Genomic DNA, 72,089 nt, shown 5'->3' on the forward strand with positions numbered 1-72,089 from the left:
TTGCCTCTAACCTGGCAATTGGAGCATATGTTTCATCATAATCAATACCTTCTTCTTTACTATATCCTTGTGCCAAGCGACAAGCCTAGCTTTGTTCTTGGTAATGTTTCCATCGTCATCATATTTGTTTCTGAATACCCATTTTGTTCCTATTACTTGACGAATGTCTTTTCTAGGAATCAATTCCCATACTTGATTTCTTTCAAAATGGTTTAGTTCTTCTTGTATTGCTATACATCATTAATCCTCTTGAAGAGATTCTTTTACATTATAGGTTCTAGCTGTGAGACAAAAGCCACAATCATGCAATAATTTACTATATTTTTCCTAGTACTTAACTATTTTGAGACATCTCTGATAATATTGTCTAGTGATAATCCTCGAGGTTGTTTCCAGGTTTTGGTTAAATATTCCGGTTGAGGATGTTTACTACTTTGCTCTTCATTTGTTGTCTTTTGCAAGTCTTCTCTTCACCTGCATTTGATTTATCTGACTTGAGAGGTTTTTCCTCAAGGTCCACAATTTCATCAAAGATAACATGTATAAATTCTTCTATTTCAAATGTTTTCTGATTAAAAACTCTATATGTTTTACTTGTAAGAGAATATCCTAGAAAAATAGCTTAATCGAATTGGAATCAAATTTTTCCAAATTTTGTTTTCCATTATTTAATCCAAAACAACTATATCCAAATATTTTCAAATGTGAAACAATAAGCTTTCTTCCTTTAAACAATACATAAGGAGTTTCAAAATAGGTCTAGTAAGCTTTCTATTTAAAGCACAACCAACAATATTCATAACATCAGCCCAAAAATGTTTTGGAATTTTAGATTTGTTCAACAAAGTGCTAACAAATTCTTTTAAAGATCAATTCTTTCTTTCTACGACTACATTTTGTTGAGGAGTTCTAAGTGTAGAAAAGTTATGAGAAACGTCATGTTCGTCACAAAAAAATTCAAAAGATTCATTTTGAAATTCACCTCCATGACCACTTCTAATAGCTTTTATTTTTGAATCCTTTTCATTTTGAATTTGATTTACAAACTTTTTAAATACTTTAAAATTTTCAATTTTAAGAGTACTAAAAAATGTCAATGTATATATTGAATAATCATCTACTATAACTAAAATATAATAATTTCCTCCAAAACTTTTTATTCTAGAAAGACCAAATAAATCCATATGCAAAAATTCTAAGTGTTTTAAACTTAAAACAATGTTTTTCGAATGAAAAAATAAATTTTACCTATTTTCCCTTTTGACATGCAACACATAATTTATCATATACAAATTTTAGTTTTGGTAGACCAATTACTAAATCTTTATACATAAGGTTATTCAATTGTTGCGATTGAATATGAGCAACCCTTTTATGGGCACAACCATGAATTTTCTTCTTTCATTACTAAAGATGAAATATTTTTACTAGATGCATTTTCTACATATATCATGCTTAACACCTTTCAAATCAGTTTCAGATGAATCATTTCCATGAATAGTGCAAAAATTTTGTTCAAAGGTTACCTTGAGTCCTTTGTCATAAAGTTGACTTATACTGAGTAGATTGTGCTTCAATCCTTCTACAAGCATTACGTCTTTTATCATCAAGGTATCTACACTTCCAATGTTTCCTAATCCAAGAATTTTGCCCTTATTGTTACCACCATATGTAATAAAGCATTATTCCATTTTCCAGAAGTTTGTAAATTTCTTCTTATCCCTGGTCATGTGTCTTAAACATTTGTTAAGATACCACATGGACTTCCTAGATTTTGAATGTACCTGCAAAATAAAAAGAACAAGTTATTTAGGTACCCAACAACTTTGTATGGGTCCTTTAGGTTAGACCGAAATAATTTGAATTATTTTAAAACCTAAGTAAATCTCCCATATAGGTTGATACCGATAACCAGAAATGGGTCAAACTAAACTTGACAAGTGTATTTGAAGGATATTAGGAGTGGTAAATAATACTGCGAACCAGAAGTAGGTGATACTCGATACTAGTCACAATGACGGGGATGATTAAGCTTGACTAGTGTAATCAGGAGTGGTAAAAATACTCACATGTATTTCATTGAAAATCTAGTGAAACCCTCTAAGTTACCTTAGAGAAGAACTGGACGTAGCTTAATTCCCTTAGACGAAAACAAAATCCTCACATACTCACCTATTAATAGACACCCTCTTCTCTAAAGATTCACTTCCTCCTAAATGACAGGAAGATAAGCTAAAATAAAGACCATGAACTTTTCCACCAGAACAACGTTTTTAGGGCAACGATTAAGTAGCTTATGTGGATCATTCAACCTTCAACGACTACGATCAAAACATCAACTGCGAAAAGATATATGGAAACACTATTCAACCCCCCTTATAATGTTTCTCGTCACTTTAGTGGTGGCCTATACTGCTCTACAAAAACATTGCCAATGAGTTTCACCCTACTACATACAAGGTTAGTCCGTTAACACCTTAGACCAAGATAAAGCCCTAGACTAAGACATCATGCTCCTCTCACCACATACCCCACCCTTACATCAATACACACACAACTTGAAACCATACAAGAAACTTCTCCTTGAAATTTCTTTCACAACATACTTTATATATAGAAACAGTCATAATATACTTAATGAAACATCACAAATTCACACTAAACATACCTAGCATCCATATAAACCCACTTCACATAAGTAAGGATCTTAAAATCATAGTAAAACACACTAACACTCAAATTTGGTATTCTTTACTTAATGTTTGGTCCAAAAACATGCTTTAATGTCAAAGGGAATACAACTTTACTCAATTAGCTAGTTCCTCAATTCATCAACTCAACTTCAATTTCAAGCAACACATAAATACATTTCATACCAAATTTCAACATCAATTTCACTAACTAAAACATCAATTTCATCAATAATAAACAACTAAAAACAAGAACTCATTCAACAAGCAATCACAACAAAGTTTTCCCATACTAGACTACCAATCTTAGATTAAATTCAAAAATGCATCATATACTAGAAACATATCAATAACTTTAAAATTTAGTAGTTAGCTTTCCTTACTTGATTCTTGTTCGATGATCAATCTATTTTAAGGAACCTAGAATGACTAACAACTCAAGAAACTTTATCTGCTCCTACAAGCCACAAAACAATGATTAATGTATATCGTTAGTACCACTAATCAACATAGAGTCTTATAGAAGACTCAGATGACACATACAAAGAACAACAACTCACATGCACAGGAAAACACACAAAATAAAGAAAATAGCATAACTAACTTACTCTTATACGGAAACTGATTGAACAAACTTGAAAACCTCACTTTAGTGATCACTTAGGTACTCTCTGATATTCAAACAGTTGTACTATGGTTTAAAAGACTTAAAAAGAGGGAAAAAGGCTCTTAGAGAACAATTTCTAGAAAGATGGTATTTTTCTATATAATGAAACTTGTTAGTTGAAATTCTATTTATACTTTTGAACTTTTAATATTAAAATAAACGAGTCTCGTTATTTAGAATACACTATCATATCTAATACACGATTTTCTAGATTCTTACAAATAGATAGATGATAGTTATAAGGAATTTTCTTTTTGGGGATATGTTTCTTCCGAAAATAGTGTTGTTGGAAATTCCATTTTTATGCACCATCTTATATAAAATCAATATTTTTACCCATACACAAATAAACACACACACATAAACAGACACACATATACACATACAAACACACATGCACACACGAAGGTACACATACAAACACACATGCACACACAAAGGTACAAATACACAAACACAAACACGTACACACAAACACAAACATACAAACATAGACACAAACACGAACACACATACATATAAACATACAAAAAATACAAAAATGCATTCATACATAAGCACAGACACAAACAAAAACACATATGCACACACAGACACAAACACACCTACACACATAAACATGTGTACACACACAAACACAAACATAAACACAGACACAAATACAAACACACATAAACACAAACATATATACACAAAAAAATATATACATGTGTTTTACATATATGTAAGATATTATATTAAAAATATATACAAGATATATGACTAACTTTTGATATTAAAAGGTGATACAGATAATTTAATCCTTAAAGTAATAATAAATTTGATTTAATCTATTATAAATTTTAATAAAATATTCTTAATTTAATGTCAAACTAACCTTTAAAATGATATTTTGATGATACAATATTCTTACAAAACTTCTTATAATAATAGTAATAATAATTTTACGATTTAATCTCTCACATGTAAAAAAATATTAATATTATTTAATTCCTAAATGTGATCATTTAATAGTAAATTTAATTCTTACTTAACCTTTACATTTTTCTAGTAATAAATCGTACGAAACAAATCACAAAAATAACAAAAGAAATATTGTGGGACTTTTTACCATTCCTAATGCTTACATTAAAAAATAAAATGGTTTATTTGCCAATAGTATATATATTATCTGAAATATATACATGAATCAGAGTCCCTCGGTCTGATTTGGCACCATATCAAAACGCGATTCTCACCTCAGAACGCGAATCCAAACGCGCTTCCATTTGCGTTTCCAATTCCATTCATGAAGCGAAGAAAGTCGGTGACGTTCGCCAGAGCCTAAAACGTCTTCGTTTTTCGGACAGCGGAAGGTGTTTCTTCTCTGCCACATTTTCGTTCCATTGTATGTGACATTGTTCTGTCTCTTTCTCTCTGAGAGTAACTCAAACACCAATGAGGCAGTACAAGCAGGTTTCAGCCCTTAACCGGCGACCCACCGTCCTTTATCTGGTGTGCGCGGTTGCATTGTTCTCCCTCCTCCTCTTCTACATCCAATCCTCTCTCTTCGCAGGTATTATCACCGTAACCACACCACACTTGGAATATCAATCATTCTAATTCTGTTTTCTTAATTTCCGTTTAAATCCGCATGTTCAGGGTCCCTTTCTTCGGCTCGCAAATCCGAAATTATCCGCGTCTTGTCTAACTTTCAGTCCAGTGTTCAGCAATGTGTGGTAACTGTTCGATCTGAAACATTTCTATTTGATGAATAATACTGATGTGGTTATTTATTCATCGTATCATTTCTTAATATTATTGATGTGTAACTCTGGATACACTCACTTCCAATTCTGATAGAACAATCACATAAAAAACATATAAGCATCTGAATCCAAGTCTTGTGCTTTTATTTTTTTAAAAGGATAGAATATAGTTGTGTTAAGATATGTGCTGACGTTGGAAATTGAAACAGGATAAGAGGGGGCTAGGACTCACTGCTCATATAATTGACCATTGTAATTTGATCCTGAAATACCCTGAAGATACCAACAGCTCTTGGGTATGTCTTTCTGTCTTCTCAATTCTGAGTTCTGAGAACTCTTATTTTTTTAATGTTTCGTTAATGGTTAAACTGTTGAGTTTCTTTTTTTTTTCAATGTTTAAATTATTGTAGTACAACGCACAGTTTAAGCACTTTGAGCCGTTGGAGTACAAATATGATGTGTGTGAGGCAATCCTGTTGTGGGAACAGGTGCATTGTAATGACACTCCTTTTGTTCCTGTTTCATTTGAAGTTTCAGAATGAGTATTTACTTGGGCGGATGTGTTGAGATGTTGCAGTATCGGAACATAACAACTGTGTTGACCAGAGAGTATCTTGATTCTCGACCTGGTGGTTGGATGGATTACGCTCCACAAAGGATAGCACAGTTGTATGGATCTTGAAACTTGATTTCAATTTTGTTTATTGGGTTGCATGTGTTATCAGTTAGTGTATGTGTGCTAATGCCTTTTCTTCTTGTAGGGGGACAAAGAAATGCAGCAACAAGACTCTTTGTGAAGAGAACCTCAATGTGTTATTACCTGCAAAGCCCCCATTTCACCCACGACAGTTCCGAACTTGTGCTGTTGTTGGGAATTCTGGGGACCTTCTGAAGACTACATTCGGGAAAGAAATTGATAGCCATGATGCTGTTATTCGGGAGAATGAGGCCCCTGTTAATGAGGTAAACATGTCAACCCATCATAATGGGGTTTAACAATTTCTTCTTTCATTTCTGTTTTCTTGAAATCCTGTTAGTTTATCCAAAGCATAGATGAAACGACCACTTGCTTCTGCAATATCCAACCATTATATTATTACTACTGAACAAGATCCCAAAAAGTGATATAGTATTAGAGTTTGTAGTGCATTTATCTGATATGCTATTAAAAGAGTCGCGGATACTTATTTTGTCCCTTTATGGATTGTGTAGGAATATGCCAAATATGTTGGTCTTAAGAGGGATTTCCGTCTAGTTGTCAGAGGTGCTGCGCGTAACATGGTCCCTATTCTAAACGGATCTGGTAAGTTATTATTTTTTAAATATTTAAACAGAGATGCAAAACTTCTGTTGAAATTTTGGGACATGTTAATCTATCCAGTGTGAAATATAGCTTTAATTTTCTATTAAAGATTTGGCATGCAAAACATCACTATAGAACAAAGACATCCTTGTCAATTGAATCTCCATATATTTGTAATGTGTCAAAAAGTATATAAAACTAGAAAAATAAAAATTACCAACAAAAACATGAAGGGGCTAGGTCAAACCTCAAAATAACATAATCAAAAAAATCTAAACGCAAGTAACCCGTACTTGTTCCTAGGAAACTTTCCCTAATAAATTATGGCATAATATCAAACAAATAAAACTCAATTTTTTTGTTCAAAACCATAGTTGGCAAGTTTATCAAGACTATATTACCCTCTATAAGTATGATATAGAAAAAAAAATGCATAGAAGAACAAAGTTGAAGACATCTTATGATGTAGAAAAAAAATGCATACAAGAACAAAGTTGAAGACATCTTATCTATCTCCCTTGGATTTGCCATGGTACAGGATGAACATCCTTTGGAGCTTCAATCACAAGATTTGAATCTCATTCCTACCAAATTTGCTTCATTTCCTTCAATATGCTTGTTTGATAGGCTATGATAGCAGCCATGATCTCCTCTCAGAATGTAACAATTAGGCCTACTTATGCCACAAATCCTCCCATAAAAAACACCTCTAGTGCCTTAAGAAAATACATGCATTGGTAGCATGTCCAAAACTCCCATGTGCTACTCGAATTGTATTGCTCTTAACACTTCAGATATTGAGAAGAAAACTCACACTTTTTGCATTCAATTTTATATATATATATATATATATATATATATATATATATATATATATATATATATATGAGCAATGAGTACACTAGCATAAAAGAAAGCATTGGAGATTGTGCCTATAGATGGCAACAGGCTTCAGAATTGGGGAGGAGATAACAAGTATTTACAATTACAAGGACATATATTTTCTGAAGTTTAAATCTAAGGATACTAGGAGGCTACCAATTGACTTGAACAATATTTGCTTCTGCTTGAGCAGGAGAGGGAAATACTCAATAGACTATCATAATGCGATTTTGACTACTATGGTGTCGGGAGCTACAATCCTACAATTATAACAATATTGTCTGTTGAGCATTTCTCTACCAAAGAATTACCATGCAACCATTCTAGACGTAGTTATCAAATTAAAAAAGTTTATGCTAACCCTTGATTAGGATGGTCGGTAGCACATTACAAGTGATCTTATTATCAATCTAAAACCCAAGACAGTAGCCCAGTACAAGATGCTCCTACCTAATGGAGTCTTGAGGAGGTGGACGTGCACAGCATAGTGGCCCTTATCCCAACAAACAGAGAGGTTATCTCCTAGGTTTGAACTACTTTAGTGCCTATAGTCGCTCTCGTTTACAGAAAAATTACTAAAGTTTAATTCTAACCAATAAATCAATGTAGCTGGAAACAATTAGTTCCCTCTACTTAAATTCATATTTTAGAATTTATATTTTCAGACATTTATATTATTTCTTGCTCTTGATGATTGTCTTAACAGATATAAAATTTTAAAATTAATTTATTAAGTAAAAAGTACATATTAGCAAATAAAATAATTTTAAAGAAGACTTAAATATGTTACTTGAGATTAAAAACTGATAAAAATATATTCTTGAGGGCTTCACAGATCCCTCTCATTATCTTCTATATATATTGAAAAAGCAAGAGTACATGGAACACCAAAAGTCTGCACTAGACCTCTAGGTACAGAACTAGGTACTACTCATTACTGTCTAGCAGACTAGCCTTAATGATGATATGTAACAGTAATTATTCTAACACTCTCCCTCAAGTTGGAGCATACAGATTGTATGTACCAAGCTTGGAACAAATAAACTCAATCCGAGGTCCCCTTAATGACTTGGTCAACACATCTGCAAGTTGGTCATTTGATCCAACAAACTCGGTACATATTTCTTTTGACAATAACTTTTCCCGAACAAAATGACAATTAATTTCTATATGTTTAGTTCTCTCGTGAAACACTGGATTTGATGCAATGTGAAGAGCAGCTTGGTTATCACAATACATCTTCATACTCTGGATGTCACAGAAGCTAAGCTCTTGAAGGAACTGCTTCACCCATATAAGTTCACATGTTAGTGACGCCATTGCCCTATATTCAACTTCAGCTGTTGATCGAGCCACTACATTTTGCTTCTTACTTTTCCATGAGATAATGTTTCCTCCAAGGAAAACACAATATCCAGTAGTAGATCGTCTATCAATAGGAGAACCTGCCCAATCGGCATCACAATATCCTGATACCTGAAGGCTTCCTTTTTCTTCATATAACAGCCCTTGCCAGGGAGCCTTTTTCACATACCTTAGAATGCGAATGATAGCATTCCAATGGCCAACACATGGAGCTTGCATGAACTGACTAACCAGTTCAACTGCAAAAGATAGATCCGGCCTTGTAATAGTGAGATAGATTAGTTTTCCAACTAGCCTCCTATATCTCTCCGGGTCGGAAAATAACTCACCTTCTTCTGCTGTTAATTTTTTATTTGGGTCCATAGAACTGTCAACCGGTCTACAATCAGTCATGCTTGTTTCTTGCAAAATATCCAGAGCATACTTCCTTTCGGAGATTACAACTCCATCTTTTGACTGAGCTACTTCAATGCCTAAGAAGTATTTGAGGCTTCCAAGATCCTCGGTTCAGAAATGTCTACACAAGTACTTCTTCAATTGAGATATTCCAGCAGTATCATTTCCTGTAATGACTATATCATCAACATATACTATTAAATAAACACATTTCCTGAGAGATGAATGATAATAAAAGCCTGCATTTCTGCAATCATGATGAAGCACGTGACACAAGCTCCCAAGTATTACTGTGGTGAAGAGCCTGCATTTCTGCAATCATGGCTTGTCGCCATCTAGGATGATCACGTGCTTCTTTCACATTTTTGGGTATAACCACAGAAGACACTGAGGATAAAAGGGAATAAAAGGAGGACGACAGTCTGTGATAGCTAAGAAAATTATAAATGGGATGAGGGTTTCGAGTAGAACGAGTACCTTTTTTGAAAGCAATGGGCCAACCAGAATCATTTTCACCAGGAGACATGGCAGGAGGCGGTGAGGGAGAAGAATCTGAAGGAGGAGATCCACCATTTTCTGGAAGAGGACTACCCATCGGGGTATTGTGGCGGAAGATATCAATATGTGGAGAGGAAGGTTCTGGAGGACCTTGAGCATGACTTGGATTGACTGAGACATTGGAGATATTGGACTCAACCACTGGAAGAGGAAGGACCTGTTGGAGGATATGAACATCTTGAATAGATGGAGAGAAGAAAGGTGTTTGTTCAAAAAATGTAACATCGGCAGACATGTAGTACTTCTTGGTTTTAGGGGAGTAACACCGGTACCCTTTTTGAAGCCGAGAATAGCCTAAAAAGACATATTTGATTGCACGAGTGGAGAGCTTGTCTAGCCCCAGAGACATGTCGTGAACAAAACAGACACAACCAAAAACTCAAGGAGAGGTGTGAAAGAGATGATCATTGGGAAAGAGAATGGAGAAAGGGACTTTATTATTGAGAGAGGAGGAGGGCACCCTATTAATAAGAAAACATGCAGTTAAGATGGCATCCCCGAGTGATGAACATGAATATGGGCACCAAGCAAAAGGGTACGAGCAGTTTCAACCAAGTGTCTATTTTTTCTTTCAGCTATACCATTTTGCTGGGGTGTATGAGGACAAGTGGACTGATGCAAAATACCATGGGAGCTAAGGATTGCAGAAAAAGTGGAGGAGAAATACTCTTTAGCATTATCACTTCTTAAGATTTTAATTACTTGACCAAATTGGTTCTTGATTTCATTTAAAAAGGATGTGAAGATGGGTAACAATTCAGAGCGATCTTTCATTAGATGAACCCAAGTACATCTAGAATACTCATTAATAAATGTAACAAAATACCTAAAACCAAAAGAAGAGATGCGACTAGGTCCCCAGACATCAGAATGAATAATAGAAAAACTAGAATTACACATTGATTGAGACCTTTTAGGAAAGATAGATCTACCATGTTTTCCTAGTTGACAAGACTCACATTCTAAAGTCTGAAGACCACTAAGTTCAGGACACATCTTTTTTAACTTTGACAAGTGAGGATGGCCAAATCGGTCATGTAACACTTTAGGGGGAAGAGCTGCAACACAGGATACACGTGGACGAGATCCAAAATGGTATAAACCTCCAGCTTCATATCCTTCTCCAATCTGTCTCCCCGAGCCACGCTCCTGTATAACAAAAGATTTTGAATCAAAAGTTATTGAACAATGTAACATTTTGGTTAACTGACTTAAGGAAAGTAAATTGAATGGACAGTTAGGGACAAAAAGAACAGATTTCAGAGTGAGAGAGGGAGACAGGGAGACTTGACCGACTCCCTTTGAACAAGTTTTAGAGCCATTTGCAAGGGTAATGAAATGGGGTTTTTCTTTGAGGGAAAGGGTTGAGAACAATGAGGTATTACCAGAGATATGATCAGAAGCACCCGAGTCAATTACCCATGAATTTTGACCTTCCATGGATTGAGAAATGCAAGCTGTGGATGTACTTGGGGATTGAGATGATTGGGCCAAGCTGTTAGACTTTAATCGCAGATATTCTTGATACTCTTCCTCAGTGAACTTGGAGTCGGAAATTGGAGTTTCAGCCTTAGAGATATTGACGGTTTTTGAAGGAAAACCATGCAAGGAGTAGCAATTTTCTTGAGTGTGACCCACCCTCTTACCGTAAGTGCACTGTGGACGTCCTCGACCTCCACCTCCTCCTCCTCTAGTGCACATCCTCCTATTCCTCGCGTGGCAACCATGACAGATGGTTCCATTGTTTCATGAGCTTCCTGAGATTGAGGCACTGGAACACAAAGAAGACGTGTGGTCAAGGCTTCCAAGGAAGGGACTTCATGACCTTTCAGAAGTTGATCTCTGATATGATTCAAATCTGGATGTAAAGCTTGGAGGATCATCACCATATAATACTTGTCAAGCTTCTTCTTGATGTCTTCCGAAGATTCCACTTCCAAGAACATTCTCAACTCTTCCACAGCAGCTTGGGCTTCAGTCATGAAGGAGACCATATCATGGTCTGTCATTTTGAGACATGCAAGTTTGTTTGTTGGATCATAAAGACGTTGAATATCATTAGTATAAATGCTTTGAGCTTTCTTCCAAAAAGAGTGACATGTTTTGAAGGCTCTAAGAGATATCAAAAGTCGGGGTTCCACAGATTGCCACAATAGGGCACACAATTGGAAATCTGCTTGTTTCCATTGTTCAGCCTTTTCAGAAGGTACTTGGCTTCCATCCTGCTCAAGGTGGTCATAATGTCCTTGACCGAGGAACCACATTTCCACGGCAGCAGACCAAGACAAATAATTCTTTTTGTTTAGCTTTTCGAAAGTAATGGAGGGACTTCCAGAGAAAGAAAGAACACTTCCAGACGCCATTGTTGATAAAAATAGGAGAAAGAAAAACGCGGCAGTGAGGAACCAAAAAACCGAGAGGGTTTCTTAGGGTTTTCTTCAAGGGAAGCTTCTGAACATAACTGAAGTAGGGTTTTGAGGGTGTGAACAGAGAGAGGAGGCTTAGGCGACAGCTATGGAGGTGTCGCGGTGACCTTTCGACGGGCAGAGGGCGGCGCGTGAACAGTACGCGCCTGTTCGCAGCGCACAAAGAAGCGGCGCGTGACGGAGCGTGGAGGAGAATCGGACTCCGGCACTGGTGGGGTTGGTCGTCATGTGAAGAGACGAACCAGATCCAGTGGTCGTCGGACGAAACAGTGACGGCGGATGGTGGCAGACGGCGGCGGACAGATGTGAGATGGCAGAGAACCAAGTTGAAGAGCTTTAAACTGCAGTTGACAGCTGCAGGTAGTGACAAGACAACCGCGGACAACAACAAAGGACACCGGACAGATGCGAACGACAATGACAATGCTGGTAGACAACCCAGGACAGAAACCAGAGCAGGTTCATCTACAAAAACCAACTTGAGATTACAAACTGATAAAAATATATTCTTGAGGGCTTCCCTGATCTCTCTCATTATCTTCTATATATATTGAAAAAGCAAGAGTATATGGAACACCAAGAGTCTGCACTAGACTTCTAGGTACAGAACTAGGTACTACTCATTACTGGTCTAGCATATTAGCCTTAATGATAATATGTAATAGTAATTATTCTAACAATGTTTTTAGTCTGATAGATCTGATAGTTGTCTTTTTAGTCCTTACAAATTTGCAGAAATTAGTCGTTAAAGACAAAATTGTTTTTTAGTCCTTTTTAGAAAATAATCTACAAAAGTTAGTCCTAAAAAAGTAGTTTTAGTCATTTTTTGTCCACTTTGTTAGTATTGTTGCTTACATGACAAACAGAGGACATGTCACCAACTGTCATTTGTAACTAATGAATTCACTCTAAAAATAAGACATGTATCATTATTAGACATGCCAGTTTATTCTTTTTTGATTTTTTATAAATTTTTATTAAAAGGGGCTACAAGTTAGTTCCTTTAAGTGATGAAATTAGTTGGGTGAGTGATGGAATATGGAAATCATGTTTTCCATTGGCTAGATTGTGTTCGTTCAAGGGCCATGGGTTTCATTTCCTCTAAAATATGTTTTTAATTATTTACTGCCGATGTTTTGGGGAACTAATTTCTGCAGATATTTTCTTTAACGACTTGGAAAAACAATTGTATTATAAATTGAAAGACTAAAACCATATTTAAGCCTTTTAAAAAAGTTGCTATTTTGATAAACATGTAATAAAATGTTAGATTCCTGTAACTATGTGTAGACAAATATATTAATATATCTCGACATCTGGTGTCTAAAGCTCAAATTTACCGGGATCAATTGGTTGGTTCCTGCACAAGTTGTGGGAAGTAGAAATCTAGAAGTTTACTACATATTATGAGATTTTAATCCTAATTTTTTCCTTGTTTTCGTTTGTATGTTAGTTCATGGTATCTATATAATGAAAGGATTAAAACTTGTTCTTTTGCAGACACTGAGGTTCTCATAATCAAAAGTCTGACACACAGAGAAATCAATGCAGTTATAAAGGTGAGAATCTGTTCTTTATAACCGTTTTATTGAATGCTTTTAGGTATATATCAGTACGGATGGGAGCAACTGGATACCTAGCTACTTACTAGAATAGTTTTATCTACATTTTTTCAAACTACTTTTTATGGCAGACCATACCCAATCCAGTCTATCTCTTCCAAGGAATTGTACTACGTCGAGGTGCCAAAGGAACTGGAATGAAATCTATTGAGTTAGCGCTCTCCATGTGTGATATCATTGATATATATGGATTCACTGTTGATCCAGGATACACTGAATGGTTAGTTTCTCTATTTTGATATTGATTATTTCTCAAATTCTTGGTGTTTCCTCCATCGATACACAAAATCTTAATTTTTAAATTATTTGTTTATTTATTTTTGTAAATGTTAGGTTGTGATACTAAAAGACTTTCGAACATTTCATGTTGAAATTTGAGATAATATCTTTAGAATCTTCCTAATTAGAGGAAATAGATATATAATCTTTTATTTTATTTTTAGTTTCCCTATTTTCCTTTTTAAAAGAATTAGATTATTACAAACAGAGGGTATCAGAATGTATTTTTTATGATTGAGAATAATAAATCAGTCTTATTTTTTAACTTGGTATCAGAGCCTACCTGATCCGCTTCCGCGGTCTTTGTTGTCTACCAGCGGCCCCCTAAAAGTCTTTTCTTTAACATGTGTTTTTATTGAGCTCCAATTGCCCTAGTCAAGTTCTGCCTTAGAATTCTGGCCTTTTATCCATTATTACCAAATACAAAGCTTGTTTGAGTATGATCACAATGGGATTCAAACCCATTCCCTTTCGGACCAATAGCTGAAATTGGCACTTTAGATCTGTTGATGCCCAATCAATTTTGGCTCCTTTTGGGATTCTTATTGACTGCTAGTTGAATCAAAGAGACCGAAAGTCTCTTCGAAGAACCCAAGAAAGGCCACTGCCTTTGCTGCTTACTCCGCTGTGCAATGCCTCTCTCCACCGCTAGTCATCGTCCGCCGCCAGCCTCCATACGTTGCCAGCTACTGTCCGTCGTTGGTCACCGTCGTAGTTCTGACCGATGACTAGCGGATCTGGATCGTCTCTTTGTGTGCGACCTAACCCTGGTGGTCAACACCTTAGACTCCTCCGCACGTGTCGTCACGCACCTCTTTCTCGTCTCAGGTTTTTCACTCTGTTGGAACCCAGAGAAAAATCTCTCTCTGTCTCTCCCCATCTTGTGGAGTTGTTCAATTTGGGAACATGTCCCAGGAATCTCAGCGCGCCTCCTCTCTCCATCAGATCTCGTGTATATGTTTGTCACGCGCCGCTGTCCCGGTGTCGGAATCACACCGCGCCGCTTCCGGTTGACTCGCCGGACCTCCTCCTCTCTGTTATGACCTTCCATAGCAAGATCTGCGTCTTCTTTGCTTCTCACTATTCGTCGCAAGCTTCATTCTTTTTTTGTTTCTCGAGCAACAGTGCTTCGTCTCCGCTACTGATGCCGCTGATGCGCCAGCTCCTAGTACTACTTCTCCTGCTTCCGTCATCTTCTCCATTGAGAAGGGTTCTCTGCCTTCACGGGCTTTCTGCCACCACCAATGGGTTTCTTCTTCCTCTTTCTTGTGCGGCATTGATTGGTGCTTCTTGCCGACGTCTCTGCCGCTTATGCTGCCGAATGCACCGACATCTATGGCCAAGCTGTCTCCACTATCTGGTTACAATTCCGTGATTCTCTCTTGCAAGTGTGATGTCCCCGTTGGCCTGTGGCATGAAGGGGAGTCTGTTTATGTTCCAGTCAACAATTCATTAGCCTTGTTGGCGGGTGCTTTAATGTCGCTGGTGCTGCAGTCAGTTGTATGTTGCTGCCTCAAGTTTGTCGATGTTGCCTCAATAAGCTACCACATTTTCTTTAGTCAAGATTAAGAGTGTCTCGTGAAGTGCATTAGCCGTCGTTTTCGCTGTTTGTCGTGAGGGAAAATATTTTTCAGCCCTTGGAGAGAACTTTCTTCTTGGGCTAGAGTTTAGCCCGTACTTTTGTGATACAGTGTAAGTATCACCATTTGGGAGTAGTCCAGTAGAGAACTTAGGACCTCCAAAGTGTCTTCGATATTTGGTGTTTTTTGGTTTCTACCATCACTAATGTGAAAGGCTCTCTTCACCTTCAATGCTTTGTTATAATAGCTCACTGAGAGTTGTTCTTTGAGACCGCCCGCTGAATTGACTCTTTCGAAGTTATGGGATTTAGATTTGTCCCTCGTACGGATCAGTTCTCACCAGTTCTTCCACCTACACGTTCTGTTGTTCAGTCGTGAGGAGGAGAAAGTTCCAGCCGCTGCAGGGTAGTGTAGTGCCTGCAGGTTTGTTGCTGTTAGCCTCTGCAGGACAGATGTTGCCTGAAGGCTTGTTGTTGTTTAGGGCAGTTAAGTCCCTGAAGGTTTGTTGTTGTTTAGGGTAGTTAAGTCCCTACAGGTTTGTGGGTTAGCCTTTTAGTTCCAGCCACTGCAGGGTAGTGTAGTCCCTGGAAGTCTGTTGTTGTTAGCCTCTGCAGGACAGTTGTTTCCTGAAGGCTTGTTGTTGTTCAGGGCAGTTAAATCCCTGAAGGTTTGTTGTTGTTTAGGGTAGTTAAATCCCTACAGGTTTGTGGCTGTTAGCCTTTGAAGGCCTCCCATATGTTACTAATAGAAATCATGTTCTTAAAGTTTTGTTATTGTTCGCCACTATTGATAGTAATCCAGTCCCCGCAGTTTGTTGTTGTTCGCCACTGGAGGCCCTTCATCTGTTATTGTAGTTTGTTAATGTTTGCTGCTGCAAGTCATCATCCATTTTTAATGGAAATCTTTCTCGTCCATTGTTTTCCAAGTTGAAGTTTCATGGTGCTCGTTCGCCCTCGTCCATTGTTGTCCAAGTTGAAGTTTCATGGTGCTAGTTCGCCTTCGTCCATTGTTGTCCAAGTTGAAGTTTCATTGTGCTAGTTCGCTTTTGTCCATTGCTGTCCAATTTGGTTTATTGATGTTCTCTACAATTGAGTTTGACTACTATTCCAAGCTTGGTTCATACAATCTTGTATGATCCAGCTTGAGGGAGAGTGCTGTAATTTGAGATAATATCTTTAGAATCTTCTTAATTAGAGGAAATAGATATATAATCTTTTATTTTATTTTATTTTCCTAGTTTTCCTATTTTCCTTTTTAGGAGAATTAAATTATTACAAATAGAGGGTATCAGAATGTATTTTTTATGATTGAGAATAATAAATCAGTCTTATTTTTTAACTTTTCATCTTCCCTTTTTATCTTTTTTTTTTTCTTATAGGACAAGATACTTCTCTAAGCCTAGGAAGGGACACAATCCACTTCAAGGAAGAGCGTATTACCAACTTCTAGAATGTCTTGGGGTATACCTTAATTATAAATTTCTATACACAATATATTTAGTGTGTATATTTTATAATAATTTCGAGTTGTTTTATTGTCAGGTAATCAGGATTCACTCGCCCATGAGATCTAAGAGGAGGGAAGACTGGTCAGATATACCTGGTAGAGAAATGATAAGGCAAGCACATGCAGCAGCTTTGCGTTTGAAAAGGAATGAAGACGATCATGGAGGTGATTTAGGGCAGTTTGGCAATTGTAAGGTGTGGGGCAATGTGGATCCAGAGAACAGTGGACCTGTTTCAGGATCACCAGACATGAGTGATGTCAGGAAATATTCAAATTATAGTAAATGGGAAGTGATACCTTTTGAGAGTTTGAGGAGGGAAGCACAGGATCATTATAACCAGATGCAAGGGGTCTCTCTATATAAAATGGACGGCAATAGGTTGGATGATCTAGTTTGTGTGAGACATTCCTCAAAATCTGATGCGTAAGTGGTGCCTTTGCTTTCTATTGTTATTATTTGATCGTGCCCAACCTTCTATAGAATCTTGGATGAAGTTACTTTCTCTGAGGGCTGCTGACATTACTTCCCAACAGCGTTCTGTTTCTTCACTTATTGCAGCCAGAGCGTAGCACCAATCTCAACTCCAAGTGAAAAAATGGAGTGAATATGCATAATTCCACCAATCCTGGTGATTCATGTTAGAAATCACACTACAGGAATTCTGACCCCAGAAGTTTGTTGTACCATTTTTTTTTTCAGTTCTGGAATGGACAGTCCTTAGTCCGTGGCATGATAGGTATCTAACTTCTATAATGTACTAATTGTCTAAAGAAGTATCTGCAAAAAAAGAAACATTTTTTTTATGATGATGGATAAAGAAAATGATAGTGAGCTGTTTTGTTTTACGAGATTTTCAATGTATTTATTTTGTTGCTAATTTTGTTTCCCCTTTATTCATGTCTTTTCTCTTTTCTCCTCTTGTCACTACTTATCTTGAGTTTGTTACCACAAATTGTTGCGTGACTTATTTTGCTGAATTTACCTTTTCATTTTGTTTACTAATTGGTCAGCCTCAAGATCAATAGCTCTTCAAATATGTGACTCATGCAACATGTTATCTATTGTTGGATGGGTAACTCAAAGTTGATCCTATTCCTCTAACATTTAACTACTTCTATTAGGCAATTCTCAATTATAAAGTTATGCAAATAAAAAGTTTTGCCTTGTCAAGTTATCCATCAACAAACTCATTTTTTTACATTTTATTTCGTTTTCTTCTCCCTTATCAGCTTGTCAATTTTACTGTAAAGTTGATAACAATTTAAAACTTAAATTACTTTGTTTACTTAAAAAAACTTAAATTAACAATTAAGTTACATTTTACGGATAGAGCTTCTCTAACAATTACTTTATTTATTTACAAAACTTAAATTTAAAACCTTAGGTGAAGAAGAAAAATCAGGGTGGTTCTTACTATTACAATGATCAAAAAATTCCAAGAGCTTCATAATAAATATCTTGAGTTGATGGAACCCGCTATAGCAGGATGATTCCCAACACAAAAAGACAACCTTATCCCACACCTTAAATATCTCACTTCATTACACTCTTGCACTGTCATATCCTAAACCTTATCTCACTCCATTTTCTTGTATAAATAGGAACCACTGCTCCTCATAATCTTAATCCAAGCTCAAAGTTCAGGAAACCAACACCTTCAAGATGCAAACAGCTTTAACCTTTGCTGTCCCCAACGTTGTGCCTTTGGCACCCACAAAGACTGTCACCCATCTCACCAACTTCCCTACCAAATTGAAAACCCCACGCCCCTCCCCTCGTTACTCTCCAATAAGGGTTGCAACTGTGGATCCCGACACTTCAACAGTGGACTACAACTCGGCCTTCTCGTAAGCCATTCCTTCTATCTTCCTTGCATGAACATGTCTGTTTGTGTTTTTTGATGGCTGCTCTGTTTTCAGAGTGTTTCCAGCAGAAGCATGCGAAACTGTAGGAGGGGAAGCCTGCATGGCAGAGATGTACCCTGAAGCCAAGCTGCAGCCACAAGCTAAGAACGACACACCACGAACAGCTACAGAGAACGTTGAGAGAGAGTATCTTGAATACAATGATCCTCAAACGTAAGATCTCTCATCAACCAAAAAGACACCCTTTTACAAATACCAAATCAATTGAGATCAATTTTCACACACTTTTGTTATAAAGATTTATACACGCAGGATGATGGATCTATGCAATTCAGAATATACTCATTTTATGGACTTCATTGATTTGAATTCAGAACAGTGGAAAAGCATTATGATTTTGTGGATGTGTTTTGCAGGGTATTTCGGGGAGAGGCTTGTGATGATCTTGGAGGAACTTTCTGTGAGCCCGAGTTTCAGAAGAATGTGTATTAGACCAAACACAAAATCTTAATGTTTTCATGTCTACTTAACTTTTCATATCAACTTATGTGTTTAGTTGTACATAGTTATAGACTCTTTTGACTTTCGTATAAATTTTACAATAATTATACACTAAATTTGATAGCTTTGACTCTCCTTTTTCGTTGGTTTAAAATTAAATTAAATAAAATGAGTTTTCTATTTACTGGGCATTCTTTTAGTTCTTCACATAATTTGTTAACATTTCTTTAATATTAATTTGATTTTCTAAAAGCAAACATCAACTTTTTCTGATGCGATCTGATAAATCTTTAGATTTTGTAAAATTAAACAATTTTAATGGAAGGTTAATTTTTCATTTAGTTGATTGTATAAAAATATTATATATATCTAAGATATTTATTATAATTAGTTTTACAATATGTTAATCAGAGTAATATATATATATATATATATATATATATTAACAATTAAATTATTGGCTAATTAAAATCACATAACTTTAAAAGATTAAATTTTTTAAATTTGTAATTAAAATTTGAGGGAAACAAAATTGTTCATCCATTAACTTATATACATTAGGCTTATTATCTATTATTTTATTAGTTAATTTTATTCAAAATAATCGCATCTCAGCCAATATTAAATGATTGTCATATAATTATAAATTACCATAAGTTTATTTATTTATTAAAAGCCACAATTAAAAGATACGCAACAGAAACTAAAATATGTGCAGAGACAATAAAAGTGTAGTTGGAAATATCTAGCATGGTGGATAGGCATAGCACTTTCACAGAAGCTAAGGCAATCCAACTTTCTAATGCTTATCCCATTCACAGTAACATGAATGGCAACCACAAATTTCAGATATTCCATTGTGACACATGTACAAGGATTTATTAGATAACAAGTATTTTTTTCTTAAATAAATTAAATAGTTTTTTCTTTAAGCTAAAAATAACTACAGAAGATAAATAAAAATTTTAAAATAGTTACATAAGAGTGTTTTATCAATTTCTTTTTAGTTTAAAGAGAAATTTTCTTTTTATAATTTTAGATTTGTATATTTTAAATAAAATATTTTGAACTTTATTATGTATGTTTCAGCAAAGAAGTAGACTTGAAAAGCGTGAGAAATGATGGAAAAAAAAGTGAAAATACTTCGTTTGGATAAAGAAAAATAAATTGAAAAGTGAAATGGTATAAAAACATATTAAATACATTTTTTATCATCTAAATAATATAAAAAATTGTGTTCACTTTCTAAACTATATTATAAAATATTTATATTTTACTTTTAAAAATAATGCAGGAAATTATATTATAATTTGATGTAAAACTCTGCATGTTATATGAGTAATCCTTCACGTCTTATTTATTGAGAAAGCTTATTTATATAACTTTCATATTATACACTAATTAAATATTTTTATAATATAATTTAAGAACAAAATATAATTTTTTATAATAAATTGAAAATGGAAAAACATATTTAACAAAAAAATATTGTGAACGATTGATTGATATAATAAATTAAATTTTTTTATTTATAAAATGATAAAATTATTCACATTATTACAAATTAATTTTAGTCAAATATTAAATTAAAATATTCATTTTAATTTTATTAATATTATCACTTTGTAATTTTATTTTTGTAACGTCCCATTTTTTTCTTGTTTTCTATATCACGAGTAATTATAACCATTTTTTTTCTTGTTTTGTCACAAGTAATTAACATTATTACTAAAATGATAATAAAAGAAAAGTTATTCTAATTTTTATAACTTTCAAATAAAATTCTAAAATTAACTACTACAGATAAAACGGAAATGTTTAAAAGTAACACTAATAACTTTCAAACTCTCCTAGCACCTCATTGCTTTATTATCTGACTGGAGCATTTGTAATAGCATTTGTTTCTCTATAACAACATGAGTTATATGATTATTGCAACACATAACAAAAAGTAAGGGTGAGCCACCAAATAAAAACATTCATGTAGAGAGTATAACAATATTCAGTATACATCAAATCAATATAATCAACAGATCACAACAACCCAATTACCTCAACCACATGTCACGCCAAAAAAGTATCAATACTAACTAGTTACAGCCCATGTGTCATCTTACCGTACCTTACCATACAAAACATGTTCACATAAACAGGAAGGTTCTTTCGAGTCATCCTCCACCGCAGCTTCAGACCTATCTTCTCTGCTCCTCCAAGACTTATGAGTAAAAATGATGGCATACCCTCTAGTCATGGTTAAACACTTTCAAGAAGAGTTGAAGTCATATGTGAAAGATGGGTCTAGACTCAATCTCTTGGACCATCTTGGGCTATCATAAAGCTTTTGGAGTAAGAATAATTTTGGGCCAAATGATATAGGATTTATTTGGGCTTTGTGTAATGGGCCTAGTAGTATAAGATATAATTTGGGCCTTGTATTTTGGACCAAGTAGAATAGAATTTTGACTACCCAAGTCAACAAAGGGCTAAGGTCCAATTTTGACCAAGGTGGACTTCGACGCCATGATTTGACCAAGAGGTCAACATTTTTAGCTAGCTTGGTGGACAAGAGAGAGTGGATGGCCTTGACAATTGTCACCCTCATATTGGAGAGTTTTTCTTCCTAATTAATGGCTACATGTCACTCTAGGAATGAAGAGTATTTTTCATAGGTAGTGGTCACATGTCATCCTCTCATTTGAGAGGATTTTCACCACTTGTCTTCTTCCGAGGATTTCTCCTTGCTCTCCAAGCTAGCCAAGGTCGCTCTTTTTAGGTTAAAGTTTCTGCACATTTTGAGACACCTCAACCTATAAATAAAGGTGTATCTCCTTCATGTAACTACCTTTGAAATAGAGTAAAGTTATGCTACCATTTTTGTGCCATAATACTCTTGTAAGGTCACCCTAGACTAGAGCAACCAAAGTGGCATCCTCTAGCCACCTTCCTCTAAGAGTTGGCCCAACCTCTCTTAGATAATCATCAAACATCACCTCCATCACCATAAAACATCACAAAATCGTGAGCTTAGCTCTCATTTCTACCAACTTCCGCAAACACTCATTATTCACCCACCTTCACAACTTTTCTTCTAGCTTTAACCCAACTTAGCTAGGAGATTGCCATAAAAAAAACTTCACTACTTTCATAACGGGCACTATACTCAACTCGATTGGAAACTTGGGTGAGACATCATTCCATTTCTACTCCCTCGAAAGATGAAAGGGACAATACTCGAACATTGGTCCCTTCCACTGTCCTTTATAGATGAAGAGACTTATCTCTTCTACTGCCTCTCAAAGGCGAAGAGATACCACTGATGAATCATTATTTTGTACTATTCACTTAGTTTTGCGCACCGAATTGTATTAGTGAGTTATGTTTAATTCTCCATTATAGTCTCATTTTCACTATTTGGGCTTGAAGATTAATTCTTATTTGAATTATTTGGGACTAATTATTCCAATAATTATATGTAGGACAATTTTGAAATCATATTTAGGGACAAAAAAAAGTGTGTCCACATCATTTTCCATTATTCAAATCAACATTATATTTGAATTTCGTTTTTAATGGCTTTGGGCCAATTTTTGGGCAAATTTTGTAATTTGGGGTTTACAAACCCCAAAATCAGATTTCACTTCTATTCTCTTCTCCACCTTTCGTTTTTTTTAGGTTTTCTAGCATTGGACGTTTTTTAGCTTCCCCTTTGGGGCTTAGGTTTGACTTTTATTTCTTCTTCTCCATTGTGTATTGAATCTCGTTTTTAATTGCAATTTCAATTTCGTTTACTATTCTTCTTTTGAATTTACGTTTTCTGTTTTTCAATTTTCGTTTCTGCACCTACACTTTCATTCTCGTTTTCCCATCTCGTTTTCTGATTTGAATGGTGTTTTTATTTCTGTTTTGATTCCATAATTGTGTTTTGTATGTTGCTGTTAATTTACAGAATGAATTCATCTTCGTTTTGCCTATTTTGATTTTGCTTTAATGTTAGCTTAAGTATGCTTGGTTGGTCATTAGTGAAATTGCATCGTTTCTATAAGATTTCTGGACTGTGAATTGTCATTCTGCTACTCTGACTTGGCATAATATTGAATCTGTTTTGCGCTTGCGATTGGGTACACTTAGTTGCCTAATTGGTGTTTAATCTTCGCTTAGTCGATTGGACTGTATGGTGCAGAATTGATTGAATGTGTGCATCGCGTTTGCTAAATTCGCTTTTATGAAAACATGGTTAGTCTTCACTTAGTTGGTTAACTTGTGTTAGATTAGGTGTTAGAGGAGTGGGTATTTGTTGCTAATCCGTGATTGGAACAATTCAATTGAGCTAGTGGCCAATCCTTCCCAATTAGTGTTTGATTTCGTGTTTTAGTTGTTTGATTTCACTATACAAAACTGTCCAAAAACCACCTCCCACCACATGTTCGACCTATTGTTTGAACCAAAGTTTGGTCCTTTTCAGAAACGACCTATCAATCACTTCCTAGTTATACTACATTTCTAATCGTTTATTAATTTAATTCGGATATTACCTCGATCATCACCTTTAGTTTTAAAAAGTATACAAGAAGACACAATATACACGTTATCACAAACATAAAAAAAAAAATAACTACACTAAACTACAATAATAATTAGCCTTCCTAGACACACTAAACTACACTAAAAGGTTAATTACTAATACATGGAATATCCTAAAATGTTAGCTAATATTTACCATCCCAAAGATACACTACATTAATACAATTTTAGGCAAAAGGTGCAGTCATTCAATCAATCAAAAGTTCTTGCTTTTAGGAATAACCAACCAGCAGAATACCCTCTCCTATATGGCAAATGCAGCAACCTAAACCTGCACTACAAAGATTAAAAACACTCCCAAACCTTGAAGTAAATATAATGTGCCAACAACTGCTGTTAAAATATCTGACTACACACTTATTAAAAGCTTGAACACATACAATTTCACAATATAATGTCACCACAAGACTGGCCAAAACAGCATGAAGGAAAATGGATAATTTATACGGAGTTATTTTCTAAATATTTATAAAATCTCATTATTTTTATAATAAAATAAAATTATCTTTAACTTAATTAATTTTGATAAGTTTCTAAATAATATACTCTATCTTAATATTTTTATTTTAATTTTTATTTTAATTGATTATGATAAAAATCTTTAAATAATAAAATCTATTTTAATAATAAAAGAAATAAACATATATTATATACCAACAAAAATTAAATATATAAACATCAATCTATAATAAATCTATAATAATGAGAAGTGTTTATAAAATTCTATTTATATTATAAGATTATTTTAAAGTAAAATAATTTGTTTCATTATTTTAATACATCTATATGCTCTACAATACTCTATTTTATAAACTCATAAACTTTTTATAAACATCAATCTATAATAAATCTATAATAAACCTATTTTAATAACACTTTATAATAATCTATTTTATAAGAACACTTCATCTCTCTAGAACTATATTCCCCAGAGTTCTCTGACTTCTTTCTACAATATCTCACTGTTGAGTTATTTGTTCGACGATCAGGAGGTGCCTAGATGATCCTGGCGTTGAAGGCTTCGTTTTGGACCGATCAATATCTTGTTCTTTAGCTGGTAAGTTGTTTCCATTGTTATCCATACCTTTTTGGACTGAGAACATGCATCATTAAAGCTTTGCATGTGGTTAGCAGTTTTCTCCTTCATTTTCTAGTTAAATTCAAGCTCTAAGAGCTGTTTTCTATCACCAATTGGTGAATTATAGGTTTCTGTTGAGTTTCCTTGCATTGTAAGGCATTGTCAGAGTATCTCTGTGAGTTGGGTTGTTAATCTCTGAGGTAAGGGGAGCTAGAAACTTTATCTCAATTGGTTGTATGATATGTATGTATGATAAATTATGAATTAGTATGTTGTTTTGGGACACTGTTTGTATGCTAAGTAGATTGAATAGTATGTACTGGAATGTTTAATGTATGAAACTGTATTGTGATGTTTATGAATTGAGATGGATGAATTTATCAGTGGTGATTTAACTGGTTGGAGGTATTTTATGTGAGAAACCTGTTATGGTAGGGTTTAGATAAAAAGTGAAGTGAATTGAGCTTGTTTAGTGTAATTTAGAGGAAGTGAGGTAGTGAATTTGAGCATTAGAGGTCAAGTGATGTTATGGCTTGTTGGGGCAGTTTAGATAAGTCATATGTGACTTGTTTGAGTCATCAAATTGGTCAAAATCAGGTTCAAAGTGGTAAATTGGAATTTGGATCTCTAAGTTGAGGAAATTGAGGTTTTAGAGTAGGATTTGATGCATAAACACTTTAGATTGATGTTAGGAAGGTTTAGAATCACTTAGTCAAGTTTAATTAAGTTTGTACAACAATCTATGAGTGTTAGAAGTTGAGAAAATTGAGTAGAATTGGTAAGTTGTGGTTGAGTTGCATAATTCTGCAGAATTTCATTCTGCAAATTATGCAGACTTGCTGTGTGAATGGATTCGCATAGCGAGTCACCTTGGCAAGGTGCTCTCTGCCAAGGCATTCGCACAGTGAATGGGTGCGCTGTGCGAATGAATTGAGAGGGTTGCTCTCTGTTTGTTGATCCGCATAGCGAATCAAGTCGCTATGCTACTGGTTGGGGTCTTGAACTATTATTCTTTTTATTCGAACAACGAATGAGTTTCGCTCTACGAGTGCTTAAGGAGCATGAGCCACTATCTGAGGTTTTTGCATAGCGAGCTGGGACGTTATGCGAGGGGTCTGGGGTCTGATTCAAGTCAGGGTTTATTCGCATAGTGAATATAACCGCTATGCGAATGGTTTAGAGGGTGTGGTCTCTGTTTGAGGATTCGCACAACGAGCTAGGTCGTTGTGCGAGACGCCTCTAGTTTCGCTATGCGAATATGTGCGTTGTGCGAGGGTTTCAGTTCTAGTTCACTCTTCTTTTGATCTTAGATTGTTTTAAATGAAACATTGAGTGTTGTATGAAGAAAGTTGAAGTTGTATCATGTAATATCATTGGTTATTGATGTATGTTGTATTTCAAAGTGTAAGTTGGTGGTTTCAAAGTGTAAAGTTCAAAGTATGGTTAATGGACGTAATTACATGATCCTCAAGGAGAGGAAACATGGTGGTGCCCTATGTTGTGATTCAAAGTGAAATCTCTAGTTGAGATTCAAGTAAGTTTAGAATGAATGCAGGAGCTTAGTCTTGGGGGTTATCCTGAAACTCCAATGCTCTTTCATTCTCAAGTAGAGAGGATTGATCCATGTCGTGAGAAGTAGTAGGAGGTCCTAGTCTTGGGTGCTTCCAGTATGGCCCAAGGTGAGTGATAACGGAGTGTGGTAGGGTGAAACCCATTGGCAATGGTTTTGCAAAGCAGTAGAAGCCACCACGAGTGCACGACCCGCCATAGCTCGACAATCATTCTAAGTCCAGACAGTCAAAGTCAATGTGGTGTTATGTGTGAAGAGTTTATGTGATGTGAACGAATAATATGATTGTATGAAGTTAAATAAATTGATGTATGATTAATCTTTGTTTAAACTAGTTTACCCTGTTGTGTGCTTGTATTTTGTATGTTCTGATGTTCTTCTTCTGCAATGATCATCCTTTGGATGTGAGCAGCGGAAGAAGAGGTTTTTCTGGAGCAAGCTTTGGATGAGGTGATGATGCTGAGTAGATGGCTTAGTTTAGTAGACGTTTGTGTATACTTTTGAAGTATCCTTTAGTATGTATATATAAAGTTTAAAATTTATAGTTGTTTTTTGATGACTGTAAAGGTAACCCTTTATATCTTAGATGGATAACTGTATACTTTATCATGCTTGTAACTTCTCTTTAATATAGTTTATAGTATATATTTTGGGATGTTACATTTATAACTTATTCCTTCGTCTCCCAAGACAATTATTATTATTATTATTATTATTATTATTGTTATTATATATATATATATATATATATATATATATATATATATATATATATATATATATATATTGTATCTTTAGGTTTGTTTGTATAACCTTAAAATAAATGTTTTTTAAATTAACAGTCTTTTAAAAATTACTTATTTAATAAACTTATAATTTTTCTTATTTTTAAATAAGTAAATTAAACAAACATAAAAAAGTATCTGCTTATTTTATTAAATAATTTAGGGTTAAATATGTTTTTAGTCTCTAAACTATTGGCCGTTTCTGGTTTTCGTCCCTCTTCCAAAGTAAGGTACAATTTGGTCCTCATTCTTTAGAAAAACGTTCGTTTTAGTCCTCAAAATTTTGTTTTTAGTCCTCGTTTTAGTCCTCAAAACGTTCGTTTTTTCGACTAAAACGAACGTTTTTTAAAGATTGAGGACTAAATTGTACCTTACTTTGGAAGAGGGACGAAAACCAGAAACGGTCAATAGTTTAGGGACTAAAAACATATTTAACCCAATAATTTAAAATAAGTTCTAACAAGCCATTTTGTTAGACCAGGTTCAAGCTATTTAATTATGAAAATTTCTTTTGAAAATCCTTTTGAATGATTCATATGGAAATCTTATTTTATATCGCCAAAAACAGAATATTGTAAATTCAAAGCAAACGAGTTTTTCGAGAGAATTGATTTAAATCTTTAGAATTTTTCTATTCATAAATTTTTTGATATGATAGTCTTTATTTTATTTTATTTTTTCAGTGAATGGATATCAACATCTTGAAAGATAAAAAGTCCATTCCCTTTGGAGTTTAGTAAATTTAATTTGAAACAGTTGATGCAATTAATACATTTGAGTTTGAAAGATGTTCTTTGATTAATATAATATTTTATTTTTTAAAATTTAAAGTTTAGACAGTCAATTGATTTTTCACCGGAAAGTTCATTACACATCTTTACAAACTGTGCTGAATTTGGCGCAAAGAACGAGCTTTCAATTTTCCGTTTTTCTTCCATGAATTACATCAAAGCATGTTCGAGGAAAAACGGAATTTTGACATTTCAAAAACGACACTTTCAGGTCGATGCTTCCATCATCAAGACAGGCTTCGATCCCAACACGTATCGTTTTAACTTTCAAGTTAAGAATCATCTCCTACATGGGGATTTGGATGCAGCACGCAAACTCTTCGACGAAATGCCTCAAAAGAACATCATCTCCACCAACACTATGATCACGGGTTACTTAAACTCTGGCAATCTTTCCACTGCTAGGAGCTTGTTTGATGGCATGGTTGAACGCTCGGTTGTTACCTGGACAATGCTCATTGGTGGCTACGCTCAGAACAATAAGTTCCGCGACGCTTTCAGTCTCTTCGCTGATATGTGTAGGCACGGCTTGGTTCCGGATCATGTCACCTTGACGACTCTCTTATCTGGGTTCACTGAGTTTGACAGTGTCAATGAAGTCGCACAAGTGCATGCCCATGTTGTCAAATTGGGGTATGATTCCACCCTGACGGTTTGCAACTCGTTGCTTGATTCTTACTGTAAGACGCTTAGCCTTGGTTTGGCTTGTCACCTCTTCAAGCATATGCCGGAGCGAGATAATGTAACTTTCAATGTGTTGTTGACGGGGTACTCCAAAGAGGGCTTCAATCATGATGCTATCAACCTGTTTTTCAAGATGCAGAATTTGGGGTTCAAGCCCACTGACTTTACTTTTGCTGCGGTTTTAACTGCAGCCATACAGTTGGATGATATAGAATTTGGGCAACAAGTTCACAGTTTTATGGTGAAGTGTAATTTTGTGTGGAATGTGTTTGTGGCTAATGCTTTGCTTGATTTCTACTCCAAGCATGATCGTGTTGCTGAAGTGAGGAAGCTTTTTTATGAAATGCCAGAGGTGGATGGTATCTCTTACAATGTGGTCATCACTTGTTGTGCATGGAATGAAAGAGTGGAGGAATCGCTTGAACTTTTCAGGGAATTACAGTTTACAAGATTTAACCGGCGACAATTCCCATTTGCAACCTTTTTGAGCATTGCCGCAAATGCTTTGAACCTGGAAATGGGTAGGCAAATTCATTCCCAGACTATTGTAACAGATGCCATTTCAGAAATTCTGGTTGGGAATTCTTTGGTTGACATGTATGCTAAATGTGACAAATTTGGGCAAGCAAATAGGATTTTTGTTGATCTGGCTCATCAAAGTTCAGTTCCATGGACAGCCCTGATCTCAGGTTATGTTCAGAAGGGGCTTCATGAAGACGGCCTAAAGCTATTTGTTGAGATGCAAAGAGCCAAAATACGTGCTGACTCAGCCACTTACGCCAGTATCTTAAGAGCTTGCGCAAATCTAGCTTCACTAACACTGGGAAAACAGTTACACTCACATATAATCAGGTCTGGATGCATTTCAAATGTATTTTCTGGGAGTGCACTGGTGGACATGTATGCAAAATGTGGATCCATAAAAGAAGCACTTCATATGTTTCAAGAAATGCCTACGAGGAACTGTGTTTCCTGGAATGCACTGATTTCAGCTTATGCACAAAACGGAGCCGGTGGCCATGCTATCAGATCATTTGAACAAATGGTTCATTCAGGTCTGCAACCAAATTCTGTCAGCTTCCTTAGCATTTTGTGTGCCTGCAGCCACTGTGGTCTAGTTGAAGAAGGATTACAATACTTCAACTCCATGACTCAAGTGTATAAATTTGTACCCAAAAAAGAGCATTACGCATCAATGGTTGATATGTTATGTCGTAGTGGGCGATTTGATGAGGCTGAGATATTGATGGCTCGGATGTCGTTTGAACCAGATGAGGTAATGTGGACATCGATTCTCAACTCATGCAGGATCCATAAGAATCAAGAGATGGCAAAGAGAGCAGCAGATCAACTATTCAATATGAAGATCCTTAGAGATGCTGCTCCATATGTTAGCCTTTCCAATATTTATGCAGCAGCTGGTGAATGGGAGAATGTGGGAAAGGTGAAGAAGGCCATGAGAGAGCGAGGGATCAGAAAGGTCCCAGCATACAGTTGGGTTGAAATCAAACAGAAGACTCATGTTTTCTCAGCCAATGACATGTCTCACCCACAGATGAAAGAGATAACAAGGATGCTTGATGAGTTGGAAGAGCAAATGGAGAAACAAGGGTATAAACCTGACTCAAGTTGTGCCCTGCACAATGTGGATGAGGAAATCAAGGTAGAATCCCTAAAGTATCACAGTGAACGCATTGCCATTGCGTTTGCACTTATTAGCACCCCAAAAGGGTCACCCATATTGGTGATGAAGAACCTACGAGCTTGTAACGATTGTCACGCTGCCATCAAGGTAATCTCCAAGATTGTAAACCGGGAAATCACAGTCAGGGATTCAAGTAGATTCCATCATTTCAGAGATGGATCTTGCTCCTGTAAGGACTACTGGTAATTTGCCTTTGTTTCATCAATTTTACTAACAAAGAAAAGGCGTTAACCCTGACAAAGAATTCGTCTCTATTAACAACTGTACCCTTGTTTATTAATACCAGTTTTCTACACTACTGGTCAGGAGAAAACATACTATTCCTTCCTAGCAGGAAAAAGAAATCCTTGATAGAGTTTGCTTTCACTGTCATATCACACATTTTTTCTATTTTTATTTATATAGAGGCTACAATATCAATGCCCATGGTCATATAAACTATTTTCTTCATTTAATCACATCAACTCTTTCCATCACAATTTCCCCAACATCAACGTAATTTTAAACCTTTGTTTCCCTTTATCGATTTCATTCATAAAAGGATGAGTCATATAGATGATGACTGAATTTTGGGATTCCAATAAAATAAAAACAAAAACTTTGAATTCATAATTAATCACTCAATTCATCACACCTCAATTTTTGTGAGCTTCTTGGACCATTCCGAATGAATCCTTAAGAGCATAAAAACAGATAAATGAAAATACTATAATACTTCAGACTACGCATTAATTCTAATTTTAATACTAACTATTTTCCACAAAAAAGCAATATATTAAAACTGAGTTGAAAACCAAAAAAACAAATACAGATATTTATTTTTTGAACAATTCATCAGGAACAACTCTAAGCTGCTTCCGGTTTTTCGATTTGGCAATCTTCTTCAAGGTGTTAGGGTTGGTAATCTTCTGGAACTTGGTTCCAGATTTGAGAATATTCTCCTGCTTCTTCTTCTCCCTTTCCTCTCTCTTCTTCCGCTTCTCCACCTTGTTCAACCGAATCTCCTCCTTCAGCTCCATCATCCTCTCTTTGTACGCCTTCTTAATCATCTTCTCTCTTTCTCTCTGCTCGAAAGTAGTCCCTTTCCGGCTCACCTGCGTCGCCGAAGCCCTCTTCTGCCGCACCTGTTTCCACTTCCGACCGGATACCTTCCCGGCAATCACGCCGTCGTAGCTCGGCTGACCATATACAGGCTTGTCCGGATTCTCCGACGACGTTAGGGCTGATCGCTTCGCCGGAGGCGGGACGGCCTCGTCTGTGTCCATGAGAGAAACGCCATATTTGCCGGTGATGACGTCGTCCGTTTGTGTTTGGGACTGCTGCTCCCTCTTGCGCTTGTAGGTTTTGCCGCCGAAACCCTCATCAAGGCAGCGAAAATCGATTGTGCACGCCATGAGCGAGGTTTACAAAACCCTGGATTTTAGGGTTTATTTTGTACTTGGCTTTCTCCTCACTATTTATACTATAATTCACTGTAGTTAAAAGGTTAAGATGAAGTTAAAAAAAAAAAAGTTAATTCAAATAATAAATGAAACAATTTGATGGAGATGTAAATTAACTGATACTGCTTAATTTATCTTTTAATATAAATTATCTGTGACTATTAATAAAAAAAATATTTTGATAACTACTGTTTTATGTTAACTTTACTTTCATTAGTGTAAATTATGCTAACAATTATTTAATTATTTTGATTTTGTAATTATTACTTTTTAATTGATTAGTTATTCTTAACTACAAATTTTAAGTATGATAACATTGTCAAAAAAAAAATATTCTACAATTACTTTTTGTGAACATATATTTTAAAAATTTAATAACGTTTTTATTTTATTAATTATTTAAAAAATATTTTTTATTCTCTTATTATCATAAACTAAAGATAGGCACACAGAAATATATTTCACTAGTTATTATCATAAAATAAAGATAGACACACATAAATATATTCCACTAGTTATTATTAATGAAAATTGATGGAAAAGCTTAAATAAAATAGTCTTAAAAAGAGAAAAAAAATTATTTTACCTTCTCAAAATAAAAATCTAAAACAAATATGTACAATATTTAAAAATTACGTGTTTTTTCCGTTTATAATAGTGATTCCAAACGTTATTAACTAGAGCTTAATTATTTGTTAAATTACTATTATTATTATTATTATTATTATTATTATTATTATATAAGTAAAATAAAAAATGTATTTAGAAAATTTTTTATAAGTATGAAAAATGATACTTTAAAAAAGAAACTAGAAGAAAAATTAGTTACAACATTACTTGATAAATCATTAAGTGTTTCATGGCCTCCAATACGTTAATCTGCATCTTTTCATTTAGGGTTGGACAAACTGAATTGCACTGAATTATATTGATGAAAATTGTACTAAATTACAAACTATTTCTTTTGAACTGAACTAAACTTAAAAGTAGTTCAGATAAACTGAACTGAACTTCTTAAACTATAGTAAAAACTAAACTGTACTGCTAAGTACACAAAATTTAACTGATAAGGTTTAAGTTTTCCTACATTTCTTACTTTGGATTCTCATTCAAAGCCCTTTGTCGTTGCTTGTCAATTGAACTCAAATAGAGATAACTCTGAAGAAAGAAGAAAGAGTGTTGGTTGTAGTACAATGGCTACCAAAGCAGAATTCAGGAAATGAGAGAAATTGGCTTCGGCCCCGTTGGCAGGCGTCGTTATTGCCTTCAACTCTGACACACCTACCCTTGCTGATCTCAACAAATTTGAGGCTGAAATGAGGAGTGAATTTTGGATAGGATCGGCTGCACAATCTGGTTCTGTAGATCTCAGGTTGGTTTATTTCATTCCATTTTATCTTTGTGGATTCATAAATAACACTTTCGAACTAAGTTTTAGGCAAAAACGAAACTGAATTATGTTCGCTAATTGTTTTGCAGGAAAGCCGTGCATGTGAATGAAAATTTCAGAGGTAATTTTTTATTGCAATTGGCCATGCATTATAAAGAAATTAGAAATGAACATGATGCAATTTCGCGGTTGCAGATGATACAATGGACAAAATCAGTGTTAATAAGACAAGCAGTTCATACAATTAACTATACTAAACTGATATAAAGTTCAGTTTTTCTAACTGAACTAAAAAGTAATTTAATTAGTTTTTAGTATACATCAGTTTAGTTTTTTTTAAGTATATTATAGTATAGATAACCGTAGTTTAGTACAGTTTATTAAACTATGCCCAGCCCTATTTTCATCACCTATCTCCATAATCAATGATCTTGCATGCACATCTATCTCGATTTATATTGTCGTCATGAAAGGTCTTCTCAAGATAATGGTTGTTGAATTAATTCATTCACCATCCTTCATATCCAAAGATGTAGAAATATATAGAAAAAATAACTTGTTTACAAGGACAAGCACCGTCTAACACACTTATAACGATTAACTAGTTAAATGATCACACTTATAAGAGATCCCAGAGATAAAGAAGTAAACATTTATAAAGACATTACATTTATAGAAGCCCCTAAATCTAGCATGGCATTATTAAACTTTGAACTTCTAATAACACAAAGAACAAAAAAAATATCCGAATCCTTGCATTTTTTGGGTATTTTAATATGCTTCTTAATCAAGCTTGCACGTTTCTTCCCAAGTTTACAACCTCATTATCCCTAATACGTCTTTTATTTGTGCAAAGTTCTTTAAAAAAACTTAAATGTATTTTGAGATTTGTTTTACATTATCTAATAAAGAGATGTTGATCTCCACCTTTTTTTAAATATTCAAGATTTTTTTCTAGCTCCTCCATTTTCTTGTTTTTTAGTTTCAACCAATTTGAATATAAAGGAGGAAGAGAATAAGATGAAGAAGAATTTTTAGAAGAAGATTTAGAGGATACTAACCTGGAGTCATGGGTGTAACTTGTGATGATTCACTTGATCCTCTATTTTTAGACGCATCTTCATTCTCATTATCTTCATCCTCTTGGGTTCTTCAGGGCCTTGTTCTTGCCTACTATCCTTAAACTAATAACACTTACATTTTGTGAGTTGATCACAATTTGTGTAGGCAGTTGATTTTATTCTTTAGCAAAATTAGCTTCCATTGTGTACATCATTTGAGTCACTTCTTCAATCGCTTTCTTCATTTTCGTATTTTGCTCAACCATTATCTTCATGAAATCTTGTAACATCATATGTTGAGATTATTGCCTTACTTGAGGTGGAAATAAGGTTGTTTGTGTTGCTGATTTTACTGTTGTGATTCTTGATTTGCCGATTTTAGATTTGGATGATTCCTTAACTTGGATCATATTTATTTAAGGATAAATCATAATTATTCTGCGATGATCTATTATCTCTAAACATGTTTGCAATAAAAGCTTTAGATGTTTCCTCCACAGTAGTTTTTATTAAGCTAGATTGAATTGGTGTAATGGTTGGTTGAAGTACAAATTCTACATACTCTAGCACCTTGCATAGTTGAAGTTTTAAACAAACTCGTCGAGCTTTTTCTCTATCTCATTTATTCTTTTATCTATCTTCTTTCCATTTGTTTCACAAGTTTCCCTCTTGTGAAGTCCTTTTAATAAGGTCGTCGAATTTGCTCTTGTTTCAAACTATTGACTGTCTAATGCCTTTCATTCTCTCAACTTTCTAACATCTTCTAGTAATTTGTCTAGGAAAGATCTTTCGCTTACAACATCTACCCACGCCTTGTCTAACGAATTCAAGCCTTAATAAAAGTGTTGAATAATGGATTATTCCTCTATTTGATGTCGAGGACAGGAAACATAAAGTTTGTTGAATCTCTCCAATACTCATTAAGAGTTTCTTTATCTTTATGTTTAATTTCAAAAAACTCTTTATGAAAGGAAAACACTCATAACGTCAATAAATATTTTTTAAGAAAAAATCTTTCCTTAATTTTCATTGGTAATCTAATTGCTTATAAAATTTTAGTCTTATTCTATTAAATTTTCAAAGTATTCATTCTATTAATATAAATAACTATATTCAATTAAATTAACTAAAATCTTTACATTAATAATTACAATATTATATTATATAATAATAAAGTATTTATTCTAGTTTTATTCTATTAAATTTTCTTATCAAACACCTTAACATTGAATTCATTATACCAAACACAACTTGTACATGAATATAAAAGAAATAACTGAATACATCTTACTAAACACTAAAAGAAAAATACATCATATTAAACACTAAAAGAAAAATAAATCATACTAAACACTAAAAGAAAAATAAATTAAAGTTGTACTACCTCCTACAATTTCAATTTCAAATAAGAGAAATTTGACTTATCAAATGTAAAGTCAAGTCGTATTAGAAGTATTGACTTCACAAATACAAAATTATATTGTCTTAGCATGACTTCACTCAATCTCGTAATATTTAAAAAACAGCTTTATTACGAAAATACCATTTAAAATGGATGCCCTCTGTAAATAAACCTAGAAATAGAATTAAAAGTATATGGGGTGCAGGAAGAAATTAATGGGGTGCACTAAGAAATTGCCTTGTACAAAGGCCTGGTTTAGTTTTGCCCATACTTTTGTTGTTTTTCTTTTCTCGTTATTTTTTAATAATATTTGGAAATACTGCAACTAATTGTTACTAGCTAGTGTACCAACTTAATTGAAATTGTAGCAGAATAAAGTATCAATTACAACTTATGTGTAATTTCCTCTAATATCCAGGATCAATAACAGTATCTTCATAAAAAAGTGTAGAGCGTTGTTTAAGCTGTTCATAAATAACAAGATAATCTCAATCACGTAACTGAAGCCCAGTTATGACCTAAACAAAGGAAAAAGGCATATTGCTCTAAAATAAAATAAAGCATCTCAAAAATTGCTCTTTTCTTTTTCTACCATAAAAGTCTAATCATTATCTTCTTATATTTAACAATCTCAAAACGTGAACTATATGAACATATATGAAATCGAGTTAGTTTCCTAACATACCATTAAAATATGCAGAAGTTATATATAAAGCTGTTAACTAATTTGATCTAAAATTGGGTAATGTGAAATTTGTCCAAGCATGAATTTGTAGCCAAAATAACTGATTTGGTTTAATTCTAGAGTGTAAACTGAAATATTTGAAGAAAGTGAAAATGATTTTCATCGCTATTCTCTTGAAAAATAACAACTTTGAAGACTCATTGAGTTGCATCAAATTCAAGATAAAAAGACGAAAATCAAAGACTGGGAAAAAATAGAAAAGAAATAAAACGATTTATTACATCAGTTGAAAATTAAGTAAACAACAGAAGTTGGCTTTTGTCAAAAGAACGATTAAGAAAAAAATACCAAAGATAACTCAACCTACAGATTCAACTAACCTATTTGATCATGGCCAAAACAGTAAGGCCTCTACAGAGGAGAATAAGAAGAAGAAGCACTGCATTTACAAACTGCAAGCCACAGCAACTATGGTTGGTTGCTCTACAAGGGAAACTCATCAAGCATTTTCATCACATCATACCATGAAACCCTGCTGAATCCAAGAGCACTGCTTTGATTTGCTCAGGTAGCACATCCTGCCCTTCTCTGCATTGCTGCTAACAAACAACAAACACTACATCAAACCTAAAAACTTCAGATTCATATACTCAATACCAAATGCAACTCACAAACTCAAACATAAATTTTTAATGATTTTAGTGCTGCAAGATTCTGAGCATAACTAATCAAATTTATCCCACAGAACAGATGTAGGCACCAGAAATCAATACTGAACATGCACTGTGTGGCATCACTGAGCCTTAAGAGCAATGACAAGCATCACAATGCAAAAGTTAGTTAAATAATAGTTATTGGAAAAGGAGAGAAAATTATACCTCAGCTTTAAACACATCTAAAGCAAAGCCGTTGAAACAGCTTATTACAGCCTGCTGTACATCCAATCCGAGGTTGTCCAAAGCCCTCATGGTAGACAGCAAAAGGCCTGGTCGGCGGGTGCAAAACATGTGAATGTTCACAGCTCTCCCTTCTCTTGCTCTAACTTCAACCTATATATAATATCAGAAGTACCAAAGTCACTTTAAAACAATTTCTCAATCACCATGCAATTAAGTTCTGTCAGAGTAAAAATGTGTATCAATCTAATTGGCCATCACTGGTTTCTTCTTAGACTCTGAATGGTATACAACTGCAATGGAAGACACAGGAGTAGTAGGAGTAAATTTTTCTCTGCTTTCACAACTCAAATTGGAGCATTCTCACCCACACTTTTTCTTAGTTCCTAGTATACCAATTTTTATACCAGGATCTTTCGCTACACCTTAGCGTCTCCTAGTTTCAAATTTGAGTTCACTCTTGCTGTTTGAAGCATATAAATGTGTTTCAAAGTCCAGAGAAACTTCTGTTTGAAGCATACAAATATGTGACTAAGAAACTTCTGTGCATCACTCAGTTTCAAAATTTTTGAAAATTTTCAGAAGTTATCTTTCTAAAAGTTTCAATTGCAGCATAGTTCACATGGTCTACGTACAACAAGCTGCATTTTCAACCTTGTACAATCACCATTCTGCAATTAAATCAACAAAAAAAATTACCTTTGCAGGTTGATTTTTAGGGCTTGGCAAGGTGCCAGGATACAGTTCCTCCTTGACCCTGCAGGGAAGAGTTGGCAGGGTGGGTGTTAGAGGCTGAAAGCTTGTAGAAGCAGACGGCAGCAGTGACGAGCCCGCCGAAGTCGTCTCCAGCTCGTTATGGAGATCATTGATCCGCTGCAGCAACTCCTTCAGGTAGTCAATTGCATCCCCAAGTATTGAAGCCCTATCCATCTGCAAACAAATACAAGAACATCAGCATGCACCCTTCCTAAGCTCCTAACACGAATGAACTACAAATTCTTCAAAACTGTCATCAATATGCACAACCACACACCAGATTCTCCACCAAACATAAGTCACAAAATGACATTTATCAGCATAGGAGACAACAACCGGAAATAGAGAACCTCAGAATAATATCATGTTTAGAAAATTTTCTCCAGAAACAATTCTTTCATAAACAACTTTTATATTTCTCCTCAAGCACAACCCCAAAATTAGATTCTTTTGGTAGAATTCTTCTACCAAAATCAAAACTCCACCTCAATAATGTACATTAACATCTAATATAAACTTTAATTACTCGGATTAACAAAATATAACACCAAAAATACTTAAAAATTACATATAAATTTTGTTCCATTTCTACTTTTGTAAGATAAAACCAGTCACCCCCAAAACAAAACAAAACACAATGAACATTGAAACAAACCAATAATCAAGAACAATGAAGAACAATTTATGAAAAATTTAGTTCTTTTTTGTTTTGGTTTTTCATACCTTGCTAATCTTGGGCACAACAGACCTGAGCATGTACAACCGATCATTGAGCTTCTTCCGGCGGCGCCTCTCCGCCATGAGATTTTTGGCAGGCAACCCCTTTCTCTTCCCCTTGTGATCTTCACCATTCTCACTTCTCTTCAAACCATTATTTCCATTATCATTCTCATCAGACTCATAATTCAGCCCAGAACCATCCACGTCAGCACTGCTCCCTTCCTCAGCCTCCCCCTCCTCCCACTTCCTCCCCTTCCTCCTCACCGTCTCCAGCCCCGGAATCTCCGCCGTTCCCCTCCTCTTCCTGTAAAGGGTCGGCTGCACCCTCTCAAGAGGATTCTCCCCCTTCGGTCCCTCCATAAAGGGCACATGCCCAGGTGCAGCAGTAAGAGCTTCCAGTTCTCCAAACTCGAAGCCCGGCTGAACCTGGGAGAAAAGAGGGGGGCACGAAGAGTGAAGCCCGTTGTCGAGGCCCAAGTCAAAGCCCGGGTCAAAGGGCATGCTGGTGTTGTTGCTGTTGTTGAAAAAAGGAGACGATGAAAGTGAAGGTGAGAAGGGGTCCAGAGGGGGAAAAGATTCCATAGTAGGAACAAAGGGAATGGGAATAGCAGAGTTGATGTTGAAGTTGAAGTAAGAGTCAAGTTGTGGTGGCTGTGGTTGTGGTTGTTGAGGCTGTTGTTGAAGCATGGATTTAAAGGAAAGAGGGGCACCCAAGGCAATGGCAATGTCCTCTTCCTGTGAATTGGGCCTACCCCATGACGGTGGTGGCGCGTCCTCTTCACCGGGCGGTGGTGGAAGAGAATAGCCCTCCATCATGATGATGATGATGATGATGATGAGAGAACGGAGAAGAAGGTGGGAAAGTGAGTGAGAATGGTTATGTTGTGTGTGAGTGTGTGTGAGCGAATGAAATTTATATTTGTCTGTTGTGGTGAGAAAATGAATGGAGTGGGAAACGGTTGAAAGGGTGTGGTTTATCCATGTGTGTGAGAGTGTGTGTCGTGATTTTTTTATTTGGACAAAACTTAAACTCTCTGCTTTAACTCTTGTTATCGCATCAGAGTGTGATGTGTGCCTTCTGTTATGGTAAAGTTCCTAAGGAAGGAAGTGGTAACTGTGTTCTGTTAAAGTTTCATGATTATTGCTACACCAAACAATCTTCTTTCCTGTAACAACATTTGCAGCTAAAACCTTTGATTCTGTCCTTTTCTATACTCTCTTAACTTTTAATTTCGTTTATCACTACTTTACAAAATCTCATTTCTTTCAACTTTTTATAATAATATTTATATTTAAAGTAGAAAATTATAATATCAAAATCTACATATATATTGCCATTTGTATATTACAAATAAAAACAAAAGGCCTACGTTTTCTAGAAGTTACCCTTCTCAATGTACTACTACCGTTATTCACTTTTGTTGTTTTCTCACTATTTTTGTATTCATCTAATATGGTTAAAGCATTTCTCTTTGAAATAAACTTTCATATACATTAAATTTATTATAATCTGTAATAAATACTTATAATGTCCAATCACTGTGTACTTCCTTCTTCCTCAATCCTAAATTTGATATTTTAACTTTACAGAAAAATTTATGGTTGTATGTATTTTTACATATATTAATTATTTCGAGTTTTACAAGGTATTTAGATTGCAACTAAATTTTATTTTTTTTAGTAAAAACTAATATAAAAAATGTTTATATGAATATAAATAAATTAGTTGGAATGCATAGAAAAATATAAACGACAAGAGTGGATAATTTATACAAGTTAAATATTTCTTAATTTGTATAAAAAAAATCCTAAAATCGTATCATTGGTTTAAAATGGACAGAGTATTTATTATACATATAAAAAAGAAGGATCGTTGCCTAAAATTATATTTAAATTAATTAATTAACGGTCTTGAATTTAATTAATTTTTCTATCCAACCCGATTTAAATACCAGTGGAGTTTTGAATTTGATCTATTAAAGTTTAATCAAATAAACTAAATCAATAATGAGTTAGTTTTGATCAAGCTAATAAAGTTTAGAAAAAAATTGTTTTGAACATGTACTTTGGGAATTCAAAATCAAAAACTCATTACTCTAGTTAAACATCTTTAATATAAGCAGCCAGTCAGGTCGAATTCAGATCCACAATATCTTAAATCTAAATCAATATTTTTCTGGTAAAATTAAATATGGTCAAATTTGTAGGTTAGCTGAATACTTAAACAATCTATAATTAATCGTTAAATTTTTTGTTATCTTAATTTTAATCAATAACTTTTAATACCTATGTAAGTTTTTCTTTAAACACTTGCATTGCTTTTAAATTTTCAATAATTCTAAATAAACAGTCCAATCAATTAATTAAATATTATGTTAGTTAAATATTATGAAAAATTATGTATTAAGTTAATCATCCTTTATACTGAATATATATTATGAAAAATTATATATGAAGTTAATCATCTTTTATACTAAATATATATTATGAGAAATTATATATGAAGTTAAATACTTAGCTTTTTTATTTATAATTGAAAAAATATAAATTAAACCTAAAATATAAATAAAAAATAATAATAAATTAACTAAAAATAATATATTTAACAATATTTATCAGTCAATTAAATATTTATATATTAAGAAAATTAGTAAAAGAGGTAAATCCCACAATTAGAAATAAGAATGGGTTAAACAATTGAAATTTAGAGAAAAATAATATGTGATGAATAGAAATTTTTAATTAAAAACACCTGTTTAATTTTTTTCTAGTCAAAAGTTTATAAAGTAACTCTCATTAATTAAATTGTCATTAATGTTTAGGCATGTTCTTTACTCATATTTCAGTTACAACTTATCCTTATTCCTACTTTTTGAGAAATTAATTCGGTATGTATACATCTTAACTATTAAATAGAAACATAAAAGTTTGTTTCTCTATAATTATTATACTAAAACTCGTATTTAGATGTTACTTTATAATCATTACCATTGTTGTATTGTATTTATAATTTAGAAAAGTGATACGTTAACACAAATTTTTAATAATATTTTGATATAACATATGATTTTATTTTATTAAGTTTAAAGTATATTAGTATAATAATAAATAAATAATGAACTACTAAGAAAATAATATTATATCAAAATATTAAAAAGAATCCGTGTTCAAATATATTTTACTTATAATTTAAAGAATTACTACACACATAATAAATATAAGAAGAGTTTGTTTATTCCTAATCATTACACTATAATTCATGGTGAGTCATATCTTTTGCTAATATTTACAACATTTATATTTCTGATTTAAAGAATTATTACACAAGTATAATAAATATAATAAAAATTATATCTGGTCATAATAAAAAAGTATCTGTTTAATTTTTAACATAAATAAAACATAGTGAGGGAAAATGTGACAGATCTCGATGGTAAAAATTTAGTGATGGCTAAATTTACGTAGTATATGGTTACAGGGTTGTGGTTAGCCTAGACAAACCCACATGTCGCAACTTAGGTTGAAACGTGATTCAACATGTGCAATAGAGGGTGCTAGCTGTTAGGGTTTACTCTCATTTCACTAGTTACATTTCATGTTATTAATCACCAATTATCATCATCATGTATGAAAGACATGTAAATGTTTGAATTAGACTTTAATATATATATATATATATATAATAACAAAACTATACAGTAAAAGCAGATTTATTCATATGACAAGATGAATTTATATGATTTACAAGACACACAATAAACTAGGTCATAATAAGAATTTCATTTAATTCTGACTAATTGATACTGTTTTTTATGAGAGTTCAACAATAATCATAAAATCTCATTAGAAATATCCCAAATACTCTTCACTAGAATTTTAAGGTGGAATCAAATCTATGAAAGATGAACAATTATTTTAGAAGTCTACATAAAAGATAGAAAAAAAAATGTTTTAGAGAGATATTATTTGCTTGTAAAATAAAATTTAAATAATTAATGTTTTATTTATAAGCTTGATAACTAAATAATAAAATATTTATATTTTATCTTGTTTAAATCACTTTTATTTTAAACCAATTAACTACATAGTAATAATAATTTTCTAACATTCAAATATAAAAAAAATAATACAAATTTTGTATTCATCTTCATGAATTTGTATAAAATCTTCAAGATATTTGAAATCTCTCATGAATGTTTCAATCTTTTTTTAACTATTTCTCAACTATTCTTAATAACAAATAAAATTCAGATTTATGAGTTCTGTATTAGCCAGTATTCTCATGATTATTTTGAATGATGAAAGAGCAAGCATTACTCATAAACTATAGTGTTGTTATGTTGAAGAAGTGTATTTTCCATAAGGTAACGTAAGAAACATTTGAAAGTTAAGAAGTGAAACCAGCAGCCAGAATTTAATGAAATCACAAGGTTGTTACATGTCTATCTAGTTTTCTTTTGATTAGTTTGCATTTTGAATGATATCTGACATACATGCACATATTCAATTATTAATTCATCCAAGAAGCTGTGTAAGATATAAACAAGATTTACTCACTGGGACCAGAAAGCGAAACATCCTATTTTCAACACACCAAGTGGATTTTCTTTCCCACTCCCTCCCTCCATTTTTTTTTATAATTATTATTAGTTTCAAAATATATTATCAACTTTCCACCATGCAGGCGCCAAAACCATAAATTTCTTATTCTCTTCTTTACATTTTTTTACAAAACTTTGGGAATGTAAGTGTAGCTTTTAAGACTTCTTAATTTGCACCTTTTCTGTATTAATTAATTCTCTGACGAGTTCAAGACAAGTTATTTGTTTTAATATTAAGATTAAGAGAATCCGTTTTACAACTTATAACATTGTTGGATTAAAGAGATATTCTGAAATTTAAGTTTCTTTATGACTTTGTTCATACAAAAATGTGTTTGAGGATTTAAGTAGAACAAAGTCTTAGATAAACAATATTAGATGACTATATATTGAACATACTAGAATAATTCTTTTAGGTTGTGACACTTCTCTTTTATATCTTACCCATTTGAGTAACTCATATATTATCACTATTTCTTGTGATCATATCATATATTTATAAGTTTTAAGATCATGATAAAAATTTAATAACTAAAAGATATACTTAATTATATGAATCAAACACCTACAAAATAGAAAAACTAAGTAATGTAACTAAAAGCCCTCTATGGTGGGTTGAATAAGAAAGTGAACCCCAACTTGCCATTTGAATGAAGCAATATTCAAAGCCAAGTCTTTGGAATAAAATTTTCAAAAGAAAGCCAAGCTTCTCGTGATCCCTTTTACCCCTGTTTTAATCACACTGCGTACTCTTCAATCTAACTTCAAACTTTCATCCTAACTTTTCAATTTCCTATTCTTACACACTTATTATATCTCCCTCCCACTTGTCACTCTCTCCTTGCATACCAAACTAACAAAGTTTTCTCATCAAATTTTCAGGAAAAAAAGTATTTCATTTAATTTCTACAATCATACAAACTTAATCTATAATAATTCCTTTTTTTTTAAAGTGTATATAGTTTTTAAGAAGAAAACTATTTTATCTTTATTGTTAACTTGTTAACCCCCTTGATGAGTATTGGTACATGACACTTATGTAAGTTATTATGTAAGTTATTGTATATTAAAATGATTGGTTAACTAAAAACATAGTATTTATGACTAAGACATAAAACATGCAAATAATATGAGTATTTGAATTAAAAGGTAAGCTCAACATATGTGAAGGTCATATTTAAAGTGTAAAAAGTCAAAGAATTAAATATTTTACAATTACATGAATCAAGTAATTTTTTCTATAAAAAATATAGATAAAAATACAAGAGTGTGTTTGAAACCACCAGCACACCCTAAGTATCATTTTCTATCATCAAGACAAGATTTTCTATATTTTAAAAAAATTTTAAATTGTATCAATATAGGTTAAAATAACTCTGAAAATTGTTAAATAGAGAAGATATTACTCTTTATCTTAACATTTGTATATTTTAAATATTTCTTATAAAATATTTATAGCTTGTCATATATTTGTCATATATATGACATTAATATTACCGTGACTGTTTCAAATGAAATTCATTTGTAAATATCACTGTTTTGTAAAAAAGAAAACTTTGTTCTTCTTAGTTAATGAATTTCTTTTATTACTGAGATTAAAGCAAGGTAGATTTGGTGAATATTTCACCTCGTAAATGAATTCAAAAGAAAAGTTCAATTCACTTTCAAATTCACCAGACTGAGACAGTATTATTCATCAACTCTATTGCAATGGCAGAGAAAAGAACAAAACATCATTGGTTGCGTATACAGCGTAGTCTTATTTGTTTTGCATCTTTCGATAATTCATACTGCTAAGAATCATTCTAAACCTAATTACTCTTGCACGTGATACCATTATCACTGTCTTAGCAATACACGTGGCTAACATGCAATCATGGTTGGCAGCGAAAGTGAGTGAATAACATGCAAGAAAGACAATGGCTTCTGTCTTCCTTCTCTTGCTTCAATGCAAGCACAATAATGTCTATTATCTGAATGGTTAATCATCGGTATAAAAACCTTTGTTTAAGTAACAAAAGTAAGAAAAAAAAAGCAAAGAAAACATTTATTATACTAAAGCATAAAAAAGTTATATACCAATTTTTCAAATAATTGTAAAAGTTGTTTATCAAGGGAATAAAAAAAACATAAAAATGTTGCTCAAAATTTTAAAATACTAGATTGAAGTTATATACTAGAATAGTTTATAAATCTAAGACATATAATTTATATAAGTAAATAATTACTGATGAGCATCTTTAGAAGAAGAAAGGGTTTTTGGAGGCTTTTGAAATTAGAAGAAGATGAGAAGAGGCAGATTACAGAAGTCAGAAGGACATGCAGGGTTAAAACCAAAGTGCAGACAAGAAAGTGGGACCATACATAGTAATTGAATGGCAAAAAAGAATGTATAAAAGTCATTGTCTTCACAGCTCACTGGCTTCATTTCTATCATCTTTTTTTAGGTTTTGCAATTAAAAGAATAATTTATTTGTTTGATGAATTTGAAATCTTTTATGCTGCTGTTGTGTTTTGTTCTTGTTACTTACTGATTTAAAGGATTGTATAAATGGCGAGAACAGTAAAAAAACTATTGTTTATAGGGATTTATGTTTATCTGCGCCTATGGATTTAAGAGAATGAAATATTCTCATTTTTCCACATGAATGAAAAAAAACAAGGGAGGAGAAACACTTCAGCACTTACACTTTTAAGTAACCTTCATAACCGTTTTTAAATTTAAATAGTAACAATAATTGTGAAATTAAAACTATTAAACAAAAATTAATAATGATGATAAAAAGTATTCTTAAACCTTTTGGATAATTAATAATAATTATTATATTAATAATAATAATAACATTGATAATAATAATTATTATCATTATTGATATTAATACTAATTATTATTATAACAAAAATAATCATAATTACAATCCATTTTATATTAATTTTAACCATAAAAGTAAAATTGTAATATAATAATTTTATTATTCAATAAAATTGATCTATTACATTCATCATATTTTCTACAAATTTCACCCTTTAAATCCTTTCATTTTTACTCTTCATCTTTTAAAACAAACAATCTCACTTTTCATCTTTATCTAGTATAAAATTCAAATATAGTATAAAATATTATAAAATAGTCATCACAGTTTCAATGTCTTAGATCAGTCAATAAACTGAAATGTAAAGTTATTACTGTTAAAATAGAATGACTTAGTTTCTCACACCAAGAGGAAGGGAGATGAATTGGTAAAGTGTAAAAATATAAACTTTCAAAATCTATTTCACAAAATAAGATGTTTTTACACTTTTCTCGAATTGCAAGTTAAAAGATATGCAATGCAGCAGTAAACTTAATTGAATATACTGACAGCTTAATCGACTTAATAAAAGAGTGTAGGGATCAGAGAATTCAAACACTAATTTTTATACTGGTTCGGTCAACCGGCCTACATCCAGTGTCCTTCCAACCACGGGAAGCAAATGCACTATAAAGATCAAGGTTTTTACAACAAGATTTTTACAGAGACCTCACGTCAAAAGTGTAAAACACCTCTTTAACCCTCTAATCTAAATATAGGCAACAAACAAACAAGACCAACAGCAAGAACACCATCTTCTGCTATCTATCCCTTTGAGGCACCCTCAAAGTCAAGAACAATATTCTTCTTCCTGCAAACACCGTAGGGTATTCAAGCCAATCTTCAAAGATTGCAAATCCTGATCGCGCAGAATACACCCAATTGTGCAAATTGATCAGACGTTCAAATCAGCAAGCCTTGTTTCTCAAGAAACCTCAAGTGTTTGATCACCACGGTGAATCTTGGTTCTTGGAGCGTTTTCCTTTCTCTGTACGATCACACAACTTTCTATAAGAGATATGAAAGTGTCAAATGCACAAAAGTTCTTACAGAATTCAAATCAGTGTCAATTTATAGTAATACACACATCAGACGCACTTTAATCGATTTTGCTACTAATGTAGTCGAATACATCTTGCATTTATAACAGACTAACATCGGTTAAGCTCATTAATTGAATGCACATTTAATACAGTCAACTCACAATAAATGCTTGGTCAATATATTTAAAAATATGACCGTTAAAGCAGTTATCTCAAACATTCAACCAGTTTTCAAAATTACAACCAACTTAGTCGAATACAAATTGCCTGCAGTCAATTAAGAAAAATCACTTAGCACAGTTTTTAAAACTTTTCTCTTCAAAATAACTTACAACACACTTGATAAAAGTTTGTGCAAACACACGAGTTTTAATCGATTCATCCCTTAATGTAATTGACTTAAAACTATTGTTTTGCTACACATTAAAGTTCAACCAACGTGCTATGAACACAGTGATATGCAATGAACAACACAATCATGTTCACAAATATGCTTATACAGAGTTATCATAGTAAGCAAAAGCATATAACATGTAAGCACATAACATTTGATAAATTTCTTACCAACACTATTATCATGTACTTTTTATCCTTAAAGGTCATAGAAATTAAGAGAGAGTGTGATCAAATCATGTGCATAAGGGATATTATGGCTCAACCTAAAAAGCCTTGGAGGTTACCATGTTTGATTCCTTTCTAGTACATTATATTTTGTGTACTTTGCCTCATAAATATGCTCCTTTTAAAATTTCTTATAACACTCATAACGATAAGTGGTCTATTAATGCATTGTTGACCTTGTGTGTTCAATAAGAAGAAAGATTAATAATGGAGGAACACGAAATGGTGAACTTGATTACTTCTCTTAAGAATAATAAGAATTAGGTTAATCAGAATGGAAAGATGTATGCTAAGTCAGTTATAAAGAAGGAGTCCAAGTGATAACAATGTCCTTGGCTAGGTTGGGCCAAAACTAAAAGGATGCATGAAGATGGTCCCTAGGAGTGTAATGGTGAAAAATATGTAATGCTGGTAAACAAGAAGGAAGGCTCAGAGTCTTAGGTGAAAGTTTGGTGGTGGTGTGATGTTTGGTGGCTTATAGAGAAGTTAGGTCAACTCAATGAGAAAGGTGTCAGAGTGGCTACAGCAGAATGGTTAGCATGGGATAACAAACCAAGAGGATTTTTAATACGAACGTGTGCCTTTTAATTTCTACTCAATTAAACTTATCAAGCAAATAATAAAGACAAATAAAGAGAGTAAAGTTGAGAGAAATTTGCATAGATGGTTTTATCCTGGTTCGGATCTTACCAATCTTACGTCGAGTCGCTTATTTCAAAACAAGATAAACAGTTTACTACTCACAAAATAATTAAAAATTACAATCACAAAGAAAAAATTTGTAAAAGTTTAGAAACTACCTCTCTTGATACCACAAGAGATGAACCTGCACCTCCTTTGAGTCTTCACAAAGGATGAACACCTCCTCCGAATACTTCACGAAGGATGAACTTCCTCTTCCGAACACCTCCTCAGACACACCAAGGATGAATCAACTATTTCCTTTGTCACCGTAGCAACACTTCACCAGCTCCACAGACACGAGTTTCACAAGCCGAACAAGAACACACAAGTCTCAATGATTTATGAGTACTAGAGTACAAGAGAAGAGTTATTTGTTGAAGGAAAATGAGAGCCTATTTATAGACTCACACAAATACTCTTTCGTTCTTCATTTCCAGCCATTTAACACTTTTAATCGATTAATACAAGTGTTAATCGATTAAAATGAGTACAAGGGCTAGTTTTCAAAAGTCAGAAAACTCCAACGATCACCTTTAATCGATTATTTTAAGGATTAATTGATTAACTAATCGATTAAAATAGGTATTAATCGAGTATTTCCGTGTCAGTTGAGTTTTTAGCACCTGTAACGTTTTAATCGATTAATACTTGATTTAATCGATTAAAACCGTGTGCTTTTTTATTCTGAACAACAAATACAAAGTATGAAAGTACAAGAATCAAAACCTACTACAAATCTAAGTCCTAAACATTAAACTACAATTATTACAAAAGCTTTTAATAGCGAAACAAGTCTTCAAAGGATCTTCTTGAATCTCGATATATCTTGACTTGATTTGGACATCATCAAAACTGTCTTCATCATTTTGCTAACAAAAGGTAACTAGAGAGGTCTCTAGGGTTGCTTTAATCTTGATCAAGGAGAAATATTATGGCCAAATTTGGACAACATAACATTACATAACATGCAAGATGATTACAAGGGTGGAGACACCTATTTATATAGGCAAAGGTGTCTCCTAAAACCCTAAAACCAAAACTAACCCTAAAGAACAATGCTTGGCCGAGAATTTGAAAGCTCTCTTGGGTGGAGACAAGTGTCTAAATCCTCTCTAATGATGAAAAAAGATGTGACCACTCATAAAGCAAAACTTCTTCGATCTTAGAGTGTCATGTGACCACTACAAAAAGACAAATCCTCTCAATGAATAATTACCCATAATTTATACCAATCCCATATTTTTTATAATCACCCATAATTTATTTTAACTTAATTTTTACCAATTCCATTTTATTTAAAGTAATCATCCACTCACATCTCATTTAAACATAATTTATACCATTTATATTTTATTTTAAATTACTTTTATAATAAAAAGTAAAATAGTAATAATGATTAAAGCACTTTTTAATCAATTAAATCCATCACATTACTAATTAACTCCAAAATATCATTCTTTCTCATCATATTTTCTTTTAATCCAAACAACTTCCACTTCTACCTTTTTTTTTTGTTTTTACCTACCAATCCATTCTCCCAAATCCATCTAAAAAAACAATTTACTATAAATATTTATAATAAAATAATACTTTTAAATATGTTAATTATATTTTATAATTATGTTGCGGTACAATTATTTTTAATAGTTGATAATTCTTTTTGAAAATTTAATTTAGAAAATAAAGAAAAAGTCAATTTTGAGTTTGAATCACTAAGAACTCAACTCCGGATTAAACTCGTGGTGGAGCAGATTGACTCACCAATACAACCAACTTTTTTAACTTATATTATTATATTATAAAATTTGTTATTTTTTTGGATTACAAACCCAAGTCGGGTTAATGTAAACCATCCAATTTGTTATTTTTAAGTTGTATTATTAACATCATTTTGGATTAAATTTTATTTAGATTTCAATTAAAAAAATTGTTATTTTGTTGGAATTGAAGGAAAAAAAACTTGTGATTACGTAAGTTAGTGACATTTAATCCAAAAATATCTAGTGGTCAGATTCACATTTTGTAGATTCATTAATAAATAAGTCGAATTGAGTTTATTCATTAAGTAATCATAGACCAGACCAAATAACTCATTCTTTAAAAAAAAAGAAAAAGTTTCTCTTCCAAAATCATCTCATAATATTTTCTTATTATTTTAATTTTATATTAAGATTATTTAGTTCAGTTAATTTTATTTTATTTATATTTAGAAATTCAATTTAATGTTTTTCTTAAAAGAGATTATTGAAAAAAACTAAATTATTTATTATAAATTTAATATATATATATATATATATATATATATATATATATATTTATAATTACGTTTTTCGATAAATAAATAATTAAAATAAACATATTACAATAATAAAATATTTAATAAAATAAAATTAATTAATTTAAATTTTAATAATTTTGAAGTAAGGTATTTTAATATATTATTATCGTTTTAAAAATACTTCTTTTATCATTAAATTTTACAATAACTTTTATCTCAATTAAAATTTATTCTAACTTTAACTTACATTTTCGAGATTGATTTTTTATATTAAGTTATTTAATTTTTTTTTCATAATTATTTTCAAATGTATTAATACGGTTTACATTGAATGTGGATCCGAGGCGCTCCAAGCGTTTCCTCTCTACCAAAGTGCGTAACTAATGGCTCAACTCTCCTTCTCCGATCGGCTCGGCAAGGGGTGACTTGTAAGAAAACACTCCGACGCTCAAGTCAGTGAGATGTCTTCCAAGGTCTTAATGTATTTCACAAAATCAGACTTTATCGGGTCATTAGTTCTGTATTTATAGGCTCTGTAATTGTCCAACCCATTAAATGTCATTGAATGTCATTTAATGTAATATATTTTGTGCCTCATCATTTATTAATTTCCTTATATCCAGCATAATTTGCCTAATATCACTTGTTGATTATATCACTTGTTGATTAACCAGTAATAATTACTCACCTTTATTACTCATTATAATTTCACTAAATGTCTACCAATTGATTCCTTCCTATTGAACGAGCTGACTACTTTCGGTGTCTACACCATGTAACCATACAGTACAAATACATAATTAATTTTACTACAGGAACTAAACTAATTATTGTTAATAAATACATTTAGTGTATTTCCCTACCTCTCGTTTTATGTTCCGTCCAAAATCGAAACGAAAACATACGCACGTACGAATTTTCGTGACAAAATATAAAAAGCAAAAAAAGTTACCCTTATCTTCACATATTTACATTTGAAATAGCGATTTTTGAACACTGTGTACTGTCTGGTTACTGTCCTTCTGTTTTGTCTTTCGAAAACTTCCTTTTTGTCTTTATTAATACAATAAATGAACTTTTTATAACTTAAGACAAATCTCATTAGATACTTATATTTCCTTCAAAAATTATAATGAACTAAAAATATAAAAACATGGCACATGATTCTGTATCAGGTTCAATAATTTGTAATTAACTGTCATAAAACTTCATTATCTCAACATTTTACCTTGAGGTATTAGGTTTGTAATACCAAATTAATTAACATGTTTTACACTATATGGTGGTTGGGTAAGTTTATTAATATTTTGAATTGTGAGGCTGGTGATATGAATAAAATTTGAAAATTAATGTTTTATATGCAGAAAAATGGAGTGTGTTGTACCTTCAATCACATATGTCCCATCACAATAAATGTAAAGAATTATCAAATATAGGCCACAGCTTGCTCATGTCAACCATCTCTTGGGTCAGGCCAGATATGTGTAGGACTCTTATCCCTATCTCTATGCCTTAAACAACTACCACACAAAAGTTTCATCCCATCTCATCACCCTTTTGCTGTCCTTCCTAAGGACTTTAGTGACTCTCAAAATAGGTGCATTGGATCAAAACATGTATACACAAAATGCTCCAACATATTCTTAACCCAGTCATGCCATAAAACATTACACAAATTGACAAGAGAAAAGAGAAATTTTACACTCTTACAATCATAAATTAATAGTTAACATGATTTTGGATGATTGGTTGATTTACACTGAGAGTGCATAAAAACTAAAGTCAATGATGAAGATTTTGTTTGTTAAGGTTAGTTATGGAGAAGGGAATGTGAAAGTTTTAAAGCTGGTGAAGCCCCCGTCAACTATGAGATTGTGACCTGAGATAAACTTTGCTTCATCTGATGCCAAATACAATGCAGCCTTTGCCACATCAATGTCCTCACACTTAGCACCTTTTAACCCAACAAAACCATTCACAATACCCTCTATCTGTTCTTGGGGTAAACCAGGATAAAACTTTTGTATTTGAGCCAAAACCATAGGTGTAGGAATTGGAGCTGGTGATATGCAATTGATCCTCACCCCAACTTTGCATAACTCACTGGCTACAGATTTCACTACCCCAGGTATTGTAAACTTTGATATGGTATAAGGATGAGGCCCAAGCCCACCCATTACCCCACTTATGCTTGATGTGCATAGAATGGAGCCTGAGCCCATGGGTACCATCACCCGGGCTGCATGCTTTATACCAGCAAGCATTCCCCTTATGTTGATTCTCATGACTTTGTCAAACTCATCAAGGTCTAGATCTGCTATGCTTGGGGGAACCGATGGGCCTGGGATGCCAGCATTGTTGTACATGATGTCCAGCTTGCCATAGTGGGCCATGGCAACATTCACAGCTTCTTCAACTTGGGCCTCCACAGCAATATCACATTCCACATAACGGGCTGATGGGCCCAGGTCCTGTGCAACTTGTGGGCCAAGGATGGTGTCATTGTCAGCAATGATGACTTGGGCCCCATGGTGGACAAAGTGATGGGCCGTGGCCTTGCCAAGTCCACTTGCTGAGCCTGTTATGATTGCCACTTTTCCCTCTAGCCTGCTTTTGGAAGCGAGATGGGTGAATATGAATGATGATTGTGAATGATGATGGGAAAGAAAAGAAGTAGATATTGTGCAGATGATGGGAATAATGGAATAGTCATAAATGGTGATGGCCTCTATCTAAATAATGCTGTCACCTTTATCTTCATGTCTAAATCAGAAAGCATAATTTCTTTTTCGCAAAGTTGGAGGATGATGTCTTGGACCAAACCAAATCCTCTTCCCACAAGATTGATTTAGATTGCATGTTCCTTAACCCCTTCAAAAAGTAACACCAAACAAGGAAAGCAAGTACCCTTGGTAATGGGATTTGCTTTCACATATTTAGAACAACAAAGTTGACAGACCTTTTCTTTCTTTCTTTCTATCTATATACAAACTTCACTAAATCTTTTCTATGAACATTTATATAAATTCAAATAAACTTTTAAAGAAGACAGATATACACAGGAAGAAAATAATAATGATCTGAGCTAGGACATTATTATTACAGTGCCACTAACTTACAAATTCTGGTTCAGAATGTGGTGACCAAGAAGAAAATGGCTTGGTTGTGGTAAAGGGGACTGAGATTGGTTTCAAATTTGTGTGCTGGATGGATCCATTATTAGTTGGGAAATGTAAAAGAATAGCTTAATTAGAAGCTGACACGTTTAAAAATAAAATTGGGCCATGAAATCGCGTTAGCTGTTTGTGTTTGGTAGATCTACAGCATGAGAACATGCAAATTGGAGGCAGCTAGCACCATTTCTTCCATGTGCTTCACTTGTTTAAATTTATTTCCATTTTTCTGATAACTTCAAGGCTATGTACTTAACTATATATATATATATATATATATATATATATATATATATATATATATATATATATATATATATATATATTCTACAGTGTGTTGTTTTTTCTTTGTCAACGCCACTGACTCAAATTCAATTAACTATTGCTCTTAGATTTTGGCAGTAACCCTTTTTCTTTCACTTTTTCTTTCACTTTTTCTTTCTTATCTGATATACATTGAATTAACCGTTCACATCTGGTGATGACACAGAAAGAGAGAAAGAGTTATAGGACAGATTTCATCTGATATTAAGAACAGGATATACATAGTTCTTATGTTTTTACTTCCTATGTGTTGGAATATGTATAAACTCAAATCTGAAACAAGTTAGTTCCAAGCAACAGCATTACCATTCCACTATCCATTTCTAGAAAGAAAATGGAAAACTTAAAGAGAATAACTTTTTCCTCCAATATATAAATAAAAGCTTGCTCCAGAATAACGCAGTGGAGATTTTGAAAGGGTCTCGGATCCCAGAAGAAAAAAAAACAAAACTGATGTAGTTCATAACAATGCTACTTTTGTGATATCTATTAGTTCACAAGAAGGTGGGGTGAAACTGTTAACAAGTTCACATTTTCAAGACCAATTTGTCTAAACACAAACTTTGAACAAAAGTTTCTGCTATGAAGGATCAAATTTGTTTTTCATTTCCTTACAAAGAAAGAATTTAGATAAATAATAGCATTCATTAAATGAAGAAGGACTTAAAAGTCTAGCAATGGTAGTAAAGAGCTTTAAAGAGACTCACCTTCTTTCACCAACCATAGTTGCATAGAATCTGGTGCGTTTTTGAAGCAAATTGGCTAGGGTGGTGTGCTTGAACACCCTGCAAAAAGATTAATTAGTTAACATAATCAGAAGAAAAAGTTTACATTAAAAAAACAAAGAATAGTTGAAACATGGAAGTGATGATTAATTAAGAAGAGAGAAGACATGAAGCAAAATAATTAATGAAGTGATTAAGGTTTGATGTGAGTGTGAGTGGGAATGAAGGGATTGATGTTGAAGATGAGGAACCTGGTTAGTGTTGTGAGCATGGCTACTACTGGTGTGAAGATCTGAAGAAAAGAAGAAGAGGTGTGGAGTGTGTACTTTTATGGATCTCAGGTTAAACTCAAAGCACAGAAAGAAATGAAGGTTGATGACAGTATTTATGGAAGGAGAAGGCAACATTTTTGTCTCGGTGTTGTGTTGTGTCTATACTATTATTATATTAAGACCACATTTCCTGAAATACTTTTCTAATAATCAAATTTATAAATCAACAAAAAGAATTATTGAGTTAAAACTGATATTATATTTAGTTTTTATCATAATTAATAAATTTGAATTAGTTAAAAAAAATTATAAGTTATTTCTTACTACTAACTTCTTGAAGTATGGTGATTATTGCTGCTTTAAGAGTTTTGACATTGTCCAATACGAATATTTTCTGTTATCGATAAAAATTTATTAAAAAAATAAGATCATGAGTAAATTTCACGAAATGCATGTCTTTTAAGTCAAAGATAATTACAAGTTGCATGCTTCAATGGGATGCAAATAAGAGAGACAGTTTAGGAATGAAACCAAACGCAAAGTAAATATAACAATTAAAATTAATAAAAATATTATTTTTAAACACGTTGCTTGACGCAATGTATAAGATCACAATTAAGATGCATCTGTTTTTTTTAATAATAAAATCCAAATTATGAAAAGTGTTTGCATCAAAACAATTAATCTCATGAAGTTAAAAAAATAGAAAAACATATTTATTCAAATATTTATTCTTTGGTTTTAAAGAAGATTTTGAAAAAAAAAAACAATATTTGAGGTAAAGCAACAAATTCAAGATATATTTACTTTTTGTTTAAACATTTAATGTCTAACAGTAACCTCTCTATTCATGTATATATATAGGTTACAATTAGGTATTAAATGTCTTAATAAAAAGTCAATACATCTTAAATTTGTATAATAGAAATAAAGTAGTGGTAAATATTTGGTTTATAAAAAAAATAGAAAACAGAATTATACTAATTTTCTTAAATGATATTAGTTTAATTATAAATAAAAAATTAATTAGCTGAATTTTATTCTATAAAAGTTTTTATTTTAAAAAAATATTTCCTACTTCTTTATATATATAAATATATATATATATATATATGGGGTTTGCTAACGCGCGTACGCCTGTTTTTCAGTTGGTACATTTTAGCAATGTGTACCGGATTTTAGTAGACAAAAATACCCTTATATATTATGGATTCCAAGTTTTAAGGTTAAGGGTATTTTAATAATTTTCATTCTCAAAACTAAAAAAAAAAAAAAACCCCAAAACCCTTACTCACCTCTCTCATTCTCTCAATCCTTTCTCTTTCATCTCTCTCACTCCAACCTTTTCTCTGTCATCCCTACTGTAGTCCCAATTGAAAAAAATCAGAAACACATGCCTTTAAAAAATTTTCCTTTGCAAAGAGTTGAGTCATTGACATATTCACCTTCAAGGCAAAGGTTCATTCAAGATCTCTTCAATTTCACCATCTTCACTAACTTCTCTAATTTCATCATCTGTATTTGTTGAATCATCATCTCTAAAAAAATCCTCCAGGCCAATTACCAATTTTTTCGGATGTCATTATGCTTGTGAAAATTAGATAAAATTATATACGACAAAAATTATAAAATAAAAACTTATTATAAAGTCATTTTTTGTAAGAAATTGTTCATCAACTACCAATTCCTTTGATGTCATTATGCTTGTAAAATTAGATAAAATTAGATAAGACAAAAATTATAAAATAAAAACTCATTATAAAATCATTTTTTGTAAGAAATTGTTTAACAGCGAGTATTTCTGATTTTTTTTAGATCAATTACCAATTCCTTTATGCTTGTCAAAATTGGATAAAATTAGATAAGACAAAAATTATAAAATAAAAACTCATTATAAAATCATTTTTTGTAAAAAATTGTTTAACAGCGAATATTTCTGATTTTTTCCAGGTCAATTACCAATTCCTTTATGCTTGTGAAAATTTGATAAAATTAGATAAGACAAAAATTATAAGATGAAAACTCATTATAAAATCATTTTTTTGTAAGATTGTTTAACAGCAAGTGTTTCTGATTTTTTCAATTGGGCTACAGGGATGACAGAGAAAAGATTGGAGTGAGAAAGAGGAAAGAGAAAGGGTTGAGAGGAATGAGAGAGGTGAGTAAGGGTATGGGGGGTTTCTTTTTTTTTTTTTAGTCTTAAAACTTAAAATACATGATATATAAGGATATTTTTTTCTACTAAAACCCGGTACACATTGCTAAAATGTACCAACTGAAAAACAGGCGTACGCGCGTTAGCAAACCCATATATATATATATATATATATATATATATATATATATATATATATATATATATATATATATATATATATATATATATATATATATATTGTCTAGAATTTTTACTCCATTTTTTTTTCTTTTAAAATCATATGTTATCATAGGATTATGGACTTAGAGCACAACACATCTATCCGATTATCTTTGTGATCAATCATCTTGAACACTTTCATCATTTCCATCTTAAATTTATCAATTAAGACTGAATGATTTTCAATCACTTAAAAATCATCAATATAAAAAGAAATAATGATAGTGTCAACCTTATAGTGTTTAATGTAAATAATGGACTTAGAAAAGTTGTTTACAAAGCCTGTATTTAATAGATGATTGTCTATTATATTGTATCATGTTCTTGAAAATTGCTTCAATACATAAAGTGCCTTCTTTAAAAGATAGGCCTTTGTGTCCTTCTCCTTTTTTTTCTCAAATCCTTCATATTGCTTAACACAAATTTCTTTCTACAAGAAATCATTCAAAAATTTTAATTGAACATCCAATTGGTACATCTTCCAGTCCATTTGAGCTCAACAGCTAGGAGCAACCCGATGGTAGCAAGCCTAGCAACTAGTGCAAATGTTTGAGTAGTCCACTTCAAAAAGTTGAGCATCAACTTTAACTACAAACATTGCTTTATGCTTATTAATCAATCCATCTTCATTTATCTTGGTTTGGAACAATCTTTTAACCTCAATGACTTTTCTATCTTGAGGTTTGTCTACAAGCTACCATGTATTATATTTTATGATCATGTGAAGCTTCTCCTCCATTGCAGCCTTCTAGTTTTGATTATTCTTTGCTTATTCAAAACTCGCAAGATCAAAAAGTGCAATGCAACAAGATCGATAAATATCATAAAGCAATCTAGTGCCTTTGACTAAAGTGGCATCCACCATCTCATTTTGCCAATCTTCTTCTCTTTGTTCTTCAAACTTGTGATAGTAGGAAATATGGTTGTTTTACGAATTGATCTCTCTGCTCTCAGTTCCATTCTTCATTCTCCACAAAGTGTACAACCCTGCTTATGCCAATATTTCTTATTTATGGCTAAAAGACTTTGTAAGCCTTAAACATTGTGCTATAGCCTACGAAAATTCTTTGTATTGCCTTCTTGTCTAGTTTATCATGCTTAACCTGTGGAATATAGGTGAAGCAAAAACAACTAAACAATTTTAAAAAGTTTAAAGATGGTTTATTTCCATACCAAGCTTCAAACAGTGTAGGATTCTTTAGTGCCTTTGTAGGAAGTCTATCATGAAGAAAGATTGTAGTATTTGTTGCCTCAACCCAAAATTGTTTCGATAGATTTTTCTCATGTTTCATCTTGTTATTTCCATAATGTATATGTTTCTTCTCCTACTTTATTAGGAGAGTGTAAGGAGTAGTGAATTAGTGTTCTATGCTAGCATCTTCACAAAATTAATTAATTTCTCCTGAAGTGTATTCTTTTTCCTTGTTTGATCGTAAAGCTTGAATGTTGCAGTCCATTTGATTCTTCATCATTTGTTTGAACTTCCATAAAACTTTAGCTACTTCTAACTTGAATTTTAAAAAGAAAATCGAGCAAAATCCTGTAAACTCATCAATGAACATAATATAGTACACTCTACCTTTGAAAGATGATGTTCTTTATGGTTCACATAAGTCATTATGGACCAATTAAAGCTTTTGTGTTGCTTTCTAGAGTATTTTATGAAAAAATTTGTGTTGCTTTCCAAATTGTCATCCTTGTAAATGAGGAAGATGAACTTTTGAATTAGGTAGACCTTTTCACTAATATTTTTTTTGTTTGAAATAATAATAATCCTTGATGATGATAATGATCGATCCTCTTGTGCCATAACTATGTGACATTCTCCATGATAGGAAAAACAACATGTTCTTCATCTTATAGATTAAAGGTGAAGCTCTTTCCTCTCATCTTGATCTTGAAAAGATCTTGACTAGAGGTATATTTTATCAAACAATATTTGCCTTCAAAATAAACTTCATAGTTCTTTTCCATCAATTAAGTCACAACAAGTTTTGGCCAATTTTTGGAAAATATAGAACATTAGATGTAAGCTTTGTTCCAATAAAACTTTTAATTGCAATGGTACCTTTTCCCTTGGCTGTTATATGTTGCTCATTTTGACTTTTGAAGTTTGTGTGCATTTTAATTCCTTGAACAACTCCTTGTTATGAGTCATATGGTTAGTGCAACACGATCAATTACCAACTTTCACTTGAACCACTACTTGAGAAACAGGTAGCAATAAAGAGTTGATCCTCCTCCTTGTGATCAATAACTTGAGCATCCATGCAAATCATTGCTTCATGACCAAGTCTGTTTCACTTGTTGCATTTTGCATCAAGCCTTTTCCAACATTTAAATGGAGGGTAACCCATTTTACCACAATGTTGACAAGGCGGGTAACTTTTGTTTATACTCTTTCCTTTGTTGTAATTATTTTAAGTACTGTAACTTCCTTAAAACTTGTTTTTGTTGTAGATTTTCTTTTTACGTGTTCCAACATTAAATACAGGAAAACACTAGAAAGGGGGAGGGGGAGTTGAATATTGTTTCAAAACTTTTCACAAAAACAACATTTAATAATTATTGTGAGTGTTAGTTAAACTGCAATAGTTGTTAAACACTTGTGTTTTCAAGCAAGTGTTTAGGAAAACGTTTTAAACAGAAAAATAAATAACATAAGTATTTTTATATTGGTTCACTGAACCTGAGCTATGTCTAATTCTCCCTTAAGACCTCTTAACGAGTTTCACTAGTCTTTTTCAAAGCTTACAAACGAGTATAAATCACTCTTGGTATACAAGTATTATCATCAACTTCTGGATCCCCTAGTCAACCTGACTAGTCTGAGTTTAACCATTTTTGGTATCAACCCTAGATAATTATCTAGAACATTTAACTCAACTAAGTTAAGTAATACAAGTATTTTAATTCACTTCTGAATCTATAAACTTAATCATTGTTTTGAATATAAGTATATATTCTTATAACTCTTAAGGAGAGGATAATTAGAATACAATGAGATCTGAAAACTTGTATAATTCTTTCTTATTCTAAGAATGGACTCAAACTATGTAAGCTTTTAAAGTGAATAACAATGTAACAGTTCAATGATAGCAAAGGTTCTTTTTTTTTTTATCTTTTGTGAGTCCTCCTTATATAGCTTTCTTCGATATGACTGTTAATCAGAAAGAGTTTACCTTCTTCAGAGTAAGTGGCTTTTCGTACGAAGATTTTTATTTTTCTTTGTCTTAAGGAGAGCAACATTGTTTTAGAAATAAGAACTTGTACAACTATGGTAGGACATTAAGTTTTTGGGAAACATTTCAGGAATGTCTTGCTATTTCACAATGTATTTTTTATCCATGTGTTGTGCTTTTGAGTAAAGCTTAGTATTGTCAATATCTACACATATAAAGAGAGAAGAAACAAAGCATACAAAAAGTATAATACGTTCATGCATTTAAAGTTCTTTACGTTAAAAGAGCGTTGAAGCATGATTCGTCATATAAGTGTTCAACGAGAGTCTATGCTTTTCAAAGTAGTGTCAATTGATAAGATATACATTGTTTACTGCTTCTTTCATTAGACATGATGTTGTTAGTTATTGTTTATCCTTTCATTATTGACACGTCATTGTTTATCTTGCTTGTGTTTAATAAGGATGTTCTAATATGCACTTTTCTTAGATGTTATACTTCACCAAATGATATTTCGTTAAGTGTTATACGTTAAACTTCAAAATTTGAGTTACTAAACAATTTATTTTCTCTAGACGATCTTGTCTTAACACTTGAACTTTTGCTTAGAGAGAGTACCTTCAACCATGCGATTTATAAGTCTTCTTTGCTTTTGGGCTTGTAAAACATGTATGACTTTTGCCAAAACAACCTTGGATAAGTCTTCTTTGCTTTTGGGCTTGTAAAGCATGTATGACTTTTGCCAAAGCAACCTTGGACAAATCCTTTGTATTCTCCAATGTAATTATTGATGTTTAATATCTTTCAAGAATTGTAACCAAAATTTTTTCTAACTATTCTTGAGTAATAAAAGTTAGCGTCAAGCAATCTAACTTGTTAGTAATGCTTATTAATTTATCTGAGTAACCTTTAATCATCTTAAACTCTTGCACAATTTGCAGGTCAAACACCTGCACAAAATTCAAAACTTGCATGCCTTAAATTCTCTCATTCCTATATACTCTTCCTTCAAGTAATCCCAAATTGACTTTGTTGACTTGTAATTCATAATCCTAGTAAATATGGTTTCAAAAACATCAACAAATAGGCATGATCTTGCCTTTGCCTTATTTTTGGTTTTCTTCTCTTTGTGGTCTTTATTTGGAATTATCAAGTAATAGAAGTATTTCATAATCTTCTTTCACGACTTCCTATAAATCCAATACTTTTATGTAAGACTCCATTTTTCAAAGACCATAATTCTCCCCATCAAATATGGGAGGAAAGTAACTTGCAAGAAAGTTGATGCAATGTCCATTCCAAATATCCCTCAAGAATAAACTTCTAATACCAAATTAATGATATTATGAGATTGTAATACAATGATAATATAAGGAGAGTATTATACCAAGATAGAACAAAAAATGTTACTATAACAAAAGGTAATAACTAAGTTCCAATAACATAGTTTTTTAAAGAGGCCATAAAACAACATATTTAACTCCTAGAAAATAGGAAAATCACTTTTACTTGTTCAAAATATCAATAAATAAAAATTAAATAAAAATAAAATAAAAACAACCATCCAAAACACCTAATATTATAGATGCCCAATATACTTATTCTTTAATGTACATTTCAAACAAATAACAATATTTAAATTAAGACATAATCCTATTAAATTTTCATGAACAACCGTAAATTTCCAACCAAAATTTTAATTAAAAAAAATTAAAATTAAAATTAACCTCCTTCAAAAATATATAAATAAATTGAAAACTTTGTAGGGTAACCTACAACATTACACGAACATATTGATATAATTAATATGGTACTCATAATATGGTACGATGATGGCTCCAATTAAATGTTAGCCACGTGATAAACCCTAGCCATTTAAAATTCATTCATTAGCCAGTTGTTACACATTGGAAATCGATTGACTCTTACAAAGAAAAAAAAGAGGAGAATATCAACAAAGAGGATATGGATTCTCATGCAAGTTTATGTGTCCCACCGACCAACGCTTATAAATTAGTATTATATTTGATTCATAATAACAAAATGAAAAGAAACAAAAAGGGCAAGACTTTTTAAAAGACTATAGATCCTCTATTAATTAGCCACATCCTTTCTTTTATCTTAAATATTTTTTGTTCAACTTTTTTGGTCTTTATTTGTTCCTTATATAAAACTTATTCTCGAATGCACCTTCTTGACAACTTAATAAGGACAAGCTATAATTACAAACTAAATAAATATTATGTGCAAGTGTGGTATGTGTAGGATATTTGATAGACACCTACTTTTTTGGTTGAAAAACATTACTAAATTACACTAAAATGTGTTTTACTTTTTTTAATTATACATTTGATATATATGTATGAATATTAGACTATGTTAACAAGCTATATACATGTTATTTAAAATATTATAATTTGTAATTATTATTTATTGATGTACTTTAGCAAGAGAGGGAGAAAAAAACTCATTGATTTTTTCTTTTGTAAAATACGAAATTTAATAATCTAATTGTTAAATATTTTAATATTATTTTTTAAATATATCTATATAAAATTTTACATAAATAGTTATAAAATAATTCAAACGAATTTAATTAGTACAAGATTGAATTAAATTAGGTCTCCTTATTTGAAAAATACTTATATCTTTTCATTTAAGAAAAAAAATACACTCTTCTAAGCAAAAGGTGAATATTATACTTTGATTTAGTTTAGTATGATGAATTTTCATTCATAAAAAAAGTGATATAGTTTCTTTTTTGTGTTATGTGTTTCCTATACATCATGAAAGATAATTTTGACTTTGGTATAATTAGTATTAACTTTGAATTTTAACCCATAAAATTTAAAGGTCAACATTAATTCAAAAAGTAAAATTAATAACAAAATTTTAAAGTTATACATTAACACCATTATAGTAATATCAGTCAAAAAAATTAGAAACACTTATTGATACCAAATCAATCATCAAGGTTAAAAGATTTATTTATATTAAAATGCATTAAAGTGTAATACTTTTATCTTTAGCTTGAGGAAAATCTAAATTGTAAAATGAAATTAATATTTAAGCTTCTGAAAATGGTTTTTTGTTATAAATTTTCTCTTTGGCATGTTTAGCACCTATGAATTTATAAAAGATTTATTTGTTAAACTTCATCCTGTTATTATGGTAGGTTGTTCCCCCCTTTTTTGAATTGACCTCTTTAAAATTCATTTTCTTATTATTTATGAAACTCTTTTGTAGTGATTCTATAAACTCACGCCAAACAAGCTCCTCCACCTGTTATTAATGTGTTTGATACCAAATCCGTATCACCGAAAGCATAGCGAAATATAAAAGAAAAATATCCATTGTTGATTCCGTTTTCATTAATAATGTTTTGTACTGATTTTGATAATATTGTTTTGTCTCAAATGTCAATGAATTCTCTCTCCATTTACTGCTAATTCTTTGATTGGAAGCATTTAAAATGGAAAGAAAGGGAGAGGCTGTAACATAATATGAAATCTTTATACATTATTAACATTTTATACTTTAAATAACTGTAATTTTATCTAATAAAAGGTTATAGAGAAACTATTACAATGTTCTTCTATGCTAGTCTCACTTCATTTTCTTATTCTACAACATCGTTTGTTATGATACCATAACACACTATAGTAATTATCACATAAATAAAAATAAATAAGTTAACTTAAAATAAATTATATTATATATAATAAATGTATTCAAGACTAAAATCATTTTATCAACTACATCTATTCATAGCAACTAAATCTCATTCTTTGGACACATTCTTATTATTCAGAAATTACATCACACACATTACTCAGGTTAATGAGTGGTTGAATGACTCAAACACTTTTCTAAAGAAACGGGTCATAAACATTTGACTCTTAATTTAATGCAAGTATTTTATAAGATGTTAGGATAACTCTTTTGCATAAGGTGAGTTTAATTCTAATGAAAATCTCAATTGATTTATCTCCGTTTTTATTTTAATTTATATAATTTTGATAAAAGTTAAATTTTTTTTAGTCCATAAACTTTAATACAAAATTGAAATATGTTTGTTATAAATTGTGATACAATTAAGTTTTCAAACTTAAAAAATGTACAAATATAATCTTTCTACCTTAATTATGTTGAATTTTTTTCACATATCAAATGACAATTTGAATTGACGTTTTGAATTGTTTAACATGTTCCAACTCAAATATCACGTTGGAACGTCATTTATCATGTACAAAAAGCTTAACATTATTGAGTTAAGAGAATTATATCTATTTATTTTTAATGTTTGGAGACCAAAATATATAGAAGCTTAGAAAGGATAAATTTCAATTTCATATTCAAATTTAGAGAAAAAAACATATTTAATCTTTTCTTTAGTGAAATATATTATCTCCTTCTCCTTACCGTACTAATGGTTCCAACACGGTCTACATGTCAAACCATACTCCTCACGCAATGAACCAGTGCTTGATTAATGAATGATGAAGCGAAAAAAATGTAAGGAAGAAAGGATGTGATGTGATGGATATGGAGCTGATGTATTGTACAAATTAGATCTAGAAAGGCAAGCCTAATCAGGGAAAGAGGCTCGAGGAGGCTAGGGAGTCTGGCCAGTGACTCTAAAGAAAAGGTATGACTCGAGTGATCTCAATTATATTTCTTTATAACTCTCAAAAGTGTCAAATACATAAGGTAGAGCACTGAATTTATAGATGATTCAATTATACATGCTCAAATACACTTCTGATCATCAATCGTGATTTAAGGATCTAATGCCAAGTGGAAGCTCACGTTTATATTTTAAACATGTGATAAAAGTGCATAAAACCATACTTTGTGCGTATGGATTGGAGATTAAACACAGCGGAAGACTTAAGCAAATATATGGATGATGAAAAATAGAGTGGAGACTGTGGACAATAGTAGAAACGGAAAGATGAAGGAACTCGTGGAATAGGGTGTGTATGGTGTGGATTACGGAGCATATGGAGCTAAGACAAATTGCACAACGATGGAGAGAGGCTAGAGGGATCTCTTTAACTCTCACAATAAATTTTAAGAAGGGAAAATTACTCTAGAGTCATCTTAACAGAGGTTTTCTTAATATTCCTCTATATTTCCATATATATGTGCAGCATGAAGCTACTCTTCATTCACCACCTCAAGTTGAAGGAACCTCACATGTACACTTTAAACACGAAGAAGATGAAAATGAGGACATTATGTTGGAAGTGCAACAAGAAAGTTCAGCAACATACAAGAGATCACGGTTGTTGATGTCATTGGTAAGACTCTTTATACATATAAATGCTTGCATGTTACTTATATCAATATTTGTTGCTTAATGAGTTTCACTCAATTCCGAGTTCAAATAAATTATATCTTGAAAGCGCTTAATCATAAATGGAGAGATTGTCGATAAGAATTGTGACAACAAAGAGATGATGACACGTGTACTAAACATGAATTGGTTGTCAGTATTGAAGGAATAAATAAATATCATTGGACTTCTTTTGTTGACTATCGACTTAATGAAAGAACAAATGTAAAACCTATAGTCTTTTTCTTAAATTTTGTGTTATAAATTAAAAGTTTTTATTTTGATCCCTAACCATCAATTTAAATTTAATTATTTTAAATTAACATGATAATTTAATTATTTTATTCTCTTAAATTTTTATTTATTTAAATTCAATTATTTTATTAAATTAAATTAAGATGATTCTTTTTTCATTTTAATTTTTTTTCAATTTGATATTTTAAGTATACTTTATTTTAAACTAAAATAATCATATTTTCATTTTTATTTTTTAAATGATTGTTAATTTAAATTTAATTATTTTTTAAATTAAAATAATTACTTTATTATTTTATCCTTTTAAATTATTATTTATTTTAATTTAATTACTTTTTAAAATTAAATTAATTATCTTCAATAAAAAATGCATGTTGGCATCTACTTTTACTAATTTATATATTAGTAAAAGTAGGGGATCTACACCTTTATATTTTTTAAGAAAATAAAATAAGTTGTTACAAAAAAAATTTTTAATCACTAGTGGAAAAACAATATATAACGTCACGCGTTCAACGTCGTAGCACTCAGTATCCAACGTTAAAAATGACCGGTGACATTTTCGTAAATAAATTGAATCGATGCACGTCAATTACTAAAATAGTGCACCGTCTAAAATGTATTAACATCAAACAAGAAGCATATCGGCGTAATCTAAAATGTATTAACGTCAAATAAGGCCTAGATTGACGTAAAACAATTACCTTAGAATCACAACATCAACTTAAGAAACATCTGACATTCAATTTAAATTAAAAAAATAACGAAATAGTGGTTTGCTTCCAGCAGTATTACTCATACCCCCACATTTGACGTCAACCATGACAAATATTTGACGTTTTATATGTCAGCATGAAGCCAAAGAGTAAATCCCTTTTTTATTCTTTATTTCTTTTCTCTTATAAACCAAACAGAACGTCCCACACTTTATGGGGTCGACGTTTAAAAAAATACAGAATGTCGTACAAGTTGGGGTTGGACGTTCTGGTCGTAATCACATAACGTCCCTAAGGAAGCAGCCGACGTCCAATACAAAATAAATAAATACTAAATATTGATTTAATTAATATGACGTTAATCGTAACAAAAGAAGGACGTTGTATATTACAGCTAGCAGTTATTTATTTATTTTTCGTTTAAATCAACCCATAAAATGTCAGTTTTAAAATGTTATAGATGTTTTGTTATTTAGTTCCTTTTGTATTATTTTTTCTTTTTCTTTTAAACCAATGACATAACGTCGAATTCTTCTTCGCGTTGGACGTTGTATTTTTCAGAAATTATGTTTTTAATTTCTAAACCAAACGAAAAAACGTCCCTGTACTCGTGGCTTCAACGTTTTATTAAGCGGAGGAAGTCACATATCAAGTCAAATTATGTGGGGATTTGGCTTTGACATGTACTCGCGTATAATGTCAAAGTTCAACATCCCATAACAGAACAAACAACGTTAATAATAACCTCAGTCTCTCTCTCTTTTTTTTTTAAACCAACAAAAGAATGTTGAACTCTTTCACCAATTCGACGTTTTTTTGCCACAAATATTTTTTTTCTTTTTAAACCAACGAATATGTCAGATGTCCAAGGAATCCGACATTTATTGTTGGATTAAAAGAAAAAAAAATTAAACCAAAAAGACACTTTGGAAGTCTGAAGAAATTAACGTCAACCTCTTCATTTCTAGCAGCAATCTGCATTTTCCCATATATCATTTAAGTAGACTTTCTTTTATTATTGAAGCCCATATCAGTCCCATATCAGGCATTTCCCAACAGTAATTATTTATGTAGACATCCATTTATAAAATTTCTTGTAACAACTCCAAGGTTTCTTTGTGTTAACTTGTAACAACTCCAAGGCCTTTCAAAACGCTACAACTTCCATTCATAAAATTCATAAACTCTATCAAGGAATTTCAAAAATAGACCCTACAGAGGACGTCGAATATTTCCAAAATCGACGTGTTATTGGAGGTTAAAAAGGAAAAATAAAAAAAGATAAAAAATAATAAAAAGGAGCAACCTTTGCCTTGGGACTGCATTTTATTATTGAAGCCAAAGGTCACCCCACATCAAGCCAAAGGAAATTATTCTTTTTTTTTTCTATAAATACAGTTTTGGAGCCTTCGATAACCTATAGACATCCATTTATAAACTTTCTGCTATGAACTCCATCTATTAATTTTTTTTCTTTGTGTTTTCTGTTATCTCCTTCAAGGACACAAAAAAGCTTGAAGGAGTATAGAAAACCAAAGGAAAAGGTTGATAGATTTGGATTTCGCATCCTTTCAAAACGTTACTCTTCCTTCACTAAACTACAGAACTTCCGTAAACAAATTCATGTTAACTTTTTTCGTTGGTTTGTTATCGATTCCTCTACTAAACGAAGAAATTTCTTTGTTAACGATGAAGGCATGGTAGCAAACCAGAGGAAAATGTTAACACTTATGAATTTAAAACATATTCTATTCAAAAAATTCTTTCTACATTTTAACAAAGAAAAAGGTTGAAAGATTTGGATGTTGCACCCTTTCAAAACGTTACAACCTCCATTCACAAAAATCCTTCTACAATTTAACAATCCTTCAAATCTTTTCATGGTTTGATTTTCATTTTTTTCCTATGTTTAGTGTTATTATGTTTTTCCTTTGTTTCGTTTCCATTTATAACCTACGTAATAATGGATTTCTTCTAAAAAGCCTTCAAATAATTTTACATCGAATACGGAAGGAAAAATGATGTCCCTATGTATTTCCCAAATAACGTGGACGTCAAGTGGTGTCAATATTGGACATGTATCTTTTCGTTTTAACGTATCATTTATCATGCCCTGTCAATAGTCTTTTCCCATATACGTGGACGTCGAGTGGTGTCAGTATTTGACGTGGATCTCGTCGTTTCTAACACAACATTTATCAATCCCAACCAACTGCATTTTCCCATATAAAGTTGGACGTTCTATTTGAATTTAAAAAGGATAAATAAAAAAAGGGAGCGACCTTTGGGTTTGGTTAACGAATAATACGTCACATGCCCAAGAAATTGGACGTTTATTGTTGGTTTAAATGAAAAAGAAATAAAAAGGAAGTAATCTGGCTGACAATAATATGTCAAAGTCTGAAGAATGGCGTTAACCTCTTCGTTTCATAACTTTTCTATTAATATTACGTCGAGTAACTTTACTAATCGACGTATTATTAGTGTTCTAAAAAAACAAAAAGAGTGCAATGGTATATTCAATGCAATGATGTAACATTAAAATTTTCAATTACAATCATACAAGTGATTTAATCAATTTCAACAATTTGTTACCAATAAGGAGTATTGGTAAATCTTGAAGAAATTTGTTTTGATGATGCTACAAGAAGTTTTAGTTGCAGAAGATATTAGAATTAGTTAAAAGCAATTTGTAGAAATTAAATGTAGTAGGAAATTCTTGTAAACCTTGTAAACTTGCATTTTTAACTACAATAATCGATTATGATTAAGCAATAATCGATTATCACAAGTCATACTTGAATAATCGATTATCACTTCATATAATCGATTATCACATTTTTGAAAACCTATAACGGACTTGAATAAATCGATTGTCACTTACAATAATCGATTATTCATGGCAGTTGGGAGCTGACCTTTGGCACTCAGTGTACTTGGCTATATATTTTGTTTTGGAGAAATTAGAGAGCAACGTTTTTGAACTGAGAAAGCTTAGAACACTGTGTGTCAGAGGAACGTTCTTAGAGAGCTTTTTGTTCATCGTTCCCCTGCTTGGTCTTGTGAAAGGAGAGGCTCGCGTATCGTGTGTGTCGATAGTCGGAGCAGACTCTCTTCAAGTTAGCAAGGTGCTCTACCTGGTCTTGTGAAAGGAGAAGCTTGTGAATCGTTGGTCGATTGCTGGAGCGGTTCTCTTCAAGTTGGTAGAGTGGTTCTTTTCATTTTATTCCTGTTCATTTGATTGTAATCTATTAAACCCTTTTTAGTGGAACTGTTAATCACTATTTATAGTGATTAACGACTGGACGTAGATTCTGTTGAATCGAACCAAGATAAAAATATCTGTGTGATTTTTCTTGCTCTCTACACTCATATTATTTTACGTATATCAACTGTTTGATTAATTTTCTGAAAGAAAATTATTTTTACTAAAAGGACAAAATTAATTTTAATTGTAATACGCTTTCCGCTCTCTGAGTGTTAATTCCGCTGCGCTATACTCTTCGAAAAATACCCCCTCCGATACCATCAATTGGTATCCGAGCTTGCTTTGATAGTTTTTCAAAATTTGCGAAAATGGCTGGTCAAAATCAAAACCATGTATATGCTGAGGGTGCTTCCATTAACAGACCTCCATTGTTTACTGGTGATAACTATGCTTTTTGGAAAGTTAGAATGAAGATTTTTATGGGGTCTGTTGATAGAGGTATCTGGGAAGCTGTACAAAATGGCCCTTATATTCCTAAAAATATAGTTGATGGTGTAGAAGTAGAAAAATCATATTTTGACTGGACTGTTGAGGAAAATAGAAGAGCCCAATTTGATATTAAGGCTCGGAATATAATTTTATCTGCACTAACCATTGATGATTTTTTCAAAGTATATGTTTATAAAAGTGCTCAGGAAATGTGGAAATTTTTAAGAGTCACTCATGATGAAGTATTGAATGTGGCTAAGTTGACTTGTTCGAACTCATGGTCTACATCAAACTCCTCAAGCTCAAGCGATTCAAATGAGCAAGAAAATCTATGCTTGATGGCCAACGTTAAATCATCTGACAGCCAAATCTTGAAGAAAAAGAAGGACTATCAAGGTTCTTCTTCAAGTTTCAAATGTTATGGATGTGGTGAAAGAGGCCATCTGAAAGCTGACTGTTCAAGCAACAAAAGAAGTAAAGAAAGAAAAGAAAAGAAACTTCACAAGAAAAAGAAGGTTCACATTGCTTGGGTTGATAATGACTCAAGTAGTTCAAGTGATTCTGTTGAAGAAACAAACTTATGTTTGACAACTAATGTTGATGACACTGCAAGCCAAGTAAGTTGTTCTAATTCTGAATCTAGTGAATTTGATTTGCAAAAAGCTTTTCTTGAATTGCTTGATGAATCTGAAAAATTGAATGTTGCTCATAAAAATTTGAAAAAGGAATTTAAACAATTGCAAATTAAGTATGATAATACATTAGATGAGGAAGTCATATTAAGAAACAAAGTTAGTAATCTTGAAACAAAATTGTCTGAATCTAATTCAAATGAAAAACCTGTTGAGTGTTTATCTTGTAAAAGTCACATGTTTGACATTGACATATTGGAAAATTTACTTTCTAAAGAAATCAAGCCTATCTCACATGTTCAAAATGTTTTTAGGAAGAGCAATCTTAGAAATATAAACATGCATCTTCATAAAAAGTCTAAAGTTAAGAGAACTCGTAGAGTT

General features: G+C 32.3%; 5 protein-coding genes and 1 pseudogene across 7 annotated transcripts; 3 read left to right on the forward strand and 3 right to left on the reverse strand.

The window, feature by feature from the left end:
• Positions 1-4,554: 4,554 nt before the first annotated feature.
• On the forward strand, positions 4,555-17,868 carry LOC148197768 (sialyltransferase-like protein 1). Its single transcript, XM_088114997.1, has 11 exons — positions 4,555-4,912; positions 4,999-5,075; positions 5,315-5,401; positions 5,516-5,593; positions 5,683-5,774; positions 5,867-6,068; positions 6,318-6,408; positions 13,536-13,594; positions 13,729-13,877; positions 16,895-16,976; positions 17,058-17,868. The coding sequence occupies exons 1-11, from the start codon at positions 4,795-4,797 to the stop codon at positions 17,448-17,450; spliced, it is 1,428 nt and encodes a 475-aa protein (XP_087971123.1). The 5' UTR covers positions 4,555-4,794; the 3' UTR covers positions 17,451-17,868.
• A 763-nt stretch (positions 17,869-18,631) lies between these two features.
• LOC124846052 (light-regulated protein, chloroplastic-like) lies at positions 18,632-19,512 on the forward strand. Its single transcript, XM_047323263.2, has 3 exons — positions 18,632-18,870; positions 18,943-19,101; positions 19,305-19,512. Exons 1-3 carry the CDS (start codon positions 18,686-18,688, stop codon positions 19,378-19,380), a joined length of 420 nt encoding a protein of 139 aa, XP_047179219.1. The 5' UTR covers positions 18,632-18,685; the 3' UTR covers positions 19,381-19,512.
• Positions 19,513-28,321: 8,809 nt separating this feature from the next.
• On the forward strand, positions 28,322-31,049 carry LOC148197769 (putative pentatricopeptide repeat-containing protein At2g01510 pseudogene; annotated as a pseudogene).
• Positions 31,050-31,336: 287 nt separating this feature from the next.
• On the reverse strand, positions 31,337-32,024 carry LOC148197770 (uncharacterized). The gene has a single exon (XM_088115095.1). It carries the CDS (start codon positions 31,975-31,977, stop codon positions 31,399-31,401), a length of 579 nt encoding a protein of 192 aa, XP_087971221.1. The 5' UTR covers positions 31,978-32,024; the 3' UTR covers positions 31,337-31,398.
• A 4,793-nt stretch (positions 32,025-36,817) lies between these two features.
• On the reverse strand, positions 36,818-39,836 carry LOC148197771 (transcription factor ICE1-like). 2 transcript variants are annotated; one of them, XM_088092043.1, is made up of 4 exons: positions 38,939-39,836; positions 38,159-38,389; positions 37,442-37,612; positions 36,818-37,162 (listed from the first exon to the last, which is right to left on the reverse strand). In XM_088092043.1, the coding sequence occupies exons 1-4, from the start codon at positions 39,749-39,751 to the stop codon at positions 37,076-37,078; spliced, it is 1,302 nt and encodes a 433-aa protein (XP_087948169.1). In that variant the 5' UTR covers positions 39,752-39,836; the 3' UTR covers positions 36,818-37,075. The 2 variants fall into 2 exon arrangements, with proteins under 2 accessions (XP_087948169.1, XP_087948170.1); XM_088092044.1 differs by having other exon boundaries at positions 36,818-37,159; positions 38,939-39,832.
• Positions 39,837-52,690: 12,854 nt separating this feature from the next.
• LOC124827547 (short-chain dehydrogenase reductase 2a-like) lies at positions 52,691-55,640 on the reverse strand. Of its 2 annotated transcripts, none has more exons than XM_047300627.2 (3): positions 55,488-55,640; positions 55,219-55,296; positions 52,691-53,621 (listed from the first exon to the last, which is right to left on the reverse strand). In XM_047300627.2, the coding sequence occupies exons 1-3, from the start codon at positions 55,505-55,507 to the stop codon at positions 52,829-52,831; spliced, it is 891 nt and encodes a 296-aa protein (XP_047156583.2). In that variant the 5' UTR covers positions 55,508-55,640; the 3' UTR covers positions 52,691-52,828. The 2 variants fall into 2 exon arrangements, with proteins under 2 accessions (XP_047156583.2, XP_047156577.2); XM_047300621.2 differs by having other exon boundaries at positions 52,691-53,624.
• Between the last annotated feature and the right edge of the window lie 16,449 nt (positions 55,641-72,089).

Source organism: Vigna umbellata, chromosome 5, assembly GCF_029865625.1.
Source record: "Vigna umbellata cultivar VRB3 chromosome 5, Vumbellata_1.0, whole genome shotgun sequence".
NCBI lineage: Eukaryota > Viridiplantae > Streptophyta > Magnoliopsida > Fabales > Fabaceae > Vigna > Vigna umbellata.

Excerpts from the sequence above, each read along its gene's own strand:
- LOC148197768 (XM_088114997.1), top strand. The coding sequence starts at position 4,795 with ATGAGGCAGTACAAGCAGGTTTCAGCCCTTAACCGGCGACCCACCGTC. Across the intron at positions 6,069-6,317 it reads ATGAGGCCCCTGTTAATGAG|GAATATGCCAAATATGTTGG; the intron begins GTAAACATGTCA and ends TGGATTGTGTAG. Across the intron at positions 16,977-17,057 it reads AACTTCTAGAATGTCTTGGG|GTAATCAGGATTCACTCGCC; the intron begins GTATACCTTAAT and ends TTTTATTGTCAG.
- LOC124846052 (XM_047323263.2), top strand. The coding sequence starts at position 18,686 with ATGCAAACAGCTTTAACCTTTGCTGTCCCCAACGTTGTGCCTTTGGCA. Across the intron at positions 18,871-18,942 it reads GACTACAACTCGGCCTTCTC|AGTGTTTCCAGCAGAAGCAT; the intron begins GTAAGCCATTCC and ends CTCTGTTTTCAG. Across the intron at positions 19,102-19,304 it reads GAATACAATGATCCTCAAAC|GGTATTTCGGGGAGAGGCTT; the intron begins GTAAGATCTCTC and ends TGTGTTTTGCAG.
- LOC148197770 (XM_088115095.1), bottom strand. The coding sequence starts at position 31,977 with ATGGCGTGCACAATCGATTTTCGCTGCCTTGATGAGGGTTTCGGCGGC.
- LOC148197771 (XM_088092043.1), bottom strand. The coding sequence starts at position 39,751 with ATGATGGAGGGCTATTCTCTTCCACCACCGCCCGGTGAAGAGGACGCG. Across the intron at positions 38,390-38,938 it reads TTGTGCCCAAGATTAGCAAG|ATGGATAGGGCTTCAATACT; the intron begins GTATGAAAAACC and ends ATTTGTTTGCAG. Across the intron at positions 37,163-37,441 it reads TAGATGTGTTTAAAGCTGAG|CAGCAATGCAGAGAAGGGCA; the intron begins GTATAATTTTCT and ends GTTGTTTGTTAG.
- LOC124827547 (XM_047300621.2), bottom strand. The coding sequence starts at position 55,507 with ATGCTCACAACACTAACCAG. Across the intron at positions 55,297-55,487 it reads ATGCTCACAACACTAACCAG|GGTGTTCAAGCACACCACCC; the intron begins GTTCCTCATCTT and ends ATCTTTTTGCAG. Across the intron at positions 53,625-55,218 it reads ACTATGGTTGGTGAAAGAAG|CAGGCTAGAGGGAAAAGTGG; the intron begins GTGAGTCTCTTT and ends CGCTTCCAAAAG.